Here is a 71,225-nt window from a genome sequence, read left to right as displayed (position 1 = left end):
GTGCTTCCATCAGCAGTAGCCCAGCCCAGTGGAGAGACAGGGTGTCTTAGGGGTGTCTCACGGGCCTCACTGGGACTGCAGTCGCCTTGAGCAGGCCATGTCCCCCCTCAGGGGAGGGTGGGAAGAGCTTCCCACTGAAGCGCACCTGGACAGGGAGAAACTCAGGGCCACGTTTATTTCCCTTTTTGCTCTGGAAACCAGGAGGCTCAACATCCAATCGGGAATTTGACTTTAGGAAGCAGAGGGCCCCGCGACTTGAATATTTGTGCCTTCATTCTTGTTGCTACCCTCGAACTCTCACTCTGGGTCAGAATAGGGCCAACATGATTTAATCCCCACCTGCTCGCGATTTTTAAAAATTAACTTGACTAGGATGTGGTTTACACTGGATAGAATGTACCCATTGGGAGTGTACAGGTGGGCGGGTTTCGACAAGTAGATGTATGCGTATATCCATCACCCAAGTCAGGACGTACAGCATTTCTGTCACCCCAGGAAGCTCCCTGTGCCCTTTACGGTCTGTCCCCTCCCTCCCGGCCCCAGGCAACCCTGGTCTGCTTTATGTCGCCAGAGATGGTTTTGCTCCGTGGCATCAGGCAGTCTGCGCTCTCGTGTCTGGCTTCCATCAGCACTCGGGCCTGAGAGCAGTCCACGAGGCTGTGTACCGGTAGTTCGCTCCTTTCGGTGGCTGCGGGGTACGGTGCGCCCGTGCGCTCATTCAGCACCTGTTGATGGGCACCTGGCTTCTTTGCATTTCCGTTGTTTTTATTGTAAGTAAAGCAGCTATGGACATTCATGCATTGCTCAAAATATTTCCATGGTTTCCCATGACACCTAGAATCCAATTTATAGTCCCTATGGTGTCCTCCAAAGCCCCCTCTATGACTGGAGTCTGCCCCCCTGTCGTTTCCTCTGCTGTCCTCCTTACTCACTGCTCTCCATCCACGTGGGCTTTGTGATGTCCCTCCAACAAGCCAGAAGGGCCAGAGACACCGTCACCCTCACCGTGATCCTGCTGGCTCCGCACCAGCTGAGCGCAGCTGGCTGCCTGCCTGGGACATGCATTAACCTTCTGGAATCATTAAATCAAACGGGTAATTGAACTCTAATCTCTAGTGAAGCATCTTATTTATTTTAATCCCCTAAGTCGGCCTGACTCTTCCTCCGGGCCTGCCATTCTGGGAGAGCTCAGAGAGCCCACCCTGATCCCTTCTGGTGGAAATCCCCCAGAGGACGGGGTGAGGGGCGAGGGGGTTTCTGATGACTTGCTCGACCATGTGACAAGGCATTTTTAACCCCATGGTGACTGCCCCCAGCATTAACAGTGGGCGGCAAAGGGAAGATACCAAGTCTTGCTTAGACCGCAGGCTGGATCACCTTCCTGGAGCCCCTAAGCCACCTGCGTTGGCAGTTTCACAGGTGTCGCATCTCATCCCGAAGGAGACCCTGCGAGGCAGGGACGCCTCCTTTTCTGCGGGGGAATCTGAGTGTGGGTGAGACGCAGCGTGCCGGCCAGGAGTTTCTGTGTGGCAGCCTGCCTTTGTTTTCCATTTGGAAATGTTTACTGTAGTCAATCCCAAATGTGCCTTCTGTGCTCCAACAATGGCAAGTGACGTTCTTTGGATCACGGTCAAGCGAAATAGCCAGCCTGGAAACACAGCCCTTGGAGACGTGAGGGCCAAGCGGGACCCGGACAGCCTGGCCGGCTATGGTCTCTCCCATCGTTACGCACGGGGCCAGTGCTGGACCAATGTGCTTCCCCAATCCCAGCTCCTGGATGAACACGGGGAGCCCCTGCACATTCGTCAGTGCAGACGCTCATCAGTCAGTCTCCAGTTCCCGGGCCAGGGAGCCCCCGCTCTCATCGGTGCAGGGCAGACAAGGCTCCCCAAGCAGAGGGGCATGTGCGGCGGCGTGAGCCGGGCTTGCACCCCTTCCCGAGCGAGACCTGCCCACTTGCCCTGAAACGAACATTGACTCTGCAGTGTTCAGATCCAGTCCTCGCGTGGACGAGAGCGAGAAGGGAGCTGGAGAGAAGGAAGCCAGGCTGGGAGGGAACCAGGTGCGGCAGGTGGTTGATCAAGACGCAGTTTCCAAAGAACAAAACCAGTGGTGCCGTGAAGGGTTCACGCCAGTCTCAGACTATAGTATTTGCCGATGCTCTTCTGCGACAAGAGGGTTTATCTGATCCATGCAAATAGCCTATGTGTTCAGAGCAGTACAGCAAGGCAGGCCAGCACTCTGGCTTGGCGGTCCGACCGCTGGGTTTGCAGCTCGTCCTCACTGAGGAGGAGCTGGGACAAGTGCATTCACGTGTCTGTGCCCCCGGGGCTACAGTCCTACTGCACTCAAGATGGTGTTTGAGGAGTCCATAAAATCAATGCACTCTCTGGGCTTAGTACATGAGTGCTTAGTGCCTGGCATATAGTAAACGCATGATAAGTAGTTGCTTTAACCAGGAGGAGCGCCATCAGGGAAACCCATTGCCAAGTCGCCAGGTCTTTGTGGACCGCAGAGCTGACTGGTGGGTTTTCAAGGGCAGGAGCCCTTTGGGGCGGGGCGTCCCCTGGATGTTGGAGCCTCCTGGAAGTGCATGGCGGGGAAGGGGAGCAGTGGAAGTCCTTCTGCCACCCGACGTAAAAGCACTGGGAAGTCGACCCCGCTGCCCGTGGTCGCACAGGAATGAAGGCTCTGGGAAGATGGCTGCTGGGACTGTGTGGAACTGCCTGGAACTTTGTCGTGCTCATCTCTCCGAGTCGGGGTCCACAGGGGACAGCTGTAGCTCTGCCAAAGTCACTGGCTGGAGGTCAAAGGCTGTAGGAAGAGTTTGGGGAGGAGGCTGGAACCTGGGCACTCGGTCCGGTTCCTCTTTCCTGGAGGTGCTGTGGGCGGCCTCGGGAGAGGGCTGACTCCACCCTTCAGGCACTCCACCTCCTTCTCTCCCTCCTTCCTGCCCCATGAATGAACTGGAGCTCCGGAGCTGCTAATGGGTGTGCACCACCATCCCATTCGAAGGGTTCCCCCTTTCATTTGGGGGTTAAAAAGCTCTAAATGTTTTCGGATCTAAACTTTGACGAGGTTTACAGGCTGGCTGGCTGTGACAAACCCCTCTCACCTGGGCCTGCTTCAGGCTGCCCTGGGTGCCCACAGATGGGGTCTTTGGAACCGGCTCCGGCTGCCCTGTTGGCTGCCAAACTGCCGCACCTCCGCCCCCACCCCCCACACATACCATGGGAACCTCAGTTGCCCAAGTTCCCTGCCCTGTCTTCCTCCTAGCACCCACAGCCCTCTGAGCCTGGCTCTCCTCTCTTCCCCTGCTCACTGCCGCCTCCTGCTGGCCTCTGGGCTCCGGTACTCCCACCAGGGCAAGCACCACCCTCGGGGCACCATGTCTGGACCGGAAATTGTCCCGTGCAGGAGGCCTTGGCAAACATAGGGCAGGGATCTCTCTGCCTCGGGGGCATGTTCCTGTGGTTTTCCCAGTTTGGGTTTGCTCTATTTTCAGCTGAACAATAAGAAGAAGAAGCGCTGGTATTTATCGTTCCCTCTGTGTGTGAGGCAGTGCACTCTGTGCCTTGCACTCCTATTGGGTCCATCCACGAGGGAGAAGCCCTCTCGTTCTCCGTTTTCCAGAGGAGAAAACTAAGGTGCACGTATCTTCATCTCCCTCTACGACATGCGCTCAGGGCCATGGGACCCGGGCTGATCCTTTGAGCCCCTTTCAGCACGGGTCACAGAGCACGGGTCACAGGGCCTGGCATAGAACAGTTCAATACGCAATTTCTGGTTTATCGATCTTCTGATCAACACAATGAAGCACATGTCCCCCAGAGCAAGTCCCAACAGCCCCCCCCGTGGGGTGAAGTAGGTCAAGGAGCCCCGAGCCCCAGCCACGTCTGGCCAGCCTAGGCCACCGAGCCTGCCGGACGGGTGCTGTCACGGGGCATGCCCGAGGGGCGTGGAGCTGGGCGGAGTGCGGACCGGCCCTGTGGGCCCTGAGACACAGGCTCGCTGGGGCATAGCCTCCCTCCAGCACAGGGCTCAGCCTGCTCTGTTGTAGTTTCCTTCTCTCTGTCCTGCGAATGCCTTAGTGGACCTTCACAGAGTAGCAGTCAGTGAGAGGGAGGGAGAGAAGGAGGGTGGGGGCAGGTAAGTGGCCTGAGTTAGGAGGGAGGCTTTGACACTTTGATTTTTAAAAAGTGTAATCATTGCTTGATGAGAATGTGGAGCAGGAATCATGGAGCCGATGAGCACAGGGAACCTTCAGGAAAGAAGAAGTACGAGAAATAAAGCCAGGCAGGGGAAGGCAGGCCTGCAAAGCCCAAGCTGGGGACCCCCATCATCTCTCCAAAAGACTGTCCCAAAGCCGCGGTGGTCCTCAGCTCTGGATCCACTAGCTGCTGAGAGATGCACCGAGCCTTTACCTCTCTGCTTCACACCCATCTTATCTTTGGGGCTGATTAACTCCCGCAAAAGCACTGCCAGCAGCTGAAAACTTAAAACAAAGGGTCTGTACAAAGGAATCTGATTCCCCCTCCCTTCCACTTACTTGAAACAATTTTACCCTCCATAGTCCCTAACGGTTCCTGCATAAATTACCCCGCAGAACCAGCCTGCCGTGAGTGAGCGCGCCTGGCTGCCTCTGCGCCCGCTTCCAATCTGCCAGTTAAGCTTGAAGCATCTCGAACACGTATTGTCTGGAATGAAACAACCAATTATGCTTTCAGGTTTTGTGGCATAATATCGCAGAAACCAGCAATTACAGAATCAGAGTGGCATCAGATGGGGGTAGAAGGGAGTGAGTCCTGATTATTCTTTAAATAGCAGTTACATGAACTCATAATAAATAGGTATTAAGTGTTAAATGTATGATAAGTAATTCTTGACAATGCAATTATCCAAACAGAAGAGGGAAAAGTGGCAAAATGGCACTGGCAGCCTCCTTTGTGCACAGCGCGGCATGGGGCCGGGGTGTGGAGGGCTTTTTCTTTGTTCCAGTGGCGGTGGAGGCGAGATGGTGGTGGGCACTGAAGGGCATTCGGCTGGCTCTGAAGAGACTGCAGGCTTTCGGGAGAGCAGAGCCTCTCCCCTGGGGGCAGAACGCAGCTGACCAGAGCGTTCCAGGATGCTGAGCCCTGCCGAACGCAGAGCCACCTACGCAAACACGTGTTTAGGGAGCCCCTGCTGTGACATAACTCGGAACCTTGCACGTGAGCACTGGCCCAGTGCTCGCTCGGCAGACAGCAGGTGTGTAGGACGTGCTCGTTGAACCACCTGGCTCGTGGAAGCAGGGCTGCTGTGTGCGGCCCCATCGGTCGTGCTCTGCCCAGTTCCGGGGGAGGAGTCCCTAAGGGCTGTGATGCGAACAGCTCCCCTCGGAGGCGGGGCGGCTGCGCCCTTGCTCAGGAGGCTCAGGAGAATTTGTATCTGCGAGCTTGGAACTCTGGCTTGGTTCTCAGCAAGGAAAATCAAATTCCAACTCAGTCAATGGCGCTCAGCGACATCCTTCAGTAATTAAAGTGGAAGGCCATCTAGGTCAGCCGCTTCCTACGTCCGCAGGGGAGGGGAGGGACTTGCCCGAGGCCTTGCTTCGTGATGTTCACGTCCTCGGAAATAATCTTCAGTCCACAACCCCTCTTCCTGTGCTAGTGCTACCTGTTCTTCAAGGTCTAAATCACTCTCCTTTCCCCGGGAAACCTTCATGGTTTCCACTGGTACCCTACCCATCAAATCTACAGTGTGGACAGCCGCCCGGCCTCGCGTCTTGACCCCCTACTGTCTCTTCACTCGAGAGGCAGGCTCACCCCGTAAGTCAGCACGCGTCACTCCCCTGCTCACACGTTACCTGTCAGCGATTGCTGTAGGCATGGCTCCACACTTGTTCACGCTTCCCTCTCTCTGTGTCATCGGGTAGAGCCTTAGGCAGGGACCTACCCTCGAGTGGACTGACTCGGGGCTTTTCCTGATGACTTGCTTTGGCCTCTGGGACCGTAACAAGGTGATGCAAGAGAGAAAGCTAGGAGCAGGTGACAAAGGAATACCTGGAGAGCTGTAGGGTGAGTCGTCGAATCTATGAGCCCTCCAGACAGAGACAATAGAAAAGCGAACAGATTAAGAAAGTGAGACGACTTCAGAGTGATGAATAGAAGGAAGAAATGAAAGGGGGGTTGTAGCAGAGAACACTTATGGGGGCCTGAGGGGCACTCAGAGGCCTTTTGGAGAGGGGGACGTTTGATCTGGGGGGATATGTCCCAGGCAGCGAGGATAGAAACTGCTCAAGTTTGACAAAGCTGGGCCTCAGAAAGGAGGCCAGCATGTCTTAGAAGGGAGACAATGGTACAAAATTAGGCCTGAGAGATTAGGAAGGTGCCAGAAAATTTAGGATTTTGGGGCCATGAAAAGGGATTTCGAATACTTGGTAAATCAGTGCCTGGTAATTACCTGCTGAACAGTTCCTAGCAACCAACCAGAGCCTTCAGACTTCCCATTCCATCGCCCGTCACGGGGCCCTGGTAGCCCGGCACGTACGTTCCCACTTCATGCGGTCCCTGGCGAACACTAGGTGCCAGTCAACATTTGTTAAGAGAGAGAACGGAGGAATAAATAAAGCAAAGAGGGATAAACGGAGGCACAAGCCCAGAGCGCTCTCTCTCTTCCTCTGAAACACCCAGTGTTGGCATGGAAGAAGTTGACAAAATAGTCATCCAGCTACTGAAAAACTTCTTCAGGCTCACTGAAATTGCAAAAGTTTCTTAATTCAGAACGATATCCTGACAGCGATAATTCTGAGAGAGAGAAGTCGTAGCAAAACACAGGGTCTGATAGACTTGGAGTTAAATGCGGCCCTGCGCCCCAGAGCACTCTCCTGGCTAATTGTGGGTGGAATTATTTGAGCAAAACATTTTGTGCCTACAAGCTAGTGCAGGTGCAGGTGGAGAGGCTTTAAGAACCTTTAGCCAAATACGGTCCTTAAAGCTCCCCCAGCAGCTGGCCCCAGTCCCCTTCCCTGGTGGCTTCTTCAGCCCCCGCTCGGGTGGCAGAAACACTGGGACAGCCGTGAAGGTCCTGGTGAGCGCAGCCGCGCAGGCAGATCCCCGCCTCCTTTCCTGCTCGGCAGGCGCGAGGACGCAGCTAGCTGTATCTCTGAGTTTCCACTTCAGGGACTTCACAGATCAAGGCCAGAGTTTTAAGAACCCTCCATCCACTATTCCGTTCATTCATCCCGTGTTTTAAACACCTGCGAGCACAGTGTTAGGCAGCAAATGGGCCCACTGACACCCTCACGGGGCCCACAACCCATTACGTCGGTGATCGTTAAGTAATAAGTATGATAAAGGCTGTGAATAATAAGTACAGAGCGCTGAGAATGGGAGGTGCTAACTTCAGCATTAAGATCAGAGGTTTCCGTGGGAAACAGGTTTTGAACTGAGTCTGGGACGATGAATGGAAATGAACTATGTGTACCGGGTTAGGCTCGTAAGACAAGGAGACCATTCCAAACAGAGGGACAGACACAGTCCTGGAGCAGGGAGGGTGTGACGTGTTGCAGAATTGAAAGCCCAGTGTGGCTGGAGCTTAGGAAGCGAAGGAGAAAATGTAAGAGATAAAGAGAGGAGGCATATCCACTAGGAAGTGGGGAGGCAGGTTGAGGAGTTAAAAGCTTTATGTGTAGAGAGATGGAATATTGGCTACACATTGCTGCAAAACAAATCACCCCCCATCCCAGTGGCTTTGCACGGTAGTCAAGTGTCAATCACCTGTTTGTGCGTCATCCGGGAAGGGCCGACCTAAGGGCTGTGCTCAGTTGATGAGGGCTGGGCTGCCAGGACCCACCTGTGGGCGCTTGAACTTGGCTGTGCTCCATCAGCCCTGTCTCCCCTTGCAGTGCTGGGCGTGTACCTCACTCTTGCCCGTGTGCAAGGTAAATTGGCTGTCAGGAGAAAGTATTAAACTTCATTTCTATGAGCATGCTTTCAAACTTTATATTTCTCATGGATTAGAATATATTAGTGTAGAAGTATAAGAGCATAATTTCCAAATAATAAAGTAAAATAATTATTGAAAGTGCATACTCAAAAGGGTTTTTTTAATAAATTAATGTGCCCAAGGGGAAAAAAATTGTTTGTAGACCAGACTTCTTGACAATACACTCCTTGACGAGTGGGACCTCAACATCGAAACCAGACTCGAAGTCACGCAGTTCTGCATGACAGCCCCCAGGCCGCACTCCCCCAGGAGATTTTCGTGACAATGCAGAGCAAAGCTGTCAGCTAGAAAGTAGAAGAAAGCAGTTGCCTGGCCCCGCCCCTGCCCTGGCACACACAAAGAGCTGAGGAGGAAGACTTTACGGAACTGTCATCTTCCTTCATTGCCTGCCCCCCAAAGGGGCTTCCTGAGACACACCCCTGACAGGGCCCCTTTCCCCCGCCTCCCTGTCTCCATCTCTCCGCCCACCGGTGTGGGCGGACCGAGGGTCTGTGTGCCCGAGGGTCAGCATCGCACGTGCTAGGGAGCAGTCCCAGGAGAGACCGAAGTAGGCTCTTCTCTTTATGGTCTATTCTAGAGTATTTGAGGGTAGACGGAAAGCCCGGGGCCTCTGTTTTTCTGGGAAAACCAAGCACGGCTTAGAGGAAGAGCCACGCACACAATCCTAATTCGAAGGCCTTCCCCACTTCCAGGTCGGGAGGCTGACCCTGTCACAGTTGCTGGGGTCGGAAGCGTTCACTGCAATGGCTTTGTCTCCAGGACAAAGGACGTTTACCACAGGTGATAGCGAGAGCCGACTTCCTCACAAACACAGGTTGTCCGTAACAGAAGCGACAATGTGCAGCTTCCTCAAATACACGCTGAGTCCTGGGCACTCTGCTGCGTGCTCAATCCTCACAACAACCTTGACATACGTGTTCCCGTTATTCCCACTTCACAGGTTAGAAGACTCAGAGCTCAAATGGCTTGTTCAGGGCCAGACAACTAGTCGGGGGTAGGGCCAGGACCAGCGCCCAGGTCTGTTTTAATCCACGGCGCATACTCTCAGCCGCATCGCAAACCTAGGTCTAAAAATAAACCAATTAATCCAAATGAAGGGGCTGGAGAACATGAAGAATATTTCCCTGTTCTAAAATTCTAAAATTACATGAAAAAAAAAAAATCCCGAAATATTATGTAACGTGTTCTGAAGTCAAAGAACAGTGTCTTTGTTCCGCAGCCCCGTTCCAGAAGCTCCGAGCCCCAGCTCCCCACCCACTGAGTCAGCCGGCACCCCAGGTGGCCTCGCACATCGCGTGTCCCTTCTGAGAACAGAGCTCTGACACACACCTCCAGGGCCCGTGCGGCCGCCGCTGTTTTCTCCTTGCCAGATGTGGGGACCAGCGTCTTAATCTGGGAAAACTTTTATGATTGCCCAAGACGGCTATGGTGGCTTTTCTTAGAGACACAGGCTCATTTTCAGAAAAGAAAAAATTGAAAAGCTTGCGTGATGGCTTAGTGGACACTCACAAGCAGGCAGGCAGCACACCTGTCGGGCGCTCATTTCTGCCGTAGACAGGGGAAGGCGCTCCCCCTCAAGTACAAGTTTTATTCCATTTCTACGTGGGAGACCATTTTTATGGGACTTAATCTAATTTTTAACAAGTGGCACATCAACTAAGTATTTCCAAAGGTTTCTTGGTCAAAAAGAACAAAGCAAAGCACTCTGAATAGAATATCTAATTTAAAGGAATACATGAGGCAAGGTTATTCACTGGTTAAGAGGAAAATGTAAACAATAAGAAATGATGATGACCCTGGGCTCCTGAGTGTTTCTCCCTGATTCGCAGACTCTGTCCAAAGCTGGGCCCCTTCTCTCTGGCCGTGCAGTTCTTGGCTGGCTCTTCCCCCTGCCCCTCCCTGCTTGGAGGACAGGCACACCTGTGTTGGACATCTGTTGGAAGAGAAACAAACTTTTATTGGGCTGAGACACGGAGCTTTCGGAACTGTCTGTTATAGCAGCTGGCCTACCCTAATACATGGGCGCTCAGAAGCATTTGTGAATGGACGTCCGAGTGAGTTGCTAATTGGAGGAGATGGTCTGCTCCACTCTGCCTGAAGCTGGTGGGAAGCCGGAGCACAGAGGGGCCCTGGCGACAGCTGAAGGAGAGGTGAAATGACACAAATACCCAGTTTCATTTCATTCCCAGGGTCACCCAAGGCCAACCCGGCTATCAGCCCTATACACAAGGCCTGCGTTATTTAGGTTTCTCCTGCAGAAATAGGAGCCTGCTTCTCTTTATTCCATCCCTGACAAAAATGGAGAGGGTTTGACCCCCTGCCTGCGTATGGTTACCCCTCAGACACCGGATGGTTATTAGTAAGTCAGCTCCTTCACCTCTCCCACCTTCTCATTGCATTTCCCAGGTCAGTGCGGAAACTGGCTTTGCAGTTTCTGGCCTTCAGAAAATTAAGCGGCTTTTCCAGAACGTCAGCATGGCGGGCGAGTCAGGGGTGGCGGCCGAGTCTGTAGGGAGTGTTTAGTTCTGCCGGAGCTGGGCGCTCTCTCCCAGCCTTGCCTCCTCCTCCACAGCCCACAGGCCTCCAAGTGGAAAAGTAGCACTTAGGGAAGGAAGAGTCAGACCCTAAAACGGCACCAGGCACTTTGCACTCCTGGTCTTACTTGATTCTGGCAACAACTCTATGAGTCAGCATCCTAATTCCCATTTAAAAGATAGGGAAGCTAAGGCAGAAGCCGAGAGTGAAGTCCCATGCAGAAGGTCACACAGCCCGTGTGTTGTGGGAACCACGGTCTGAATCCAATGCTGTTTATTTTCACTGTGACTTAGTATCCTGGCACCCTGAGCTGGTCACTTACTACCCTGGGTGGAACTGTGCCCCCACAGAGGAGGTTAAAGCCCTAACCCCCAGGGCCTATGCCTACGAGCTTCCTGGGAATCGGGTCTTCGCAGAGACGATCTAGTTAAGATTTTAGGATAGGCCCTAATCCAATACGACTGGTGTCATAAAAAGGGGACACACACGTACAGCAGGAAGGCCATGTGAAGACAAGGAGGATGACATCTACAGCCACGAAGAGACTGAGGCCACCAGCAGCCAGGAGAGAAGCATGGGGCGGGTTCTTCCTCACAGCCTCCGAAGAAAGAAACCCACTCCAAACCTCGATGTCGGACTTCCCACCTCCAGGACCAGTCTGTGGTACTTTGTGACGGCAGCCCTGATACACCCTCGGGGCCTCAGTCTTCTCGTCTGGGAAGTGGGAAGAGGAGTAATATCTCTTTTGGAAAGTCATGGGGTCTGCCGAGTGGAATAAAATGCGACCCCAGCAGGAGTCAATAAATAGCAGTGGAGAAACTCCCCCATGACATCCCAGAAAAGCCACCGGTGACTCTGTCCTCCTCTCTCGGGGAAAACTCTCTTATTCAGGTGCTGCCTGATTTTCTATGGAGCTTCTTTTATATCGCAGCATTTTATTGGTAAACCAATGAAATGAGTAGGGTCGTCATCTCACAGGCTTGCGTGATGAATAAAAGAAAACACTTCAAAGTTCTTAGCAAGGTGTCAAGGTCTGCTCGGCTGTGAAGGGACATGACTTCTCCCGTGCGGTTCTGCTTCTTGCTGATGAAATGTTTATGACGCTGTGGTCCAAGCGTCCAGCCTCCAGGCAGGGCCTCGGTCCAGCAGATACCATCCCGCAGCCAAATGTCCTTCCCGGTCTATGCCGGCTGCTTTACTTGGGTTTCTCCAGTCTGGCGCTACCGCACCTTTGAAAGAATAATCTTATGCAACGAAGGACAGATGAAGGACAGATGTCAGAGACATGGCCAGTATGATCTGGACTCCAATCCCAGATCTGGAGAATGTTGGCAGGGCACAGCCATGGACTTCTGTGAACCTCTGAAGGTCCATCAGCAAAATGAAGACAGAGAGGCACATTTCATGGGCTGTGCCGGTGCTTAAATGAGATCACAGACGTAAATCACTTGGTCGCATCTCGCCAGCGTAGACACACAGTTGCCACTAGTAATAGCCACCGATCTGTGAAACAAGCTTGACTCGGAGGATCACAACAGAATGCAAATTTCATTTCATCAGTGGTGTCCCTTTAAATGTATCCTTTCAAGGAACGTTCTTTCTCTGCCCCTAGAGAAAATGTAGGAGAAGCTCCAAGCTGTTTCCTGGTCATTCTTAAGTGATAAAATTCCTTCACTCAGTCTGATTGCCCAAACAGCCCTGCTGCGGTCATTCAGATGTCTAGTCCCATGCGCCAACCGTGATTTCTCCCCCTCCTCTGGCAGGCTAGCCACTGACAGAAGGGAGGACAGGACAGATTTCTTTTCCCTCACCTCTGCATGTGGTTATCGCCCCCCCCCCCCCGCCCCCGCCCCCGCCCCCACCCCGCCAAGGCCTCTGCCCCTCTAGAGCCAGAGCTGGAGGAGGAGGAAAGGAGTTAGAAAGTTTTCATCGGGTTAGCAAAGCCGTGTATTGGCCGGTGTGCCAACAGCTTCTCTCTCACGTGACAATTCTTCATCCCACCCCACCTCTCAGCCCTGTTTCTGGAACTAGGTCTTTCCCCAGCTTCCGAAGACCTTTTGTGACCTTCCATTTCCTACGGGGTGAAGCCAGAAAGCCCCAGCATGGCCTTCCCTTTTCAAGGAGGGGTTCCGTCCCCCACTTCCAGGCTTGGCGCCTGTGTGTCTCCCAGCCTCATCAGGGTCGTGTTCACTGCAGCCTGGTGGGCTGTCCCGCCCTTCCCCGAGCAGACTCCGCCCTTCCCCGCACTCGGGACCGCACATCTGCCAGTGTGGACCCTCCACTAGAACCGCTTCTCCCTCCCCCACAGCCGGCAAAGGGCGGCCCTTCGGGGAGAAGAGGCGAATGACGCACCGTACGAAAAGGGGCCCTTTTATCTAAGTGAGGCAGCCCACACGTTATTCACTAGACAGTGTTCAGGCACCTGGCTTGCCATTGGTGAAAGGGAATTGACGCAGTTTCACGCCTCGATGGTGGGAAATGGTACTTAATTGCAGAGTGTTTTGTTTCTCTTTGATTACTAGTGAAGCTGAATGTGGTTCTTACTTATTCACTGTTTGGTTTCATTTTTGTGATTTGCCTATTTTCCTAATCAGACCTGATTATTGATTTCTTATTGACTGATAAGACATGGTGGGCTAAGGACATTAATTTTGTTGTTGTTGTTGTTCTTACCCGAGGACATTTTTTCCCATTGCTTTTAGAGAGGAAGGGAGAGAAAGAAACATCCACGTGAGAAAGAAACACCAGTTCCTCGCCTCCCATATGCGCCCCACGGGGTGGGGGGGAGTTTCTGCACCGGGACTGGGGATCGAACCCTTAACCTAGGGAAGTGCCCCAACCAAGAATCACAGCCGTTCAGTTACGGATGGCGCTCCAACCAACTGAGCCACACTGGCCAGGGCAGGACACCGATCTTTGTCTGCGGTGTATGCTGTGGCCCCCCTGCTCCAGCCTCATTTCATGCACTTTCCCTTTCAGTTCGCTCGCGGCGCTGGTGTTTAATAAACTACAGTTTTTAACTTTTATGTCACTAGATCCATTCATCTTTTTCTTCATGGCTTCTGATCTCGAGGCAATGCTTCGCAAGTCCCCACCCAACTCGTGATTGTAGAAATAATTCTCTAAATTCTCGTCCTGGACTTTAGTGACTTGCTTTCAATTTTTTAATTCATCAGAGATGAAGGGACCTCGGGCACACTAACCTGTGCCGAGAAAACCAGCCTCGCCTACAGCAGGCCCCAGCACGTCAGCAGGAGCAGTCAGGAAAACACAGACCAAGGAATGGGACGGGGGGGGGGCGCGCTCCCCCACCACAGCCAGGTGGGAAGCTGTGGAATATGAACTCTGTCTTCCCTCTTCCTTCCTCCCTGCCCCCATCCCGGCCCTGGGAAGGTTAGGTGCAGAGAAGGGAGGAAAATGAGGTGTCCCAGAGGCAGACAGCAGGTCCACTCCCCTGCTCCCGGGGACAAGTCAAGAACAGACTATGTCCCCACCCTCATCTTAAGGTCCTTAAGTCACAGGTCTGGCATGCGTCGTGGGCAGGAGATGATTTTGAATCACGCATTATATTGGAACTTTTAAATGGACTGGACTGCGTTGTAATAACTGCAAATTACAGGGAAATTATGTCTTCTGCTGAGAATCTCTTCAAAGGATCTGACAGCTAGCGGGAAGGAGATTTAGAGCATGTTTGAAAGCTGAAGCTATGTTATTTGTGTCCCTCCTTTAATTGACATTCCTTAAGATACAGTGCAAAAAAAGCTAGAGTGTCTGGACTTCACATGCACACCCCAAACTGGAGGGACCTTTTCTTTTCCCCAGTTATCAGACAAAAATACCAGGCTTCACTCTGATTGGACCACTTGGGCTAATGGGAAAGGGGAGGGGCATAAACAGAATTCTTCCCTCTGGTCCATCAGTGAGGTTCCTCAGCCCTTCCTGTTTCATTTTCACTCAGTCTGAGGCCTGGAGCACAGTGTAATTTCTAACTGAAAGGCTGTGTAGGAAGTTGTTTATTTAATCAGCAGGGAGGCCAGCTATTTGGAAGCTGACCACCCAAAGAAACAGTTTCTTTTCCACCCAGTTCCAACAGGCCTGACTAAGGAAGCTGCTTTGCGGGGCCCCTAAGCCTTCCTCCCAGCTCATCCCCGCAGGCAGCAGCGTCCCACTCTAAGCAATAATAATGACTGGCATTTGTAACTACCGTACTTTGCAATTCGCACAGGGCTTTCACATCCATTATGCCACTTAATCGGCCAGAGGTGCTCGGGGAGGATGCTGGTTCCAATGCTGCTGTGTGGATTCCGTAGACCATGTTGTACTGAGGATGGAAAGAAGGGGTACGGAGCATGAGGCTCTGGGGCCAGGGTGGCTAAGGCTTTTGGGGGGTGTTTACCTGGAGGACTGTAAAGGGCGTTACAGTTTCTGTCTGCTGGCACCTGCTTTTGTCGCCCTCTTTCTTTCGCTAACTGACCCTCTGTTCCCTTCAGAGGATCCAGGAATTTGTACTGGGTGTGTACTGGTTGTGGTCTTAGGTCCTAGTGAGATTGTTAACCAAGGTGTGCGCCCCTGCTGGCCAGAAATGGCCCCCAGCCTCAAGAAGGCTGACCAGGTACTCACCATCCCTGGAATCTGACTTTGGATCAGAATTACACAAAGAAAGAGACATTCTTACAATCCTTGACCTTCATTCCATAAGAGCCAGCTTTGCCCATGAGCTTCCTGTCCTCAAATCAGATCCCATGAATACCTACAGGACACGGTGTGTGCACAAGGCGTCATGCTGAAGGGCCCCAGATGTCCTCTGGCGGTAAACCTTGGGGGCGCAGAGACGCACACTCTCACTAGCAACAAGAAGGGAAACAAACTGAGATAGTAATCGACTTGCTGTGGTGCAGCTGATGGGAACAGCTCAGCTCTGAGGCCGGAGCTCCCCTCCCCTGAGCACGGGCTTCCCAGGCTGTCTCAGAGCCCTGCCTCCCTTTTTACCTCTGTGAGGTCATTTGTAACGTTGCCCCTTTAATTCCTGAGTTCAGAAATTTGAGTCTTCCTTTTTTTCTTGGTCGTTCTAGCTAAAGAGGATTTTGTGAATTTTGTTTATCCTTTCAAAGAACAAACTTTGGGGTTCTTGATTTTTTCCTATTGTTTCTCTTTTCTCTATTTTGTGTATTTCCTGCAGAATCTTTATTACTTCCTTCCTTCCGCTTGGTTTGGGTTTAGTTTGCTCTTCTCCTTCTAGTTCCTTAAGGTGGGATGTTAGATTATTGATTTGAGAACATTCTTCATTTTTAATGTAGACATGAGCAGCTATAAATTTCCCTCTGAGAGCTGCTTTTGCTGCATCCTATAGGTTTTTGTACATTGTGTTTTCATTTTCATTCATCTGTGAGGGGAAGTTTAAACCACTGAAGTCACTTACATGCTCAGGTAAATGATGACGTATGAGTACTCTAAAGAATCCAACTTTTCCTACACTGGCATTTCTATAGCCACGTGTTGAGCACCAGGTTCTGTTTTTTTAAGGGCAAATAATCAAAGGGAATGGAAAATGTGCATTGTCCACCCCAGGTGGGCCAGAGGTGCGCCCCTCACTACTAGTTTGTTGTAACGCCTTCCAGACACTTCAGTAGCCTCCCTAACAATCAAAAGAATGCATAAAATAGTAAAATTCCCTTTCCTGTGCTCCTTCATTTCCGCTTTGCAAAGACTAGTGTTGCTTCTGTCCAGCTGTATTTCAGCTGGAAAGTTTGGTCAGCTATTTTTTTTCCAGCCAAAGGAAAAGGAATCTAACACATTTCTGGCTGGAAACTCTCTTGCTACTTTCCACCCATCCCTGTAGGAGGGTTTGAGAATGTTACTGCCAGAGGCCTCTGGTGCCCCTTCTTGCTAAAGAGGAGTTGAGTGTGTCATTAGTCGGTGGGTTGGACCTGCGGGGGTCTGCGGTGGCTGCTGGGAGTGGACCAGGGATCTCTCTCCGTGTGTTTCCTGGGCCTCCCTGTGCAGTGGCCTCTCAGAGTGGGCTAGTCTGGCCTTCCTCACAGCTCGTTGGTCTCAGGGTGGGTGGACTGATTCTACATGGGGACCTCAGCAGTGGGTGTCCCAGAAACTAATGTGGAAGATGCATCGCTTCTTATCTCCCAGTCTCAGACGTCACATAGTGGCGTTTCCACCGCTCAACAGTTACAGAAGCTCACCCAGTTCCAAGGGAAAGGCACATGGCCCCTACTTCTCAATGAGAAGAGTATTAAAGAATTTGAAGATACATTTTAAAACCACCACCGTCTGGATGGATGGGTGGGTAGGTGGGTGGGTGGATGGATGGAAACCAAAGGAGTTTAATTAGGGGAGGAAAATGCCAGATTTGTATTAAACAATGGGCCCCTGATTGCAAAAGGCAGAATGATTTTAGAAGGGGAATAAGTCTTTTCTGGCTCTAAACTTCAAAGCTGTCATAAAGGGAGCTTAGTTGTGTGATCTCTCCAAGTATGACCCAGGAGATCCTGGCTCCTGATTCCACCTACACTTTGGGTCTCTGGCTTTACAACTCTGCCACCTAGTGGCCATGGTGTGTCTTCTGCAGTGAAGTTACCCATGATTATTAACAGAGCCCAATAATTTGGGTGTCAACTTCAAGGACTTATGTGCAGAGCATCTAGTGGTAATTCTAAGTGTAAACGCTGAGTGTGATGCCTTAGAGCCAAAGTCATTGATGGAACTGTGTTACCTTTTAAAAAATGTACACATAAGTCAGCCCTGCTTTGTTCACCAGGCTAGCAAGCTGCGCGGAGGTGGACCTGACTTAGCCACCTCCTCCCATCTTTACAATGTTCCGTAGTGTCTTCTCTGTGCCATCTCTCTGCTGGGCTATGAGGCTAGAGAGGAACAAGGCAGGGGGACAGAAGATTCCAGCCTCACCACTTCTTAGCTCGGTGACCTTGGGCAGATCACCTACCTTCTCCAAGACTCATTTATCTGGTCTATAAAATGAGGAATAATAATATCAGGTATAATGGAAACGGTTTTCCCCATTTCACAGTCGAGGCTATGGCTCAAACAGGGAAGTCACTGCCGTGCCCCAAGAGGGCAGGTAGACCGTGCCAGAGCCCTGGGCAGGTCCTTGGCACCCCACTGTGCTGAGTTAATGATCCCGTCCAGGAACAAATGGCTCGAGCATTGTTTTTAGAGACACCATGCCCTTTCCCACCTGTCTGAATGCCTGCTTCAGTCTGGCGCTGATTCTGGCAGCTCCTCAGCCTCACCTCCACGCCAACCTGGAGCTTTCTCCTGGAATTGGCATCCATTCCGCAAGAGGAGCAAGGATTTGCTAACTGCTTTGGGATCTGGAAACACCACCTATTCTTTGTTAAGCATCCATGCATGCATGTTGGGTTCTGTGCCTTTTCAGTTTGCTGGCCAAGCAAACCAAGCAAGCCGCCCTGATCTGTGGTTTCTCCTTTGTCAGAGGCAACTAACTCACATCTCTCTTAGCTCACCTCCAGTTTCATGTTCCAGGTCCTGCCGCATCTTGCCCTTGCTTGGTTTGCTTATTTGCGGCCATTCATACTACATTTTAATCATTTTCACCAATAATGAAATGTGGGGATGCTGTTTTCCAGCCCAGGGGCCCGTTTTTGTAAACCTATTAGAGTGAAGTAGAAATAATGTGTGAATTAATATTATCCACTATGCACGTGCACTTTATAAATGTGCCCTTTCTGGTACGCAGTCCGCACCAGATGCCTCCCACCCCTAGTGGTCCCTGGGCTTGCTCATTCGTGCGTTCACTTATTCTTTCATTCATTCATCAAATATTCCTTAGGCTTACCATGCCCCTGGCTGTGTTCCAGACTCAAGGGACCCCAAGGCGGGTACAACTCAGGGGCAGCACAGAACGGTTCAAGTTTGGAATTGAACACATGTTGAGGTTTCGGCTTGGCTTTGCCACTTTCTTCCAGCCAGGAGACCTTAGCAAGTTGCTTTACCTCTCAGAGACTTGACTCCCTCACCTGCAGAACAGAAGTTGCCCTCCGCGCCTGGTGCCGAATGGACAGCAGGCACAACGCGGAACTTGAGCTGCACAATCTCAGCATTGCCTCTGCCTTCAAAGAGCGCAGACCTGGGGGACCACAGGCGCGCACCGTGCGGACAGCGTGTGTTCTCACAGGGCGCTGCGCAGGGCGCTTGGAGCACATGGAGCAGGGGTACTAACTCCACTCGGGGCGGGGAGCGGATTCAGAGGCAGGAGGCAGTGTTGGTCAGGCGAACTTGCCGGAGGGGAAGGCAGACGGCCGGGTGCCGTTCCACCGTACGTAGGCCCACACACCACGCCCTCAGCTTGCTTCCATATCTCGGCTGCTGTACCTAATGTCGCACGTGGCAGAGGACGTGACGAGTCCACAAAAGTGTTTAAAGTGGGAGAACGATTTATTCACGTTTTTCTTTTGGCTGTTATGTAGCTATTTTTTTTTTAAATAAAGAATCCAAAGAGAAGGAAGGTTATAGAGGAAGGGAATGAAACTCTCAGGTGGGCTGAGATTTTGAGGGGGAAGATATTCCATTCATCCAACACCAGCGTGCTGTGGGCCTGCCTGTGTCAGGCAGGGGCGCTCCCGTGGGCCGAGCACTGTGGGACCCAGACAGACACTGCATCTAAGGACCCAACACCCAGGTGCAGAGGGACAGAAGTGAGCAAGCGGCTGTCAGGGAAACTGAACAGCACTGGCTGTGACTAGACTGTCCCTGGGGAGGTGACATCTGGGCCAGGGTCTGCAGGGTGAGAAGGAGCCAGCCAAGGAGAACCTGGGGCAGAGTCCGGGCCAGGGGAGCGGCAAGCTGGGACCTCACGCACGGGAGGCCCGGCCCACAGCCGGGTGTCTTGCCAGGTGGGGAGGGGGCCAAAAACACAGGGCCAAGGAGAGGGTTCAGGATTCAAGACCTCTCAGGAGTGCGGTATTCTCCCTCCGTCATGCCCGCTGTGCAGATCGGAAAAGGGGACTCAGCAAACTTAAGTGGCTTGTACAAGGCCAGACAGTGATGGGAAAGTTAGAACCCAGGTCTCTTTGACGTCAGACATCAAGAGGCAACATTGAGCACAGTCTGTTTCCAACCAGCTCCAAGTGGCGCTAATGATTAATAGTGATTCTTCAGGGATGTGTGAGTGGTTCCACAAATGGCCACGAGATGGCACCAGCACCACACGGATCCACCGATCCTCATCCATCGGGTAGAGTTCCTCCCAGCCAGGCTTCTTTGAAAAGGGGACCTGGCCTTTGTCCTCCCTCAGTCCCTTACCCCAGTCTCTAGTCCGCAGCCCGGCAGAGCTGCTGGGGACCAGAATGCCCACCGCTGGTGAGAGCTCTGAGCCTCCGCTGACGTGCCATGAATTCATCTGTAAATGCTCCAGCTCTGTCCTGAGGCCACCTCCCTCGGCACCGCCTGTGACAGGCAGATTCTCAGGCCCTTGATTTGTTCTCCCCCCGAACTGCCATGGCCAGGACTTCCAGTTTTTTGTTGGATAGAAGTAATGAGAGGGGACATTCTTGTCTTGCTCCTGATTGGGAGGACAGGCTTTCAAATGTTCACCATCCAGTGCGATGCTCGCTGTGGGCTTGTCACCTGTGGCCTTTCCTATGTCGTTCCACGATGTGTGTGTGTACCAAACTGTCGCAGCGTGTGTGCGGGTGTACTTCCCAATCCTCACTAGAGCTTGGGGCAAGTTAAAAATTAATACATTAAAATTTTTTTAAATAGCTGTTGTTTTAAGCTCCTAGGTTTTGGCTTGTCGTGCAGTAATAGATGATAGTCACAAAAGCGTTTTGATGTAACAAAGTTATTTCTCACTCGAAATGTACTTCAAGGTGGGCTGAGCGTGGGGCAGGAGGTGCTCTGCTCCAGGCGGGCGCTCAGGTATATGGTGTCCTGCCATATGTGGGCTCTGCTACCTTCTGGGGCCTTGATCCTCTACACCTGGCCACTCTTTCCCACTCTTTCCCACTGGTCCCCTTGATTAGTTACTCCACTGCCCATTCCTCGGAGTCACGGCATTGCCATCAGGAATCCCTGTCTGCTCGCCTGTCACCCCAGCATTGTAGCAGCATCCCCTCAGCCCCAAGGGCTCCCCCTGGTGGCCACAGATGACTGGATGAGATGAGGCCACCTGACCCTTGATGAGCCAATCAAATTCTCTCCTATTGGAATTGGGACATAATCTCCGGAGGGACATTGACAAGCCAGCAGCTGACAGCCTTGGACATGGGATCTGTTTTTAGCAACGTGCAAGCTAGAAAGCTGCCAGCTGGGAACCCATCTTCAGAGAGAGGCTGGAGAAGAGAACTAATCGGCAGAGAAGCCCTACAGCCCAGGGACAGAGAGCAAGTCAGAAATGGCCCAGTGACCCTTCACTTCCCGTGCGACCCAACACAATTCCCTGGGCTTGTGTTCGGTAACACTCCCTTCGAACCTACTAAGAAGCCGACTTTCCTGGATAATTTGAGTAGGTTACTATTCTCTGCAAAGCAAATACGTCCTGGGTAAAATAGAAAAAGGAATAATGTATTGGGCTATTGCAAGGCTAATAATTATATCATAACATCACGATAGGAAAGCATGATCCTGAAGCAATGGGAGGGGCAGATATCTCACAGGAATGTGTGTAGACTGGGAGATTCTCCGTGAAGTGCCTGGCGTCTGCCGCACATTAGGCGTATTCCGCCCCAAATGTTCTTACATCCCTATTGTCCCTCCCACAGCCTCCAGCCACCCCTCTTCCGCACGACCCACGAGCGTGTGGCTTTACCGAGAAGGTCATGGAGAGAGGTGAAGGGGGTTTCCCTTGCCTGGCTCACGACGGCCGATGACAGATCCCTCTTACATGTGTCTCCACACAGACCCTCGCCAGCCATGGCCCCGCACTGCATTCTGTCCTTTGCCTTCCCCTGGAAAGGCCTCAGGCTCGTGGCCTCTTCTCTCCCTCCTGGATTCCCAGCTCCACCCCGGATCGTTCACCCAAACCCATCCGGGTCCTTGGCAGAACCCAGGCCCCCATTGGAACCTCAGTCGGACAGCACTGCTTGAGCCATTACGTGGCCATGGCCTTGAGGTGGAGCGGGAGCAGGCACGGGGGGGCTTGCTCCATGGCCGGGGTGTTTGCCAGCAGGGGAAGCTAGACACAGCTCTGCCAGGAGGCAGACGGGTCGGGACAGTGGCAGCCACAGAGGTCTAGGGTCTAATTCAGTGTCTTCATGACAGATGCTGTGTGACACTCCCCCCACCCCTCCCTCCATGCTGCCCTCTCGCTCACCTCCCTTGCCTGTCTGAAGGACTCTTGAAGATGTCACATGGGGCAAATGCCAAGTTGTCGGGTGCGTGAGGTGGAGCCTTGATGGAGCATTAGGACTGGTCCACAAACATGGACAACAGGGAGGGGCCGGGGCCTGTTCTCTGGGGAGGATACTCCGTCTCCGGCAGCGGGGCGCAGTCTGGCGGAAAGAGGGGAGTGGGGAAGCTGAGAGAAACCCTTGCAATGTTCCAGATGCGTCCTGACATGCCGTGCGTCTGGTTCTCCACAAAGCTCCGAGACAAATTAAATGTGCCGGGTGAACAGGAAGAGGGCACGGCTGTGAGTTTTGAAACCAGGAGGAGCTGCCAGCTCCCATCCCAATTAGACCCAAACGGCCCTTGAGCGGCTCCCGGTCAGACACGTTGGTTAACTTGGTGCCGTGCCCACGGTGGACGATTCTGCAACCCGGACTTCCAAACAATGATTTCCTTGGCCCAGGGTGCTTGGTACACACACACTTTAATTGGCTCAGGGTTATTGCAACCGTCCTCAAACAGAGAAATCTCTGACACCCAGCCGTGACCTCAAATTTCATCATCACCCAAGTTTCAAGCTTGAAATCTTGCAAACGTTGCCCAGCCGCGGACGCTGGAAGGCCGTGTGTTCGAACAAGAAATCTGTAATAAAAAAGAAATACAAGTGACTCCGAAACCTAGGAAAATGGGCTCAGGCATATGGATGGTTATGTAAATGCACGTTGAGGAGACGAAATATCGTTTCCATTCAGCATGCTAGTAAGTGCTAAAACAGTTGATGTTTCCTGTTTGGGGAAGGATGGTGCAGACAGAAACCCTCCCGACGGCTGTGTGGTTGAAAAGTAGCACAGCCATTGTGAGAATCTCTGGGCACAACCTGTCCAGCTCGTCCCCGCATGCCCTCCGACTAAGCCTGTCCACGGCCATGGTGACATGTTTGGATTCCATGGAGCCACTGGAATAGGTGAGCGGGATGTACCTAGAGCAACGTGGCATGATTCCCAGGACACACTGTGCATAAAATGAGAAAACCGGGAGAAGAATGACTTGGAAGTGTGAACTTGACCGTGAGTAACGGAAGACTCTCCGCTGTCCCAGGCGGAGTGTGTCATCCCCGCCTCGGGTCCTGCTGACTCAGTGAGCTCTGACAGATAGCCAGGCTTGCCCCGCCCCATCAGCCAAGGTCCTTAGCAGCAAATTAGCTTTTACTAAGCCCTGACCGGACGACAATGTAAGTCTTTGTGACAGAGGAGCTGTAAGTAAATTTCCTTTTTATGGCAGAGCTTTTCTCAGGCAAACCCGCTCTCACCGGCAGATGTGCCTGGCGTGACCCCCGGACCTGTCAGCTACTTGAGGGTCAGCTCACGCAGCGTTCTGTGCAAAGTGTACTGCCTGATGGCTATAGGACTTGTAATCTTAAAAGGTTTTCTCCTGGCACGTTGATACATCACAGAACATGCAACACAACCGGAAAACAAACACAGGAAAACTATTTAACAGCACTGGTAATCAATGGGCTGGAACTGGAAACATCAACTTACCGTTCTGCTCTATTACATTAAACCCACAGTGGTTTTTTTGCTAAATGAACTGATGCTGGTGCCGATGAGGTGAGATGGGGCTCTTCGTGCCTCACGGGGGCCTCGGTAGCATTGAAACAATATAATCAACCGCACACATTCAGAGCAAACAATGTTTCTATCCTTTCACTTAATAGGAAAACTTGAATCAGGGAACGGGGTTTTAACAACAACAACAACAAAAGTGCTACATATGTAAGGGTGCTTATTATGGCGTAATCAAACAATAGATAAATCTGAAACCAATAGCAATATCCAGCCGTAGTGGCTTAAATAAAGTCTGAGAGGAACATTTATGTGTAGTCAATAAAAATGGTGCTTGTGAGGAACATGTAACAACAAGGAAGCATACGTGTAACAAATGTTAATGAAAACGGGATGCAACACAGAACATTCCCTACAAGCCCATCCACATGGCATTCAACCAGAAGGGACCCCCTCCCCCCCCCAGTGAAAACAGTGCTGTCAGCGTTGGGCAAGACTTTTTTAAAAAATCAAAATAGCTTTCCCTATGCTTATGCTGTGTTTCCAATGAAAATTAAAAGAAACGGTTGAACTGGTACATAACAACGCCACGATGGTGTTAGTTTCTGTCCTCCTGGGGGGTGTACCTTCCGTGCCTGGCATCATGGGCCCCCTGCTCCGCCCCCCCCCCCGCCCCCGCCCTGAGCAGTTAAGCCTTTCAGCCTTATTACTCTTTTATCGACCTAAGTGTCCTGGGATAAAAACACCAGCCTTTCAACACAGCGCCATGGGAGACAGGGCTTATACCAGTTAATTTAGCAAAACTCAGTGGCATAGTGACTCATCCTTGCCCTGAGTCAAAGTGGTTTTTCTAAGTGAGGGAGTTGTAACCCTAATCCCTCCTTTGTGATCCTAGCCAGGCTGGGGGCAGGAGAGATGGGCTTTGAGAAATAAAGTTAATGATTCAGTAAGGATTATGTACTTACTGTGTAGTCCTAGCTGTACTGGATCATCTAGTGCAGGGAATAAACCCTGGGATTCTGGAATCCATGAAGCTGGGTTTGATTCCAGGTTGTTCTCTCACCCGCTGTGTGGCCTTTGCTAAGTTACACAACCACTCTGGGCCTCAGCCCTCTATGCATTCATTCAGTTTCTATGATACCTCAGGCCCAGTGGCGGGCACTCAGGATACTATGGGGGGGGGAGATAGGGAAGTCCCCTGTTCTTGCTGTCACTGTAATTTATAGACATAAACAAGGAAACAAGTACAAACCGGGCAATTGCTGCTGGCGATGAGTTCTACAGAGGAAATAAACGGGGCCGGGTGGAAGCTCACGTGGAGTTCCTGCCTCAGATAGGATGGATGGATGACGGATGGACGGGTGATGGACACATGGGTGATGGATGGATGAGTGATGCGTAGGTGGATGGGTGGGTGGATGATGGACAGTTGCAGGGATGGACAGATGAATGGGTGGATGAATGGGTGAGGGATGGATGAGTGACTGGAGGAGGGATGGATGGATGGATGCATAGATGGATGGATGGATGGACAGGTGGACAGATGGACAGACGAGTATATAGATAGACGGACAGACAGAAGATAGATACGTAGACAGACCCATAAGATGAGGGGAAAAAAGATAAACACATGTTCATGTAGTTAAGCAGGTGTGGTGGCAGATGCCAGGAGTTTTCTTTGTATTGCTGTCTCCACCCTCGGCCTGGCCCTGGGTGACTGTGGGGAGCACCCTGTGGCTGCTGAAGCCCATTTTCCAGAGGAGAGAGCCTTGGGGTAGCATGTTCCTCAGTACTGAGTTTTCCACTCAGGCACTTCGGGGTAAAGCAGGGACATGGGTCCCAATCCTGCCCCCACTCCCCCTGGCTCTCACAGTCCCTCCTTGCATATAAAATAGACCAAAGGCCCCCCGAGCCTGGGGGTTGCTCCAAGCTTAGAGGAGTTGAAACACTGGGCCTCGGCCACAGGGGCCACCCCTCCATGACCCTCTGTCTTTGCCAGTGATGCCTATTTCTTTTGAAAGACCCCCAAGGCCAATGGGTTCTCTTTGTTGATGCACTGAGCTACAATTTCATAGCTGTAGCTCCTACTATAGCTTTTTTTTCTTTTAAAGATTTTGCCTCAGCTGTCTTATTAAATATGGGAAACATCTGTGCTCGGGTTTTTAGCAAAAATCTGCACATCTGGAAAATATTGGTCAAGAGTCTAATTAAGTATGTCAATGACAAATTGTTCTCACAGGAAGTATTTAGGACGAGCAGATAATTGGGATTTAATGCCCTTGGCCTCTGTCCTTGCTTCCTGTTTACTTACCCTGGCAGGGGTGGGGGGTGGGCTTTCCCCACCCCGCCCCAGCCCCCCAACTCTGCTGCAGGAAAGCCAATCGCCCTCAGGTGGCAAAGGCAGGCTGGGCACTGTGTCTGAAGCTCCACCTCTTAAAGCCACACAACAGCCCCCCTTTACTGGGATCTCTGTCCACTTCACTTGGGGCTGGCATTTCCTGTCATGCCCACATGCTGCTTGGAGACGAGACTCAGGGGAGAATATTTTGTTTCTCTTTCTTGGGGTTTTTCCCTTCATCCCTCACAGAGGAAATGGAGGCCCGGCCCCTCCCCCAGCAGGATAGTCCCAGCTTCTAAGACAAAGACACTCCATGTGCTTTCAACCCTGTGTCTCCTCGTGGGAGGCAGTTCCCGCTAACAAAGGGCTTGGCCCCATGGACCTTCAGGGACACTGGCATCTCCTCGTCTCTCAGTCCCTGGGCCTCCATGGAGACCCTGACCCAAGAACCAGCAGGCGGGAGAAATGTCTCCTTTCGAGGCGCATTCTGGGCCAGGACACTGAGGGCCGGTTCCTGGGGCACGCTGCGGCCTCTCCACTCGGCGCGCGCGCTCACTCCGCCGGCAGGTCCCTTGGCTCTTCCTCGGGAACAGGCCCCCCAAACCCTCCACTTCCTCCTTCCCCCACGGCCAGGGCCCTGGCCCTCAGCCTCGTCCCCTCTTCCTGGGCAGCGGCCTCCCCCAGGGCTCCGACCCTGGCCCCAGCTGTCCATCCTCCACAGACTAGCCGGGGCGCGCTATGCCAGCGCCACTGCAGCGAGAGTCACTGCCCCTTCTTCCCTCTCTCTTTAGTGGTGGAACAGCGGCTCTGGGTAAATGCGCCCACCGACCCCCAACATGCAGGCCCTCCCACGGGGAAGGGCCCGAGTGCCACCTAGCGCAAGCTGACGTTCGACATCATCACCCGAAGGGTTTGCACAGAATCGGGAAAACGTGTGTATGTTAAAAACATCAATTTGTTGCCCCCCCAAACCAAGAAAAAAACAGCTATGGGGCTGAGCGTGTGACGTGGGTTCTGGCTCAGTTTGGTTCATTCCCACAAGCAGCTCTGGGTGTTGCGCCTCTGCTCTCTGGGCCCCTGCAACTGGCCTCACAGGCCGCCGAATCCTCGCAGGTGTCCCAGGCGAGCCTCCTCCAGCACCAGGGTCTGCAGCCGCCACTCAGCTCTGCAGGCAGGACTGTAGTGCTGGTGGCGTCCTCTAGTGGCCAGTGCCCGCGCCGGTCTGGGTTTGTCCGATGCACACGGAGTGAACTTCGGGTTGCACCCTGGCACCTGAGGAGTCTCCTGACGCGATGGTGCTGTGTCGCCGTTGTCGGTTGATTGCTCCGTGGTCCTCTGTGGGTGCTGCCAGCACTTTTCACTAGACTGTCATTCCGCGAATGTCGTGTGGCCGCGTGCTTCTCTGCAATGGTCGCGGCACACCCCCCCTCCAACCTCCCCTCCAGAGGCACAAGCCCTCACTGTTCTCTGAGAGCCCACCATGTGCCACGTGGAGGCGTCATCCCAGGGTCACAGAGTCACGACCCGGGTGGACAGCGGGGCAGTGAGGTGAATCGGCTATTGAGGTCACACAATGAGGAGAAGCAATATCATAATTCAGCCTTAGGCGCCTTTCTTTCTAGATCTTTCTTCCCGATCATTTCAGGGCTGTGCATTAGGGAAAGAGAAGGAAAACACGGAGCCCCATTGGGCACCAGCACAGGCCCTGGGCACTTACACATGCCTGTTTAATTCGTGCCTCATAACCACCCCCTTGTGTAGGTGCCACCCACCCTTCTATCTACCCACCCACCCATTTGCTTATCGACAGACACCTGTTTTACAGCCACAAGGTTCCAAGGGCTGTATTAAGGCGCTAGGTCCACGGAGAGACACAGCGCTGGTGAAGACGTGGTGTCTGGCCCCGGGGTCCTACCATTGCAGACAGGGAGACAGATGGACCACATGCTCCCGCACAGACATACAGACAGTGAGAAGGTGGCCTGAGGCAGAAGCGGAGGATGTGGAAGGGGACCCAGGGAAGCCATGCCCTGAGGCATCGGCGAGCTGAAACCAGGGCCAAGAAGCGGTGCTCCCTGAGGCTGATGGCTTGCCTAGTAGGATGCTGCGCACACTGAGTGACAGAGTCCTCAAAACCCCCTCTGGGAGGGGCCGTCATGATCCCTCATTTCACAGACGAGGGAGGAGCTTGCAGAATGGAGAGGAGACGTGACTTTCCCAGGGACATAGGGCTTGGTGGTGGTGAAGCCAAAATCCCAGTCCCAGTCTCGCTGGCTGCAGAGCCACAACTGTTAAGCCTGGGCTTGGACCTCCACCGAGGAGGGCAGAGGAGGGAAGTGGCCACAGGGGCCTTGAGTTTTGTAGCTTTTCGACCTTGTTCTGATTATCTTTGTGGAGTCGTTGAAGGATCTGGGGTCAGGAGGTGCTTCCGACTTGGTTTTCCGAAGATGGGTGGGAGACACAGGGCGGTAGGGGTCATCCAGACCGGAGGACAGGGGAAGGGACCACACTGGGCCCTGCGGAGCCGGAGAAGCCAACGGGACCCAAGGGGGCAGGTGGGACAGGCTGCAGGGTGTGAGTCCAGAGAGCAGAAGGGAGAGGAGGCTGGGAGTAAAGACTTGGGAGTTGTTAGAATGTGAGATGGTGGGGAGGGTTCCCCAGGAGAGTCGGGACAAGGGCCTGGGGGGGAATTAGAGCAGCTTGCCAGGGGAGCAGCCTGCTGGGGATGTGGGGTGCTACAGAGAGCAGAGCTCCCTGCCCAGAAGGAGGGAGCAGGGAGCAAACAGCCCAGAGGGGTCAGGACACACAGGGACCTCCGTGCCCACACTCCTTTTCTGACCCCAAGTTCAAGAGCGAGAGGAGGTCGGGAAGCAGGGAAGTTGTCCTCGGCTCCCAGTGACTCACCCCCCATGAAATTTCAAAATCTGTCTCCATCTGGAACGCAGAAAATGATTTGCAGTCCTCAGCCGGTTTGCCCAGTGACATTATTTGACAGAAATGGGCCGTGAAATGCCTGCTAATTGCTACAAGATTGAACAGGGAGAGGAGGGCCTGGGAACAGGAGGTGCCACGTCAGACTTTCACGTGGGGAGTCGGGGAGCGGGGCGCTAACAACACATAATGGGCCCGCTTCTCCGGGGCTCCCAATTGCCAGGATCATTTTATCCCGGTGAAAGAAGGATGAAGCTTTTAAAAATGGGCAATTATGACATATTTATTTCATTGTTGTCAAGAAAGCTAAACCCCAATTATCCCAGCTGTTCTGGAGGGGTTTTCACAAGGCTCTCACGCCGCGGCTGAGCTCACCGTCTCCCGGGCTCCAGGGAGAGGTTTCTTTGCCGACCTAATCCCGCTTGATCCCTCCCCGCCACGCCTGACAAGTCTTTGCAGCGCTCTCCCCACAGGCCCTGCTCCCACCCTGGAATCGGACCGAGGGACCCGAGCCAATCACAGGACACCTTCTCCAAAGACCCGGCGGTGCCTCTGCCCCGTGGTCAGTCCAGGCGCCGGAAGATTCTGGGCTCAGGCCGAGGTGCCTCCCCTCTCTGCTGCGTCTTCCCAAGCCCCCCTTGAATCGTATCACACCCCCCATCTAACACCTTCAGCAACGCCCCACTGCCAAGCAGAAGGCTATTCCTGTAGGATTCGACCCCCAAACTTCTCGTCCAGGCGCACCTTCCCCCACAGTCCCTTATTTACTTGCTCATTCGCTCCACTCACAGCTTCAGAGCAAGTTGCAGGCCCCCCGGGCATCTCTGCAGGAGTCAGGCGGATGCGCAAGGAGGCGGGAGGTCCTGAGACAGTCTGGGGGGGAGGGGCTTTGTCTAGTGAGGATGGAGGATTTTGGGCCCCAGGAAGCGGCTTGGACAGGAGGCTGGGTGTGGGCGGCAGGCAGGGTGACAGGTGGGCTGAGTGCTGAAGGAAGTGGAGCCGTGCTGAGGACGTATTTCGGTGGCAGGAGCCCCATTGGGATGCAGGTGGCAAGGATGGTGCTCAGCCTTCCGGCTCGGGCAGGAGGGAGGCAGGTGGCACCATTGCGAGCAGGGGTCCTGGAGAAGAAACGGATTTGACAGGTATTGGAAGGAGCTTCCTCGGGCCCTCACCGGCCACAAGGAGCCTGTGGACAGTCAGGAGGAGTGCCCCACGGGCGGCCGCGTGAGGAGTCTGGAGTCCAGGCTGGAAGGAAAGACACGTGGGAATGGTCCTCTCGGAGAGGGATGACAGAGCCCTGGTTTGAACAGGACCTCGTGGGGAGATAGGCCTGGATGTGGAAGCCTGGGATGGCCCGCCCGCCCGAGGGGGAGGGGGAAGCCCCAACTGCAGAGGAAAGTAAACTCACTGATATGCCCCAGCACTGAGGGTTCACCCCTGTGCCTTTGCTGTGGGGACCGAGAATGACCCTGCTGAGAGGGGCCTGCTCAGCCCCGTACAACTCGGTGCGATTTGAGGAAGAGGAGCTCTGACCCCCGTGCTGTGTCTTCCCCTCTCCTGGCTCACACAGACGGGCTGGCCCTGGTCCCCAGAGCCTGGGAGGCGGCCTCTGAATACCTGGAATTCCCCAAGTGGCGGGAGTGTCTCTCTCAGCCACAGAGGCCCCTCAGGCCACACCTGTGCTGTGCAAGTGACTCAGGGTGGACCCCGAAGAGTCCCTGTGAATCCCCTGTGAATCGGTGACCATCAGGGAGTGGCTGGCCGTGCCCCAGAGGCCAGCCCTGTGACTAGAGGGTTAGGCCTGGCCTGTGTTCTGGGGGGCTCTCCAGGGAGGGGTGGGGAGGGACTGAGTTCTTGCGGCCAACAATTCCATCCACATGCCTGCGTGACCCCAACGTGAACATGGACCCAGGGGCTTGGGTGAGCTTCCCGGCTGGCAGCCCTCCGGGTATTGTCACATGCTGATGTCCCGGGGTGATAGCGTGGCCTGACACCCTGGGAGAGGACACGGGGTGTCATGTTCGCGTTCAGGCCCTCCCCGAGCGTGCCTGTGTGTCCCTCCCTGAGACGGCTCTGATTTGTGTCGCTATAGTGACACTCTGGTCATCAATACAGTCCTTCTCTGGTGTTGGGGGTCACCTTAGTGAGTTACCAGACAGGGAGGGGTTGGGACCCCCCCACATGTGCATCCAGCTGGTCGGAAGTGCAGGGGACTGGGACCCCCACACCAGTGGCTGGGCTGGCTCCTGAGGGGCGGGTGCTTGTGGAGGAGGGCGCCCCTCACCTAGGGGTCCGACCCGGCCCCGGGAGGGTGGGGTCAGGAGTCGCTGCACCCCACTCTCCGATGTCCTGAGCTCCGCACTCAGATCCTCAGGTGACCTTTCTCACTGCATCCCGGGGACAGACGGAGGAGGGAAGTGCTGAGTGTTACTGTCACATGTTAAAGACCGGGGGACGGAGCCCCAAACCTGTGACCCTGCCCGAGTCACGCGCCCAGGCAGTGGGGCAGCCAGAATTAAACCCAAGCAACCCAAACCCTCTCTACTAAACGTCCCCCCAACACAGCTCCCCCCAACACATGTGACCTGGGGGTCGAGCAGAGCGGGGGGAAGGTGCTGTCCACTATCTAACATGTTAGGCACATGGACCGAATGCCCACCGGGGGCCAGACACCGCCGGTCGTCAGCGAATGGAGCGGTGTTCTCTGGCTCCGTGGGGCTGCAGTCTCCCTGATGTGTGTGTGTGTGTCATGTATGTGTCATGTGTGTGGGGTATGGTAAGGACTTGGGCTTCTACTCTGAGAGGGATGGGAAGCTATCGCACAGTTCCGATCTAATTGGTACTCTAAAAGGCTTTCTCTGGCTGCTGTTGAGAGCATTCTCACGGGAGAGAGGGTGACATCAAGGACACTTGAACTGAACGTCCTCAAAGACAGAAGCCAGGGCGGCGTGGAAAGGGGTGGGAGCAGTGGAAGGGGTGCGATTCTGGAACACGCTCCAGGCAGAACCAGATGAGCTGATGGGTAGGACTGGGACGTGCTGGAAGGAAAGGGGTGGAGGGCGACTTTGTGACCTGGGGGCTGAGCAGCTGGGAGCTGGGCAGAGAGAGCCTTGTGGGGACAGTCACGGGCAGGGGCTAGAGTGGGGATGTTGTGGTCAACTCAGCTGAATTGGAGGTGCTTCTCAGACATGCCCGAGGAGATGTCCGGTGGGTGGTGGAAGTCAAGTAGAAACAGGAGTGTGACCATCATCAGAACATCGATGGCATTTGAAGGTGAGAGGTCAATGAGGAAACAAAGTCAGTCAGAGAAGAGACACAGATCAAAGACAGGGCCTGGAGCAGCTCGACAGTGAGTGGTCGAGTGGTCAGGGAGGAAAGAAAGGACAGGCGGCCACTGTGGTGGAGGACAGCCAGGTGGGCAGGTGTCCCGGCCACCAGGCAGGGAAACTGCACCCAGCAGGAGGCACTCGGGGTCTGTCTGGGCTGCCAAGAGGCCAGGAGGCTGAGTGCTGAGGACCGACTGCTGGCCTCAGCCAGGGGGAGGGCATGGGCGGCCTTGGCCAGGGCGGAGCCGATGGCGTAGGGAGGGCAGTGCCCGGTGGGGGCCGCTTCCAGTGAGAGTGGAGGATGCATGAGGCAGGGGAGCAGAAGCCACATCTCCAGGAAGCTCTGCGGTGAAGGGGAGCCAGGCCCTGGGGCCGCGCCCGACAGGGAGCGTGGGGCAAGGGAAGTGCTCTTCTGTCTGTTTGCTTTTTTAAAAAGCAAGATGGGGGAAACAATGAGGGCGAGAGGTGTGAATCAGTGGGTGGATGTGAAGCCTGGACAGAGGGGGATTGGCTCTCCAGGAGAGTCCCAACGTGTGCCCCGTCCTCGAACTCAGGATGAAGCGGCCTCAGGGACTTGGGCTGTAAATTGCTGAGAGAAAAGTATCGCTCTAAGGTTAGTCTATGGCCCACATGGTGAAATGCCTCCCTCTAGAAGTTTTGCTCCATTTCAAGTCCATAAAGATGTCCTGAGCTTCCGAGTCACGCCACCCAGAGGCCCGCGTGCTGAGGGCCTGGCGCTGGGGGTCTTCAGAGCAGTGCCAGTGGGCCCTGGACTCTAGTTCCAGAATCAAATGTGTCCTTTCATCCTTTAGTTCTTGTGCTCATTTCAGAAGCTGTTCCGCAGCCCGAGCTGAGATGCCACAGGGGTCCCGAATTCACCAGCACAATTCAGCTCCCAAATTCCAGGGCCCCTTCAAAACTTCAAGAGTTCTTGAAAAGAGCCTCTATCAGACACATGTCTCCTCTCAAACCTCCAAGTGCTACCACTAGGCTCAGGGTGGCCTTGAGCAGACCCCTCCCCTCTCTGCGTGCTTTCCTCCGTTAGAAGGAAGACAAAGGAGTCAACTTTGCAGGGAGATCAGGTGGGATTTAGCGTGTGATGATGTTTGGTGCAAAGTGTGTAAACAGTCGGTGCTCAGACAATGTTGCTTGAGTCGGAAACCAGGTGAGTTTGAACCCTTGGTTGTCATGGAGCCCTGCTGGATGATGGGCAAGGTCCTGGGTGCAGGGGTGGGGGATCCAGTAGAACAGAGAGGGCTGGGGGAGGCCAGCCTCTGGAGGCTCAGAAAGGGCGGGCTGACTGCCTGAGCAGCTCCCTGGGTGGGCGTGGGGGCACAGGAAAGGCAAGAGGAGGGGCCTGCCGATAGGGGGAGAGTCGCCACAGGGGGGCCCAGGAGTCTAACTAAGCAAGGCCACAGGGCCCCCCTGTTTCTTTTCTCTCCCCAGCAAAAGAATCCGTAAAGATACCTCAGCACTGGTCGGTGTGAGGTTAGCAGCGTACTCCCAGTATGAGTCAGACGGCTGGTCTCCCACCCCCGCAGTGAGGCTCTCAGCCCTCTCCGTGAGCTCCCCGTGGGTCTCTTCAGCTGGCACGTTGTAGCCAGAGGGTGTGCACCCCTGTGTCGTGATGTTTCCCCTATCGGAGGAGATTCAGGTCATTCCAGGTTCCTTTGGTGACAAGCAATGCCACCATTAAAGTCCCCGTGTCTGCCTCATGGTGCGCACCTGGGAGGGCTCCCTAAGGAAGACCCTGCCACGCGGGAGTGCTGGTCACGGAGCGGCCGGTTCTGAGCTTCCCCAGGAGCCACCCAGTGGGTTTCTAGAGGAGCTGTCGGAGAGCACACTTCCCCTCGGAGATTCCAGGAGGACCGCTTCTCCCCACGCACCAGCACTTGGGAGGGTCAGGCCCCCGCTCACTGAGAGCCATCTGTACCGGCTATGGAGGCTGGCGTCCAGTCACGAAGCTCTGATGTGTCTCCTCACGTGTGAATTGCTTGTTAATATACTTCGCACACTTTGCTATTGGGCTATTTATCTTTCCTCCCAAGCCCATTTAAAAAGAAACGAAAGCACTTAGGCCCTGATGAAATTCGACATGAATCATAGCTCAGAAATCTCGGGCTGCATGAGAAAAGGACTTGAAATGTTGTTTTTGAAGGGTGGGGTGGTGAGGCTCGCGGGGCAGCGTGGGTGACGGGCAGGTCCCTCCTGAGGACTGGGCGCAGGGCGCAGAGGGTATGCGGGGCTCGAGCCAGACCTGCAAATCCCTTCGCTGGTAACCAACCCAACGCAAGCGCTGAGGCCACAGGGAACGGGGACGTGCGGGCGGGGGGAGGCCCTTGTCCGTTAGACCAATGGGAAATAATTCATTAATAATTTTGACATTGATTACGGTTTGAAATAATAACACGTTGGGTGTATTAGGTGAAGTGCAATATGTCACCAAAATTAGCTTCACCGCGTCTCCCACAGAGTGTGGCCACAGGAGGGGAACAAAACCGCACGACAAATAAGACAGCACAGCACGCAGCCCGCGAGAAGAGGTGTCCGGTTGCGCACAGTAGGGCTCCTCCAGTGGAACAGCCCATTCAGGCCACACCAGAGGCAACTTCTGATCTCCGGATCCCTCAACGTCCTTAAAGATTATTGAAGACGCTAAGGAGATGTTGATTATGTGCTGTATCCATCCATATTCAGAAATTAAAACCAGGACATCTTTCAAATATTTATTCACTCACTTAACCATAACAATGAAAGCCGAGTATGTGCACAAATAACATACTTTTTATTAAAAATAACTATTTTTTCCCAAACAACAAAAATGTAGTTAAATGAGCGGGCCTTTTACCAGCACGAGTTTGTGTTGGTCCCTGAGCCCCACAGGATTTCCAAAACGCTGGCTCATTTCAGCACACGGTGTCACAGGATCGCTCACCGGGAGAGTGTCAGTACTGGGACGGCGTCCAGCGCACACTGACAGACAGACAGACACAAGTTCCCAAATTCTTAATTTTTGTTCTAAAGCTTGAATTGTATCATTGGCCCAAAGTACTACCGGTTGTTTTCCTCGAAGGGACGAGCTCACTTGCTTCATTTTTTTTTTTTTTTTTGAGATAATGTTTGCGAAATGCCTAAGTCTGGATAAGCACAGTTTGCCCGCCAGTCATTCTTTCAAATAAAAATGATGTTCCACGAAAAAAGTGCAGTTTGAGACAAACATGGCACTTTGCATGCAGCAGAGATGCTCCGAGCCTGCTTCCCACCATCACACAGAACATTAAAAAGATGTGGACGCAGGGCTGAGATTTAGCAGAACCGGCATTTTATTTGGGCTTCATGAAGGACTCGCATAAGGGAAACGGGCATTTTACCTTCACTTTCCATGTCAGCAACGACCCATTCAAACTCCAGTCTGCCCGAGGGCAGCCACCGACTGGATGTACGCAGGGGTTTTCCCACTGTGCTTGTCGGGGCTCTCCAGGAAAACCCCAAAACAACAGGGCGTGTGTCTGTAGAGAGAGACTTTTAATAAGGAATTATAGAGGCTGGCAAGTCCCGGTCTGCAGGGAGGGGTGGAGGGCTAGAGACCCAGGGGAGCCGGTGTCCCAGTTCAAGTCTGAGGGCCATCTGCTGGAGAATTCTCTCTTGCTCAGGGCAGCTGGACCTTTTTGTTGTAATCAGGCCTTCAACTGATTAGACGAGGCTCACCCACACTAGGGCTAGCAACTTGCTTTACTCAAAGTCTACTAATTTCTTTTTTTGTTATTTGTTTTAAATCCTCACCTGGGAATATATGTTCTTTGATTTTCAAGAGAGAGGGAGGGAGATAGAGAGAGAAACATTGATGTGAGAGAGAAACATTGATCAGTTGCTTCCCGTACGCACCCTGACAGGGGATCGAACATGTGGCCTAAGTATGTGTCTTGACTGGGGACTGAAACTACAACCTTTCGGTGTACAGGACGATGCTCCAGCCAGCTGAGACACCTAGCCAGGGCAAAGTGCACCAGTTTCAATGTTAATCTCATCCAAGACACCCTCGAGGAAACATCCAGAACAATATATGACCAAGTATCTGGGTAGCCCATGGCCCGGCCGAGCTGACACATGAAATGTACCGGTGCACTCACCACTGCCCTGCACGGTGGGTGCAGACGCCAACCCGGTGAAAAGGGGCAACCACATTGCGTGCTGCCGTGAAGACCGTCTCGACCCCATGGGCTCTCCGAACGCATCTCAGTGACTCGGGTTCAAGTTCGTTTAGAGATGCGCTGCCCCGTGGAAAAGTCCCTCATCGGCTCACACTGAGAGCCTCGCCCAGCTCTCGGGCTCTCTCCCGGCCTGGAGTGGGTGCCGCGCCCACCTGGACAGTTGGTGGAAGGCTGTAGAGCGAAGGAAGTCAAATCAAGAACAAGGAGAAAAGGAAGGGGGTGGGGAGGAGAGGAAACAGATGAAGGAGGGGAAGGAGGGGAGAGAAGGAGGAGGAGCAGGACGGGGAGGGGGAGGGGGAGGGAGATGAAGAGGAAACTCAGAAGACAAGATGCAGCGCCACGGGGGGAAGTACAAAAATACTCACATATTCAACGTCCCAGGAGACGTCAAAAGTTGTCGCATTTAGGAAATAGCGTGTGGTGGCGTTACAAAGACGGAAAAGGAAGGGAAAGCCCTTGTAATTAAAAAATGTGAGAGAAGAAAAATTTTAACTCACTAGAAGGGTTGTAGCATAACTTTGGAGAAAACCCCAGAAGATAGAATGGAAAGAGAAATAGGTCAAAAATTGCAGGGAACTTATAGGAAAATTAGAGAATTAGTCCAGGAGGTCTAAAATCCAAATCATAGTAATTTCACAAAAGAGGAATGAAAATGGAGGGGGAGGATGTTATTAAAGAGATTATTCAAACTTCTCACAATTAAAGGAAATAAGTGTCCGCATTCTACACCGAAAGGGCCCAGCAGTGTCCAGAAACCATCGCTGCAACGCAGCCACACCAAAGGCACGTCGCTGTGAGGGTTCAGCAAACCAGAGACCATGATGGCTCCCAGAGAGCGGGAAAGAGAAGGGCAAGGAGGCTCATCAGAACAATCAGAACTGAACAGGGCACCAGCCTACTCACCAGCGGGACTGGAAACTGTACACGAACGGACACATAGGAGCCTTTCGGATTTGAAGGAAAAACTGTTCTTTAAGTGTAACTCACACTGCTTAGGCTGTATCACTAGATAAAAAGTGTAATGGAATGGACAATTCAGGATTTCCCAACTTAATGCAAAGATCATTGCCCAGGTCGTTGAGCCCGCTGAAGATCCTCGCCCTGCCCTGTCACCTCCTACCTCCCAGAGGCAGGCTGTCACCGTGTCACCGTGTCACCGTGGGTAGTACCTGATGCCTCCGACTTCTTCATCCTCTGCATGTAACACATGCTTGCTTAGCAAAGGATGCAGAAGTCATGAGCAACATTATTTTGCATGGGGAAAGTGTAGGTGGAATTATACATGTGTGTTATATATACAGTCACATATGTGTAATGTGTATAACCCCCACAGCGTTCTGTGTGCAAGACCTACCCCCTGTCGTGAGGGCTGCGCTGGCCCATCGCCTCTGTTGAATGGTGTCCATGGGAACAGCATCATTGGGTGGTTGGAGGCTGTGGGTTTATTGTCATTTGCCTCGTCTTGCTTATAGACACAGAAGTTCTCTCCAATGTTTTGAAAAAGATAAATGAAACTCGGACGTTTCTTCTGGGGCACCGGGGTACGGTGGCCATCAGAAACCAGAGTGAGCACCACGGGCAGAATGTACCCCAAAACCAATATCCTGAGCTGGCTTTGTGACTCTCACACCCCTTGCCCACCGCAGTATCATACAAGGGTTCAGAGAGTGGCGTTGGGGACAGAAGAGGATTTATGGGGGGCTAGTTTGAAGAGAGCTGTTGCAATGGTGTCTCACCACCCCCTCGGGGGGAATGGGGGTGTCTGTGTCTCACCTCAAGCCTTGTGAGACATCCCAGCGGAGCCTCCTGGGATCCTGGAAGTTTAGGGAACTAACTCTGGCTCACGAAGTCCAGGAGCTGCCCCCCTCCCCCAACGGTAATGTCAGTCAAGGAGATTGACTGCTGCCCGGACCCGCCTCCCCGAATAGGGGCAAAGGATGCCAGAGTGTTTTTCATGAAACAGTGGTGGCCCCTCGGGGCAGAGACATGGTCTGAATGTTGTCCAAGGAAACTTTGGAAAGAATTGGCCGCCGGAGAAACCAAAGGCATCCCTGAGTCACGCACACCCCATCCCTCCCACTGCAGGGTGAGCCCAGCACCAGCCAGTCCCGGGGGACGGGGGAGAAGGCTCATGTTTGGGCATAGACCAAAATGTTCCTCCTAGTTTGGACTGAACATTTTCATTTCTGAATTATGACTTTATGCTATGCTTTCAAGTAACTGTAGGGTGCTCTGGTCCCCTAACAGGGAGCAAAAACAGTTTGGGGCCTGCTCAAGTTTTTAATCCCAGGCCAGTTTTTTAAAGTCAGTGGTAGACAAAATATATAAAAGTGCTTTGTGATTGTATCCCGTGAGTCACGCTTATTTACTGTGCGCTTACCCAGTGAGTTATGTGCATGCTTGTGTAAGTGCTGTCACGTGTGCGTGCAAAACATCTCTAGGGTTTGTGCTTGGCAGTGGGATTTCTGGGAAAAGGAAATGCACTTTTCAACCTTACTACATGACGCCAAACTATGTCCTAAGGAAAAATAAGTTTCCAACTCGAGATTCTCTTTGTAGTCCGACTCTCTGTCAAGTGTAAGGATAAAGATAAAGCAGCATCTCAAAAAGCAATTTTTCCATCTACTCCTTAGCAAATGAGCACAATAAAGGAACGAGCTAAAAAGGCTAAGATCCAAGATCCAAGAAACAGCTGATCCAACAACGGAGAGAAGTGAAGGGGGCGTTCTGGATGACGACAATGACCGGAGCCTCCGGAGCCGAGCCCACGGCACACCGAGATGCCCCGGGGGGCTGCAGGGAAGGACGCACAGTCCGGCAGACTCGTCCGACCGTGTGGGAATAGGAGCATGTGGAAAATGCGGAAAGGTCCAATCTGAGATTCAGAGAACATTCAGCAAAATGCTTAAAACGTGAGGCAAGTAATAACTCCAGGAAAACCAGAAGTGGGAATGTAATTGTAGTCAAATTTGGCTCAAAGCATGCAATCATGTAAACACTGAAGATGCATTTAACGAAAAACTGTGATAGAACAATTTCAGGATGATGGGGGAAGGGGGAAATTTGAGAGCTAGTATCCTGATGAAAGAGGAAGTGCGCAAAAATGGCTAAAAATGGTAAATCAAGGGATAGCCGAATAAGCATGTTTTAGTAAATATGCTTTTATATTTAGAAGAAACAGCTTTAAAAGATTAAAGTAATTGCTTCTGGGGAGCATATCATGTGGAGAAAGAAACCACCGACCGTTAGTCTTTTAGCAATAATTCTTTTTTTTAATACGATGTGCATATATTTCTGTGGAAAATAATTAAAACTTAGCTTAAAAAAAAAAAAAAAGAATCCAGGAACTCACAAGGGGTTGTAGCAAGATCACAGGACAAAAATGAACACACAAAATGCAGTCGCTTTTCTACACACTTAAAATGAAGAAGTGGAACTTTACATTAAAAACACAATGCCATTTACATGACTACCCTCAAAAATCAAATGCTCGTGGATAAATCAAGCAGAATACACACAGGATCTGACCCCTGATGAATGAAGTCCAAGGAGAAGTGAGTAAGTGGGCAGACCCCCGTGTTCCCAGATTGGAGGGCCCCCGTTGTCGGGGTGGCGGCCCTCCCCACCCCACCTGCAGGTTCAGTGTGATCCCAGGCAGAACCCAGCAAGAGAGCGCCCAGCAGACACCACATGGGCCAGCACCTTGACCTTGGACCTGTCAGCCTCCGGAACTAGGAGCCATACGTTTCTGTCCTCGGCAGGTCACCCCGTTTATGGTATGCTGCTACCGTAGCCCGAGCTGACTGGCACCGACGGGAGTCGTCCCAGTGGCAGTCAAGGTGGATCTCGCGCCTTTGAGACAACAAAACCAGACAATCTCTCTCTTTTCACCCCCAGGGGAAAGGTGATTTCAACTTGTTTCCATACCCGGAACAGAAAGGGAGGAAGGGTGAGTTCCTACCATCGACTTCCCGGGAGGCTTTGGTCGGGGCCGCAGATGCAGGTGCGAAGATGGACCTCGCAGTGTAGCGGAGGGGCGGGGGTTAGATGTTGGAGACAGCCACCCTCGGCGTACGGTGGCGAGGGTTCTGTGGGTGCGCCGTGAGCTCCGGCTGAAGGGACGGAGGAACCCTCCCTAGTGAGAGAGGAGACGGGACTGAGCCCCGGCTGCTGCGTAGAGGGGGGTAATAAGTCCTGGGCTCGAGAGGTCAGTGAGGAAAAGAGCTGAGGGTGATGTGACACCTGCCCAGGCCAAGCCCGGGCTGCACTGCGCAGGACAGCTGGTGTCATCGGGGCGCAGTCGGGGAGCGCGGGGAAGAGGCCAGTGAGCCACCAGGCGCAGGTCTTCTGTTGCCTACTTTCAGAACGAACACCCTCACCTTAGCTGCATTCTGCAAGACCAGGAGGCCGTGGTCACTGGGGGTCACGTTAGAAGGCTTCTGGCCACGCTTGGGACAATCGAGAAGACCCTGAAGGTCAGTCTGCCCTCTTCTCCAGTTCGCAGGGTGAAAAAAGTGCACATATACACACATGTGTGTGCACACATACACATATGTATTCACACACATGTGAGGTATGCACGTGTGCGGCAGACACATGTGTGCATGGGTGTGCGTGTGCCGGTTTGTGTGTGTGTGATGTGTGCATGTGAGTACATGTGTGTGCATGGGTGTACACAAGCAAGTACACGTGTGGCGTGTGTGAGTGTGTGTGTGTGTGTGATGATTTTCTACAGAGTGTATTTTGGGGGAACACCAGGTACAGCCTGGCAGGGTTGACAGTGTAACGGGAGGCGGTCAGAACCATATTTTAGGCCATTGTACCCTGAATATTGACCTGGGCAGATTGTTTTTCTGGGTCAGCTCCCCAGAGGGTAGCCTGGCTGGCCGGGGAAGGAGGGCCAGGGGGGAGCAAGCTGAGCTGCAGAGGAATGGCAGAGGGAGAGAAAGGGGGGCGAAGCTCCCGGAGCTGGAAATTCCTTCCAGACTTAATAATCCCGGGCATCATTAGTAAGCAAAGCAAGACTTCAGAACATATGTTTCATGTTGACAGAGGGCCCTTAATTAAAACGGCCCCGGTGAAGAACAGCGTGATTAAGAGAAAAGTGGTGCTTAGAGAACAATTTGACCGCCGACTGACGGGCTGGCAGAGGGTGGGTGTGCTCTCCAGCCCCACACGGCTCCCGGACCCACCCTCCACCGAGCGTCAGCCGGCGTGGGCCCCATGTGCTCCTCAGAATCAACGGCGTTTCCATTTTAGAGACGAGAGGACTAAGCGGAGAGGTGAGGCAGTTTGGGGAGGCACCCAGCCAGCAGCGGGGTCACAGGCACGCAGGGCCGTGGGGCTTTTTCAGCCTGGTTTACGCTGGTGCCCAATCCTGGTCATCCCACTGAATCAGAACGTCCTGTTGGTCATAAAAACCACGCACCCCCCTCTGCAGGCCTCCTCGGAAGGCCTGCGGTTGCAGGGACCTTTGTGGTGCCCGGGGCACAGCGGCCTGATGCCTACATCTTACCCAGGGCCCCATGGAGATGCCCTTGGTGGTGTCTGCCTGCACTTCCAGGAAATGCCAGCCGAGGTGTCATGACAGAGGACAAGGCAGGCCTGTTCCGTGAGACAGCTGAAATCATTTTTGGGCTTGATGAAATGAGCCATTTCCTGGGAAAATTAAGCCCTTTTCTGCGGAAGTGAGGTTGTTCAGGAAACAAATTCACTCTGGTGTGCACTGGGTGGGAGTTTTAGGGGAGGGGCAGAGGGTCTGAGCCTCCAGAGGATGTTGCTAGGGCTTCACTTTGGGGGTCCCCCAGAGACACGCACATACTCAGGAGACCCCACCCCAACTAGACGCCCGACCCTTTTTCTGTGAGAACAGCTAGCACTGATCAGGTGGCACTTTACTCCCGAATACTACGGATGACCCTGTTATCGGCCCCACTTAAATGTTACCCTTCATTTGTAACCTTTGGGAAATGGCGACTTGTTTTCCTGCGTGAGCAGCTTGCGTGGGTGAAGGAGAAACCACAGCTGGAGTCTGAGAGACCCGTCCGGCCATCGTTGGCGTCCGTGCGGAGAGGAGGCAGGGCTGTCTCTTTCTTCTCTAGACACGTCCTCTCTGCCACGGCGGCTTTGGCTGTCAAACAACATGTGTGACTTTCCACTCCTGCTCCCCGTCGCACCTGATGGTTTCCTGCATGGTCATTGGACCCATCTGGGCCAATGAACGCCTTGCCTGGGATTTCAGCCTGGGGTCAGGAAACATGTCACTTAGTATCTGGGGCCTGAAACTGGCATTGAAAACCTCAAACCGTGTGACCATGTGTGGTTACCTTAGGACAGACAGTCTGCCTACAGAGAATAAAGCTGCCTGTAGAGAAAAGCCAAGCAATGAGCAGAAACAGTGTTCTGGAACATTCCGTGCCCTGGTTCTGATTGCTCTGAGCCCAAATGAGGAACGTCCCTTCTCCAGGCTTGGTTCTTCAGCCCTTCCTTAAGTCACATGCCAGGAAAATCCTCTTTTTACCTAACTATTGGGTTTCTACACTTGCAACCCCAAATTCTAAATCATAGCTATGTAAGAGGGTTTTCCTCCGGGGGCGGGTCCAGTCTCCCAAAAGACCGGGTGTCCCTATGAGGAGAGAGTTTCTGTGGCTTCAGCACCACCTCAGCTCCTGTGTGACCACGAGGGGACCAGCCCAGGGGTGAGGACAGAGAGCAAGAGCCTTCCAACTGAGCTGACATCCTAACGGCCATGTGCTGGCCAGGGAGGCAATGGCTGGGTCCGTGCCAGTCCCAGCTGTGTCAGAACACCCAAACCCACCAAGCAGGCATCCCTCAGGCAGAAGCCTGAGAGCCTCCGTGAGAAAGTGGAGCCGTTTTATCTCCTGATTTCCTTACAAAGCTGAAGGAACCAGTCAATTCAATTAATGAAGGAGACCCAGCCCAGCGGGAGACCGAGCAGGGAACGCAGGCCTGGTGTAGACGGCCTGCAGCCGAATCCTGCAGCCTCCGCGTGGTGGCTGTGGAGCCTGCAATAAAGACCCCTGCTTGGTGGGCGCATCCCGCGAACAGATCAGCCCTGGACGTGGGGCACGGCCCAGATGTGTCTGTGGCGTGAGCCTTGCAGCTATTTCTAGAAACAAGCATGCCGCCATCCAGCGCAGAGAGAGGCCGTGAAGTGCCACATACCTCGGGCCCCCTGGATAGTCACAGGCACAGCAGCCTGGTGACGGCCCTGAGAAGTCCTGCAGCGGAAACCTGCTGTCGCTGTGTTTATGCTGGTGTTTCCACAATGTATTGGACCGCAGAAACTCTTTTCTACCCCCCTTTCTCCACAGATCACACTTTAACGATATCCTAAGGGTCTAATATTTCATCGGAGCTAACTCTGCGCCAGGGTGAAAACAAATCATCCACCGGCAAACCAGCTATGCAGCGCCCACGCCCCTCCGCCCGCCGATGCCGCACTAGCCTGGGTTCTCTCCTGGCAGACTCCTGCGGCCTACTCAGCATTCATATTTGCATAACAGAACAATGAGCAAGTTTTGCACCTGCCTTGATTTACCAAAAGGGAAAGAGTGAGTGGCCTTGGTTTGGGGGAAATTCTACCCTAAGTCACCATGCTAGGAATGTAAACGAACGATCAAACCAAAAAAGTGGTTTTTAAAAAAAAAAAAAAAAATCAGCTCTAGTTACTCAGGAGCAGAATATTTAGAAACGTTACGTTGTAGTAAAATTACCCGAAAGTAGATCTGCACGTCGTAGCACACATAGGCCAAATTCCCAGCATGGGGCAGGCGGGTCCACGAGGCATGGTCGTGGGATGGAGAAGATTGTGAGTTCCAGCTCGGACTTTACTGGCCGTGACCTTGGGCCAATCATGTCACCTCTCTTGGCCTCCGTCATTTCCTCTGGTCTTTGGGAGCAATCATGCCTCCCTCCCCCTGCCGGCCAGTGTGGTAATCAGCGTAGACCGTGGCCGCCGAGGGTGTTTGGTCAGCAGAAAACCCGGTCCCCTGCTGCCCAGACGGCACTCAGTTTGATCTGCGCCACATTGGAAGTAGTACGGCACAATCGAAGTTGGGTGGGCAGTGTGCACCTGTAGTAGGGATGGGTGGGTTTTTTCCGTGAAGGGCTACATCGCAAATATTTTAGGCTCTGCAGGCCATACGGTCTCTGTCGCAGCTACTCAACTCTGCTGCTCTAGAGCAGAAGCAGCCACAGACAGTAATGTAAATGAATGGATGTGGCCACGTGCCAATAAAACTTTATTTATAAAAACAGGCTGCCGGCCAGATTTGGCCCAGGAGCGACCATTTGCCAACTCCTGGAGTGTCAGATCCTCAAGTGCCCTGAAAAAATATATATGTGAAAGCCAAAGTATGCAAGGAATATGAGACTTTTGTGGCACTTAAAACATGAATGTCCCTTTCATAGTAGAATGTTTGTCTCACAGCGAGCGCAACAGGCATCCTTTACAAACTGACCACGTTCCAATAAGCTTCCGGGGGCCGTCATGGGATTTCTGCATGCGGCAGAGTTGCGGGTCCTGGGAACGGCTTTCCATGCCCACTTCCTTTGCTTCAGATTCCAGCCCCACAGGGGGCCTGGGGACCTTTCCCACATCATAGCCGGGTTGTGTTGTGGGAGGGGGGCCTACGTGCCGTCCCAGAACCGCTTACAGTGATTATGCAGCCCGGACGCTCCCTGTGGTCTGCTCTGACTTGAGGCTCTCACAGAAAAAGCACACTATCTCGGCGCCCTTCAACGGGGGCCGGTTGGTGCCCCCAGGGGACATTTGTCAACGTCACAAGTGGGGTGCTGCCAGCATCTGGTGGGCAGAGGGCGGGGATGCTGATGCCCATCCTGCAGCGGTCAGGGCCGTCCCCACTGCGACAAAGAATCGCCTCGTCCAGAATGCCAGTGGTGCTGGGGGGAAGCCCTGCTCGGGAGTAACGGACTTCACTGATGTGGTGATGGCGTGTGATACAATTACAGGGTATATAACATTAATCGTAGTGTATGATCAGTGCTATTATTTACTAATGTGCAGCTCAAATAACCATTTGTTGCCTTGTTTCCTTTCGTGTTCCTCTTTGTCGTAAAAAGGAGCTGTGTGTTCTCTGGATTCTCTTTCTAAGCCTCAGGGGCGGATGTGAGGCCAGCCCACTCACAGCCAGCACTGCCCTGGAGGACGTGGCAGGGTTACTGTGGATTCATTTTCTTATATTATGAACTTAGGCATGAATTACGGGACATAGGTGCCTTCATGTCCCCTGGGCCCGGGTTAGGTTAGGGGGAAAGTAAATGCCCGAGTTGCTGAAAACGATTTATTCGTAGGCATGTGCGCTAACGTTTTTCTTCTTTTCTCTCCCTCTGCTTTTACAAAAATGCCAAGTTTAGTATTAGTAGTGAGGGATGGAGAGAGGGAAGGGGGTGTGTCCTGGAATCTTTATGTGACTGAAGGCCACTGGCGATATCAATAGTAATTAACAAGATGATAATAAAACGAGCAGCTAATGCTCCAAGCACGTTCTACCTTCCAAGCACTGTGGGGGGCAGAGGAAGCTTTGAATGTTGCCTCATCCAGCCCCAGAGCATCCAAGGAGGTCAACACCGCGTTATTTGGAAAGGTTAATGACTTGCCCAAAGTCACACAGTTCTTTAGCGGTGACGGGGGAGGTAATTTAGACACTCTGGCTCCAATCGTTAACTCTTAACCCCCATCTTTGTAGTTATCTGTCTCCACGTGCCTGCAGCCCCACCCCACGAGCCTATAAGTTCTTGTTTATAGTCCCTGAAGGGCCCAGACCAAGCCTCGCTCCCAGCCAGACTCGCTAAGCCCCTGACTTAATAGAAGAGAATCAAAACCAGATTTTGCCTGGGCGGAGGGTGAGCTTCTCGGCGGTGGCCGCACGAGGGCGCGCTGGAGCCAGCCTTTCGGAGGCGAGAGGAGGAGATGCCCAGACAGACCTGGAGGGGGAAGGAAATCTCGGGATGGGAGGGGTGGGGTGCCTGGGAGGACTTCAGAGAGGAGGAGGAGCAGCCGCCTTACTCAACACATTACTGCATGTTTTCTGTATTGCAAAGGCAAACTGATCCACCAGGGAGATGGCTCAATTAAGTAACCATGTAACCCAGTCTCTCTCCGTGAAACAGTGGTGACTTCAGTAACTGTCCGTTTACATAACATGGAAATCAGTGCTTCGCGGGTGCAGGCACAAGGCTGATCTCCGCCAGCCTTCCCTGCTGTCGCTGTGTGCTGGGGCTGGCACCACGCGCTGGTCTGACCTGGGAGGATCTGCATGCTCCCCCGCCCATTCCTTCCAGGAAGCTCTTTCCCGGCTCACAAGGCCCCCCGGCTCACAAGGCCCCTGCTCACAGGCCTCAAGTGCTCTGTGTGGATCACGGCTCCCTACCTGGAGCTCTCAGGGGCTCCAGAGTGACTGCTAGTCTTACATCTGAAGCTGGACACACACACAGAGAGAGAGAGAGAGAGACAGAGACCTGCTGATGAGGATGCCAGACCTGTGGGCGTGGCCTGCACCTCTGGTGGTTCCCTTTCTGTCCCTTCCTCCAGCACCGCTCTCCCGGCCTCATCCCAAGTCTGCGGGCCGTCACCCGTCTGCGGCTGCAAGGCTGAACTGGTCGTTCTCCACTCTTGACCTCCCTTCTCCCCCAACCCAGGCCTCGCTGGGCCAGCTCCCTAAACGTTCCATCAGCTGAATGGCCATTTGTGCAGACGCTAGCTCATGAGCGTTATCCGTGCCTCGAAAGAGTTCCAGCGGCACGCTCTAAAAAAGGTCTAAGGAACGTGTCTTTTGAATGAATGTAAATCTATCCCAGACCTTGCAACCCCCTCACTTCTACCTTTCTAAAAATTTTTTCTCCAAGCCGTTCAGCATTATCCCGCACACTATATGTTCTACCGGTGCTCCTTGACATTACATGGGGCGGTGCCCTAATAAACCCACTGCCAGGTCGAAAATGCATGTAGCACCCCAGCCCACTGACCATCCCAGCTCAGCCCCGCCAGCCTTGACCGTGCCCAGGACACACCCGTGAGCCCCCGTAGGTACTGTCGTGTGTTGGAACTCACAAGCCGTTGCCTTCCTGTCCCTCTTCTCAGCGGGAGCAGATGACACCGATGAGCTTTTTACAGACAGCGGAGGACATGAACACGAAACACAATAACCCGAAGCACGCCGGCGGCACGGCACGCCACGGAGCAGAGATTTTTGGCTGGTGTGCCACGAGAATGTTTACAGCCTGCGGCACCTGGAGGTCCAGTCAGGGCGCTGACCCCTCCCCCCAGACTGTCAGATGAAAAGAAATGACAACACCCAGCACAGCCATCGCCGTCCAGTGTGAGGGAATCAAAATTATACCTTTTTTTTTGGGTCAGATTAGCAGAAAATATATTTCTGGGTGCGCCGCAGGGTTTCAGTAGTTGGTTCATGTGCGCCGTGAGATGAAAAAGGTTGAAGCTGCTGCTGTGGAGTGTCCGCTGTCCACCCTCTCGGTCTCGTGGCTGACCAGGACCTGCTGAGCCTCACGAGGGGTGGACTGTACTGTATGTCACTACACGTATCCCTCGCTGGGTAAAAGCAAAATGCAAAAGGTAGCTTGCATGGAATGCAGACGGCTTTCACGCCACGGCGAAGTCGACAGTCGGACGTTGAACCACCGCCAGTCAGGAGTCACCTGTACTCGTTCGTTTACTGTCTACTGGTCCGTGGGTGTATCCCCAGCGCCTGGAATCGACCCCTGAATTGTGCTCAGCCCATCCCTTCTCCATCCCCCTGGTCTCAGCATAAGCGTGGGTCCCACAGGACGCCCAGCAGACACTGGAATCTCCCGGCTTCATCCCGGCTTCATCGCACACAGGTCCCCGGGCCCCAGGCCGTCCTGGGAAATCCTGACCCTACGGCTCTGGAATGAGGTGGAGGCTCTACTTTAACAAGTGTCCCTGCTGGACTTCTCAATCTGGTCAACAGCCTCAGTCCCCGGGGCCACCCCACCAACCTCCCTTACAATGCAGCCTGCCTCTGGCCCCTCACCTCCCAGCCCCCGTCCTCCAGGGAGGCCTCCACTCAAGATGCCACCATGATCTTCTCCAAGCAGAACACTGTCCCCACCACTCTCCTTCTGAAACCGGTCAGCGGCCCCTCCTTGGCTGGCCGAGCGAAGCTGGGAGAACACTGGCCGGGTTAAAATATGGGGCTCTGGGGCCGGGGGCAGCAAGTTTGCCTCTGAGTCAGTGAGCTGTGGGTTTCCCAGCCTCGGTGCTGTTAGTGCTGTGGATAGCTTAGTTCTCCATTGTGTCTTGTGGACTGGCCATCGGCATCCCTGGCTGCTACCTTGACCATGTGCCCCACCTGCTGTGAGAACCAAAACTGTCCCCAGACATTGCCGAACATTCCCGGGGTCAGCCCTTTCTCCCCACTGAGAGCCACTGAGGTACCGTAAAGGATTAAATAAAAATCTGCAGAAAGCTGCTTGCCCCATTCCGCGAACATCCCTCCGATGCCCAAACGCATTGTGGGGAATCACAGAGAGGACACTTGGATGCCAGGGCGGGAAGGTTCTGAACTTCAGACGCTGAGCCGTGGGAAAATATCAGGCAAGGTAGTATTGATGATTGTACGTGGGCCCTGCCAAGACAAGGTCAAGAGGCCACCGGGCAGGTGCGCCCTGCCCACACACTGAACGTGGACCAGTGAGAGCAACAGCGGCGGGAGGTGCTGGTCAGGGAGTGGACGTTGACCGTCGCAGTTAACGCTGGGCTGCGTCGGCGGCCGGCGGCCCCATCCGCACCAGTGGAAACTGAGGGACTTCGGACGTGAGGGCTGTATTGCCCTGTAGGACGGAAGCCAGTTTGTCTTTAATTTAGCACATTTTTCCCAGCATGCCCGTCCCCAGGGGCTGTGTGCGTATTGAGACCACCTTGCTGGCGTCCTCTTTAATGAGTTAAAGAAAACGTTGGCTCGGGCTCACTGTAATGTTTGAGTCAGAGTCATGGTTTCAACTATTTGTAAAGTACTTTTGGACAGTTGCTCCCTGCTTCAACCCCTCCCTCCCCCCAACGGACTGGCCGGGGCTCTTAGAATGGCATCCACAGTCCTCACTGTCACCCAGGAGGCCCTGTGCCCACCGCCCTGACCATACCCACCGCCCTAACCTCTTCCCTGGCCACTCACCCCGCCCACTCTGGCTTTGCATTCCTGAGCGAGCCGCTTGGTCCTGGCCGGGCCTCTGCACAAGCCAAGTCTGCTGGGAACGCTCGTCTCCCCTCATCCCGGACGCCCACCCTCTTACCGCTCAGGCCTCGGCCCTCAAGTCACCTCCGCAGAGGGATGTTCTCCGACAACAGAATTCTCTCTGCACGGTCAGCCCCCTCCCCAGGCCTGTGGTCTCTGCCACCTGACCCTTCTGCTGCTAAGAGTTGAGTCATTTCTGATACAATCTTGTTCATTTATTTGCCTATTTAAACTGTCAACTGTGGGAGCCCCAACAGACTACCAGAAAAACCTGTTGAGCGAGCAAAAGTATGTTTACTGGAAGTCCTGCCATCAGGGAGAGTCCGGCCTTGACAGAGGCTCAGGAGTGTCTGACAATGGGAATTTGAGGGGACGTGTTTGTGGGGGGTTAGGTCCTCGGTGGATGGCCCTAAGGCAGGCCTTGCTGGGCACAGAACTGGTGGACACTGTGCAGAGTTTGTGACAGAGGAGCCCTCAGCCGGCGGCCACGGCAGACAGGGCTCCTGGGCAACTCTGGGGCGAGCTGGACCTGCCCTTTTCGTTTTTGTGGCTGAGACGTAATCGACGGAGAACATCGTACTCACTGTAGTTGTATTCATGCAACGCAGTGACTTGGTGCGTGTGGATTTTGCGACATGATGACCTCTGTGATGGGGTTTAGTCAGCGTCCGTCACCACACACAGTTACAAAAGACTTTTCTTCTTACGATGAGAGCTTTTAAGGTTTACTCTCTTAGCAACTTCAAAATATACAATACAGCATTCGTAGCTACAGTCGCCACGCTCTACACGACATCCCGGGACTGGCTCATCTTACAGTCAGAAGTTTGTACCTTTTCACCTTCTTCATCCGTTTCAACGTGACCCCTCCCGCTTCCCTCAGCAACCACCAGTCTGGCCTCTGCAGCTGTGAGTTTGGTTTTGTGGCTTAGATTGCTTGTGGTTTTGGTTTCCACACGTGAGAGAGATGTTGCAGTGTTCGTCTTTCTCTGTCTGACTTCCTTCCCTTAGCGTGACACCCTTCAGGTCCATCCGTGCTGTCGCAAAGGGCAGGATGTCCTCCTTGTTGTGGCCGAGCAATATGCCAGCGTGCGGCCATCACACATTTGCTCTATCCACTTCCCCACCGGTGGGCGCCGCGGTGCTGCCGGTCCTGGCCCCTGTAACCATGCTGCGGTGAGCGTGGGGGTGCAGGTAGCTTTTTCAGATAGTGATTTCGTGGTATTCAGGCAAATAAACACTCAGAAGTGGAATGGCTGGGTCTGTCCGTTGTCATAAATGAGCTGATTCGGTCACTGTCTTACCTTCCAGAAGCAAGCGCATCCCGGAGCTTGCCGCCGAGTGAGTCTTCCCACCCTGGGGAAGGGATTTAGGCTGGTTTCACTCCCTCCCCACACACGGGCTGGGAGCTCCTTGAGAGCAGGAGCCCATCTCGTCAGGCTCACATGCTTTGCACGCCAAGAGCCTAGCACGGGGCCTATGGGTCGTAGGTGTTTAATAATAAATATTGGTGGGTTGACTAGCAAATCACTACTTTGTCCTTAAACGCAGGTTGTGACCCTGGGCAGGATAGTACAGTTCTGCAAAATAAAGGTAGGCGAAGACAAATGAATGCACCGAGTAGCTACCATTTTCCAGGCACCTTCCTCAGTGCCTGACCCAGGGTGACACTCGCCAGCGTTCCACCCCCGCAGGGCTGCCCCCAGGGCCGAAGGGCAGGCGACTAGCAAGCTAACGAATGAATGAGCGGGATCGTGAAGGCTCGGGAAAGGCCACATCTCTGTGCAACTTCTTGTTAGGGAACCGGCTGTGGGGCTTGCTTGGAGACGGAGTCTAGAGAAAAGCTGCAGACTCCGGTGAAAGCACAACAAAAGAGTTTTCTTAAATTCCACGCCACTCTTGTTCCTATTTACAAAAGCAGAAGTGCTTGTCGCAACAGTGAACTGGTTTGTTTTCAGCGCGCAGAGAAACAGTTCATAAACGCTCCACCAGCGCCTCCAGGCCTCTGCCCGGCGGGGGCCCCTCCACCAAGCTTTCCGGGGTTCTACTAATAGGTACACACGTAACAAGATACATCATCGTGTACAAAGTGTGCATATACACACACAGTCAGCCCTCGCACCTGTGAGTTCGCACACACACAGCCCACCGGCCTCGGATCAGAAATTCTTCTTTAACAAGTTCTGTTCTTGCCGACGTGCGCTATGCCGTTGGGGCCCACGACGGCTGCGTCTGCTCTGAACATGTCCGGGTTTCCTTTCCTTGTCACTGACCCCTAAACCCCGCAGGGTAACAACTGTTTACATAGTGTTTCCCCGGCGTTCAGTAGCGTTAAGTGCTCTAGAAATGATTCAAAGTGCACGCGAGGGTTGCAGAGGTCGTAGGCAAATACGGTGTCATTTTATAGAAGGGACTCGAGCATCTGTGCCTCCTGGTGTCTGTGGGGTGGGGGTGGGGGGTCCTGTAATCAATCCCCCACAGACACTGGAGGCAGCTGTATAGAGTGGGTGCCTGAAACCACAGGTGGTCCCCACGCCTGCGTCTACGGTTACTTCCTCTTCGTGCGCAGGTGTGCTGAGGTTCCCAGCTCCTCTTCAGCACACCTGAATCGCCAGCATCGCCACTCTGGCAGACTGGGGACACAGTTAAGTAAAATACTTGAACGTGAACACTGCATTTCCCAACAGCCAATCGGATGACCGAGGTGGCCGCTAGGTGACTGGCGGGCAGGCGGTGTCCGAAGCAAGGACAGACGGGTGACTCACGGCCCCACGGCACAGAGCGGGCGGTGCAAGGAGAGGGGGTGGTGCTACTCAGACAGACATGCAACTTCAAGCTCGTGAATTGTTGATTTCTGGAGTTTTCTATTTAATATTTTTGGTCTGCGGTTGACTACAGGTAACTGAAACCACAGGAAAAACGGCAGATAAGGGGGGACGCCTGTGATCTTGTCCCGTTCTGTGGGGGCCCGTGACGTGTGGCTGTGGACGTACAGACACAGACGTAGACGGGGACAGCACGGGGACAGCCCGCCTTGGTTGTATAAACAGACGCACACTTCACGCGTGATGCTGAGACTCGGTTTCTGCCCCTTGTGATGCGTCACGGACACCCCCCAGTCAGTCACCAGCTAGAGCTCCCCCGTGCCCTCTGTCACAGCTGTGTGGTGGTCCGAGGGCGGGGAGCTGCGTCTCGGGGTCAGCCAGGCGCTGCTGACACCAGTGCGGGGTGTACGGGCACAGGAGTGTGCCCCAGCTCAGCAGCATCAGAACCCACTTGTCCTTGAGCGAGCCCAACGGTCCCTGCCAGGTGATAGCGCCCTGACAGCTGGTGTCAGCCACACGCTCTCTGCACCGACCAGGAAACCTGCCGTCAGAATCCCTTCCCGTGCACAGCCCAGTTTCTCTGGGCTTGGATTCTAGCTTCAAGGGAACGAAAGCCCAGCACAAGCAAGGGTACCTATGGTTCTCCAGTTACATGCAAGGTTATGATATGTGTCCGACGCTTCCCTTGGAAATGTGGATGTTTCGAGTGCTTTTAGGGCTGTGCCCTGGGGTTGAGCGTGGCATCCTGGCTGTACTTGGAAACAGATGTAAGTAAAGGGCGTTTTGTTCCGGGCTTCTGAAACGTGGACAGTGCGTGGACATCATCAGAAAAAAAGGGATTTTTTTGTTTGTTCTTTTAAAGAAAATTCTGACCAAATGCTCTTCTTTCCCAATAATTTGTAATACCCATTTCTTGAATTTATTTAACCTAAAAATAAAATAGTTACCTATTTCTCTCACCACTCCCTGCCTCTGGCAACCATGAATCTGTTCTCTGTATCAAGGAGGGTTTTTTGTTTGCTTGTTTCTTCTCTTTTTCTCTTTTTTAGATCCCACACATAGCGGAATCGTACTGTATTTGTGTCTGTCTGACGTGTTTCACGTAGCACAATGTCCCCAAGCTCCATGGTGTTGTCGCCAATGGCAGGGCCTCCTCCGCTCTGTGGCTGAGTAATATTCCGCTGTAGGTGTGCGCACGCTTTTGTCACCCTCATCTATCAGTGGGCACCGAGGTGTCGCCACGTGTTGACCGCCACTGCCGAGACAAACAGGAGGGCGCGGACGGCTTTTAGAAATAGCGACGTAGTTTTCTTCAGATCAGCACCCGGAAGTGAAGCTGCTGGGTCCCAGGGTGGTTCTGCGTTTACTTTTTTGAGGACTGGACCCTTTTCTGAGTTCTCTCGGGGCACTCCCCACCCGAGGTCTCGGCTCCGTTGCAGGGTGGGCAAGGGAGCCCTAAAGTCTTTCCGGAGCCCTGCCGGACGCCCATCAGCGGCCGACAGCGCGGGGTGCGAGGGTCCGGAGCCCTGAGCTGGCCCGTCCTTTGTAGCTGCCCCTGTGAACAAACGCCTCCGGTCTCCACAGCCCACATTTTAGGGGAGGGAGGTGTGTGATCACCGAGCACAGCGCGTGGATCAGAGGGGGAGAGAACAGCAGCACCCAGGGCCCCGTGACTCCGAGGAGGCTGGAGAGCCTGGGGAGGAAACCACTTCAGCTGCATTGGGAGCTGTAGGCGAGAGCTTGCAGGATGGAGGAGGTGCAAGGGGGAAGGTCTGGCATCCCCCCAGTGGAAGCTGAATGTGAGAAAATGGGGAGGAGTGAAAAAATAGATCAGGATAGGGCGGGAAGTTCCGGAGAGCGGAGAGCCAGGGCGTGATGGAGGGTGGCGGGAAGCAGGAAGACTCCGTTTCTACGGAGGCAGGCTTCATCTCCGCCAGCTCCTCATGGGACAGAGCGTCCAGCCTCCCAGCCACGTGACCGCCGTGGCTGACCCACGGCGCCGCATCCACAGACAAGTCCTTAAGGCAACCCTGAAGCCCCTTCCATAGGGCTACGCCCGTCCCTGGGGGAGGGTGCCGGGCCAGCCTCGCCTCTCAAAGATTTGCTACAATCCTTAAACACTTCTGACAGCGAGGAGAAGCTGTTTTCACTTACACATCATAAGAGGGAATCGGGTTTTTCGGCGCTGAGGCCTAGGGTGGGACATGGCTGTGATTTACACACCATAAAGTTTTGTGAGTTTTATTCACCTCAGTGGTCTGATATTACACAGGCTAACAGGGGAGGCTCGGCGACTGGCAGCTTTTCTGGGCAGCCCAGCACTGGGAGGAAGAGAGAAAGGAGGCGAAAGCAGAGGGCGAGGCGGTCTTCAGACTCTGGGTCACCCGCCCTCTGCGTGGCCCTGCGCCTTGTTGAAGAGCAGAGTCCGGCATATGCCATGCGAAAGGGCGGAGTGGGCAGGAGAGTCACTGAGGGGGATGCACACGCAGCCAGCTGTCCCCGGAGGGAGGCTCCGTGAGAAAAGGGACTTGACACCTGTCCTCAGACCAGGTGCTGGCACGGCGCAGGCTCGGAGCTGGGCCTCCTCTTCTCCTCGGAGACCCAGTGCGCCTGCCTTCACCACCTGTCAAAGGTCACGGCCTGCCCCCCATTTCCAGGTGTTCTCGGTCTTCATCGCCGCCCTTGGCTGATGCTCCACCCACACGGACACGGCTGTTTCTCTGGGACCCGTGACCACACCACTGAACACAGGCCCAGCTGAGCGAGGCAACCTCCCCAGAAGCCTGGGGGGAGGTGGCCTGTCCTCCAGCTGTGTGCACCTTTTTCCCCCTCCACTCGCTGTTTTTCTCCTCCCCCTGCCCCCATCCGCAGGGCCACCCCATGAGCTCCTCCTCTGACATGTGGAGCCTTTCGGTTCGCCTGGTACCTGACCCCTTGGGTGCCCAAACCCCACTAAGTGTCCCAGTCTTACCATCAGGCCCGACATTTAAGGTGATGACCCAGATTCAAGGGTGGGTGGGGTTATACATCGTAAGAAATGTTTCCTTGTTAAGCAATCCACACCCAGTTCCAAGGAAAGGACCAAATGCCACGCTGGAGAAACACAGCAGCCACGCCCTGCCTTCCCGAGAGTCACCTAGCACAAACACGTCAGCTATAGACTGCGTGACAAATGGCTCCACACTTGGTGACTCAGAATAACAATCATTTATTACCTCTCGTAATTTCTGCAGCCTGGAAATTCGTGAGCAGCCCGGCCAGGCACCTGTGGCTTGGGGGGTCTCTCATGAGACTGCAGTCAGCTGTCCATCAGGGTGATGTCATCGGGGGGCTTGGCCAGGGCCGGAAGGTCCATTTCCAGTGCGCAGTCCCCGGGGCGGTTGGTAGCGGCCTCGCTTGCTCTCCATGCAGACGTCTCTAAACAGCGTGGCTGCTGGCTTCCTCCGGGACGAGTGACCCAAGTCCGAAGGACCACCTACAAGGCCCTGCGTGGCCTAGCCTCACGAGTCACACACCGTCATCCCCTCCATGTTCTATTGGCCACACAGACCAGCCCTAATTCAACATCAGAGACGACAGAAGGGCGTGAGTGGCAGAGGACAGGGGTCTCTGAAGGCTGGGGGACCACCTTGGAAGCCGGTTACCACCACCAGCTGGCGATCTACCCCGTTCTTTCGCTGCTTGTGGGCCCCCGACCATCCCTGGCCGCTCCCTCCAGGGCTGTAGCTCCCTCCGTTAGTTCCTAGAGCTCGTGGCAATTCCTCTCTTTCACCTCCATGGAGAAAGGTCCGTCTCCGCCTTCCTCCCACACTTGAAGATGAATTATGCGCTCGGCGACCATAAAATGGGGGTTTCACACCCACCTCCGTATAACCGTTGGGTAATAAACCCACGTAAAAGGCCGAGAGCAGCACCTGGCTCAGATTAGGCATGCCGTAAATGCTAATGGCTCTTTTTATTATCGTTATTATTATTAACTCCATCACTATCAGTACAATCATGCCATTATAAACCGCCTCGTGCAAAGTCTGGCCCGGCCGCTCACTCCTGTAATGAGTAAGGAGATGGCAGGTCAGTGAAAACCTGCTTCTCCTTTGTCCCCCGCCTTAGTGCCTTGCAACACAGACTGCCGCGTTCGAAGGAAGACTCCGTGGTTGGAGTCCCCAAGCCTGGAAAAATAACCTTCGCGTTTTCTAAAGTCTTTTGAAGCGGAAGCACAGAAGGATGGGCTTTTCTGCCAGATCCCACGGCCACATCTCCTGAAATCTCTCTCCAGACACCCCTCTTCCCCAGGCCTGGCAGCTGCTTCTCGAAGCTGTGGCTCCCTGCTCCCCAAAACCCTCTCCTGTCTCCTGCGTGATCCTCCAACCTGCCTGAGAGGCTGAGAGGTGTGTAAAACACCTAGCGCCAGGTGGCACTTCTGTGGCACCCAGGCACTTCCCAGGAATCACTTTATAATCACCTCCCTAGAAATTCAGTTTTTATTGTCTCTTATAGAAATATTGGTCCGTGATGGGTTAGAAATGAAAAAACCGAAAACGGAGCAAACTGATCCTTCACGACAAATCCTTTGAGAAGCCCCAGAAACACCTGAGCTTGGAGTCAAACCCCATTTCTCTGCCACCCCAGCGTCTGACGACAGCCATCCGCCTAAACGTCTGAATGACCGTGCTTCAGAGAGAATGAATGGGAACAGCAGCCGATTCTCAGTGATGCTCAGGGAGACAGGTGACATCCTCGAATGTTTTCAGGACACTGATCCTCCCCGTGATGCGCCGCGCTGTGGAGGTCCGGCGCGACCTCAAGGCCGCTGCAGCCCATCGTCACGCCAGGGACTGGAGGCTGGACCCTGGGCTGCAGTCCGTCACCTTCTCTACAGCCTTGAATATGAGATTGAAGCACCACGACGACCTTTTCATTTCATTTTCCCAGATAAGGTCCCGGCCCCGGTCCCAGTTCCGCTCTATTTGCTACGAAACTCTAGTTCCCTGTCTTCAGGCGTCTGCGTGAGTGGACGTCCGCTGCGTCTTGTCCGGAGAAAGGAGAATGTCCTCTTCCTCACCCTGGTGTCGGCCTTGCTGCTCCCTCTGCCCCCCCCCCATGCCCCTCCTCCTCAGCGTGGTCTTCCTGCCTGGACCCCTGGATCTGAAAGGTCTCCTGGACACAACAGCCCCCTGCGCACGCGTGTGCACACACACCCGCACACACACCACCCCCACCCCCACACGTGTCCCGCTTTCCTTTCTCTCTCTCACATTTGCCCCCCCTGGCATGCAGACACATTTAAAAAACTACTGGCGTGCTATTGGCCACAACCTCGGGGACTCCATCTGATGTGCTCAGTGTTTTGTCCCAGTAATGAGCACGGAGGAGCCTCCCTTTTCCTATTTGTGGGACAGACGGATGGGTGGGTCCCAGCGCTCAGGGCATTGTGTGGAAATGCTCCTCGGTCTCCTATCTTCCCTCCAGTGAAGATGCCCCAGGGCGGGAATCTTTGTCCTTTTAAACCAGTTTTGCTGGCAGCGGGCTCAGGTTTCCCACAAACACCTGCTGGGATGGCATAAAGCCTCAGAGGACTCCTCCAAGTTCCCAGCTCCCCCATGTCTTCAACCACCCCCCCCACCCCCGTCCCAAACCCCAGGCCACCTTCCCCAGAGGGAGCAGCCTCAGGACCCAGGCCCGGGGTTTTGCCACAAGCCTCAGTGTATTGTAAAAGCAAAACTAAAGAACACAGACGCTGTGGGAACTCCAACATGCTACAAAATAAACTACAAAATTAACGCGCACCCTGCAGGCCGAGGGTGTGGGCCGGAGTGAGAACAGAGGCTGCAGGGGGGCTGAGGGGCGTGGGGAGCGGGGTCTGGAGCACAGAGTGGTTGTAACTCCGCTCCGATGCTCCGATGTGTTAAAAATGCCACTCCCATGAGCCCAGGTGGCCGGCCTGGGAAGCGGTGTGCTGTGGGCACAGGTGTGGCTCCTCGCCAGGGCTCTGAATCGGTTAGGGATGTGCGGCGGCGGCTGATGGGCGGCTCCAGCTCATCACCAGGACAGCGGGACAGGCACCAGGTGGGCCGGTGACCTGTCCGCTCACTTCATCCGCACACACAGACTGTCCTGGTCCCATCCCCACAAGGCTCAGGGAAGCCAGCCTGGCCTTCCCTCTGAACGAGACGCCCCACTCAGCTCAGAGGAGCTGAGGTCCTGACCCCGTGAGCCTCTTCCCAGGTGTCAGCCAGGAGTCCTGCAGCAGCAGCCTGTGGTCACCATGTCCCCATCCCTCCTGCACAGCAGAGGGAACAGAGCTCAGGAAGCTGGAGGGTGTCACTGAGGCCACGTCCCAGGGAATGATGATTTCCGCCCCCCGCCCCCACCCCACAGGACCCACCTTGGGTCGTGACAAATTCGACCCAAAGCCTGGCACCAAAGACATGCACAAATAAACATTCGCCATTACTATTACAAAGAAATGTTTCCATGCCTCTGCTCCGAGAACTCAGGGAGACACGGCGTGAAATGTGGGGTGGCAGAGCGCCCCGTGTCTTGGGCAAGTCACCCCCTCTGTCTGTCCCTCAGCTTCTGAACTGTGCCAGGTTGTACTGTTCCACTTTGGTGTCCCGGCACAGACGCCTGTGACAAAGCTTCCTCTCCCTTCCGCGTTCCTGCCTGGCGCCCAGCACACCGGGCCTCTGCCCACGTGAGGAGCCGTCCTGCTCTGCTGCCTTGCCAGGGTCCTCACCACGCGCAGTTTCTGAGCCATCGCATCCAACTGCCTTGGCCACCCTGTGAGCAAGGAAGGGCTCTTAAGGTCCCCGCTCTCGAGGAGCCCCGCAGACCCAGAGACTCCAAATGACTTGACCAAGAACAAGCATCCCAGATGTGGCACAGCTGGGGTTTGAGCCAAAATCAAGACTCAACCAGGCCGCCAGTGGGGGCTCCGTGAGTCTGTGGGAAACCAGGGAGGAAGGGCATGGGAGCAGCTGGACATAGGGGGCAAGTTTGGACAGAATACTGCCCTGGGCAAGGTGGGCAGTATTCCTGTAGTCCAGGAAAAGACCGTGAAGGAATGGGGGCTCATCCTGTCCAGAACAGAATTGAGTGTGTGTGTGTGTGTGTGTGTGTGTGTTCACGCTTAGCAAGTTCACCCCCTTTATGCACTGCGCTCAGAGAAGCCTCGTGAGGGTCTTGGGTACACACCAGAGAAGGCCGTCACACATTCTGCCTGAGGGTCTCCCGGCCCCTCACCTTCTACCTTTGCAGTCCCTGGGACCCTCAGCACTGTTTGTCGATTAAACAGCTGCCTACTGCCAGGCCCCAGGAATCTGATCCCCCAGAACATGGGGCTTTGGGGGCATGCAGACCGACAGACAGACAGACAGACATATGCCTATAGTTTTTTAAAAGATTCCTTTAGGGAGATACAGGCGTCCATGGCCTTACAAGTAAAGAGGGTGCAGGAGTCTCGAATTCCCATCGCCGCACCTCTCTGTGCTGCCCCGCGGGCTCAGCCAGGGACACACTGGAGGGCCTGGGGGCGCCTGCTTCCCTGCTCACTGCTCCCCCTCTCCCACCTTCCTTAGTGGGTGGGGGACCTGTGACCTTACTCCATAGGTGCCCTTCCCCTCCTTCTGAGGGGCCCGCTCGTCACTAATACAGAGGACGGAACATTCTGGTTCACAGAGGGCTTTAAGTTCCTTACTCGGCCCGATCCTTGACCAGCGGTAGGAGGTAGAAATTGTGTGCCCAGTTCCCAAATGGGGAAACCAAGGCTCTGAGATGGGACGTGTGGCCCAGAGCTGCACCCGCAGGAGCCCCAGCTGGGCCCTGTGCCTGTCTGACTCACAAGCCAACTCCTCCCCAGGCGTGAGGCGCTGGGAAAATCCGTGTGACTGAGGCCGTTCCATCAGACCCACTCCATGCCTTTGCCAGCAGCTTCCTGGCACTGGAAGCTGGAAATACACAGCCACCTCCGGGTGAGTCAGTCGGCTAGATAAGGGCACGGTCCCCTGAGGGGCCCCCCAGGGCTGATGCCCGCCCTGGACCCCCCCAGTAGAACAGAAGGGTGGACCTGCTCTGCAAACCCCTTCCACACCCCTCTCCTGGGGCTCTTGTCCTTTCGGGCTGTGGACCCCAGATCATAAACCTATGTTTTCAAAGACGTAAAATAAAATACATCCAATTGCAAAGGAAACCAATCAAAATACAGTTGTAAAAATATGTTTTCAATTTGCAGTAAACCGGTAAATGTGATTTCTTTGTTGGGACATTAAAGGACACGGCCTAATGTCCAACGTAACTGCCAGTGGCGAGGAGCCCAGTGATGCGCTAGAGGGGCAGCAAATGCGGCGTCACAGGGAGACACCCGCGGCTCGGGGGCCACCGCCGTCAGAGCTGCGGGCGTACGGCCAGCGCTCACGAGGAAGGGCAGGGCTACATTTCAGTTAGAGGTTAGCGAAAATAAAGATGTCACTTGCTCCCCGTCCAAGTTCACTAACCCCTGGGTGGGGGAGGGGACTTTTAGGTTCCAGCTATAAAATCCCTGAACACTAATCATTCACTTGCACCTTGACCTCCCCCTGACACGCAGGATAGGATCCAGGGGTGGCTAGGAGCTCCTAGTCCCCATTCTGCCCCTTAGCCCCTGTGTGGCCCCAGGTGAATTACTTAACCTCTCTGTTCCTCCATGCCTTGTCCATACATTGGGCGGTAATGATAATTCCTACCTCGTGGCACTAATGGTCTGCCTGGTGCCTGACGCACAAGACGTCCTCTACTAAATATTTGTTATTTGCATTGATTTTTTTTTCCTTTGAACTCTCAAGAAAGCCCTACAGGGAGTTGTCATCTTCATTTTTCCATCTGAAGATACTGGGACTCAAAAAGGGGTCTTCACATACCCAGCATAGCACAGGCCGTTTCTATCATGAGACAGGCAGAGGAAAATTCCAGAAAGGTAGTCTGCAAGAAACACTGGTCCGGCCAGTGAGGAGACACTGAGGAGAAAGGCAGAACTATCCCACCGCATGCCCAGTAGCTGGCGTTGACTCCACGTTTAAAAACACCGTGTTTTTGTCTGTAGCGGAAAAACTGCCCTATAGGTGGCCGCTCGAAGCCAAGCTGGCTCTCTGCATTCTGCATGGGAGCTGTAGCAAACTGGAGGGGACCCGTCCTGCCCTCCAACATCTATCCCCCTTTGGGCAACCAGCCGTCTCTCCCGCTCAGGTCCCGAGGTCCTTCCTGGTGGGGCAGCCCTTCCACCCATCCCCACCATGACCCAGACCAGCCAGTTCAAGGACTGGCAGAAGACCCATGCGGAGGAATCAAATCAAACTCATGACTTGGGTTAGAACAGTCAGGGGTCTTTCTTTCCCCAGGAGTTACTAAGATCATAGTGTGGAATCCTGGAGCCGTGGCTAGCCACTTTGTCACCACATGAGTCTGCCTGACCGAGAGGACAGAGCAAAGGGCATCAGGGACGAGCATTGAAGAAGTAACATCCTGATGTCAGGACCTAAGCACCTAGATCCAGCCATGCCTGAAGCTGTTTTGTAAATACATTTCTTTTCTGTTTAAAACTGATCAAAGTTGGGTTTCTGCTGCATGTAAACAAAATAGTCTTAACTAACAAATCCCCCTCTTCATTTCCTTGCCTCTAACCTCCCTTGCTCAGCTCAGCAGGGCCAGAGTACCACTCTGTGCCCCCCACATTTATTAGTCTACGTCCATTGCAGTTTCTTCTGGAAGGGAAATGTCTCAAATCCCTCACGGCTCACCCTCCACCCCCATCACCCAGTGGATGGAGCCATTTGCAAACTCAGGGTCCCAGAGAAGCCCCTCAGGCTGTGTCGCTGTTCTGGAGCTCAGTTCTGGCTCTTTGCTCTGCTGGCTGGCTGCAGGATGCCTGGTCTGAAGTCCAGGGCCGCACCCGTGTGCACAGTCCCTGGTCCCAGGACTTCCCTCCTGTGGGCTCAGCATCTGAGCACATGTTGTGGGCGCTCCCCGAGCCGGGCGCTCCCCGAGCCAGCCGCTCCCCTCCTGGCTGTTTACCTCAAGGCAGACCATCCACATACCAGCCTCTTTCAGCTGAGTCATGGCCTGACTCACACCAAATTTTTCGCACCCTTTCTGTACCTGGCAAAGAAAGGTCTTGGAAAGTCAGACTTGGGGGAGACTAACGCTGGAGATAAATTCCTCAGGAGGATCATTTAGACTGAAGCCATTACAAATCCCGGCTATATGACGACAGAGGGCTAGGGCTTCCTGATGCCCTGACGGCTAAAATAGTCACTACAATCCAGTCCAGTTCCCAAGGCCACGATTTTCAAGTCCTAGTGGGAAAACTCGCAATGGAGGATGCAGTGGGTCTGTGCAGTGGAGGGGCCCACGACGGGAGTGGGGCGAGGAAAGAAAGGGGGTTTCCTCCCTCCCCAGCTTCACGGAGGCCCACCGGTGCAGCCCGCAGCATCTCCCCGCCTCTAGCAGAGAACGGACTGGCTGTCCCAGAAAGTGTGGGTAAACCATAGGATGACCCAGCAGTTCCACTCCTGAGTATAAACCCCAGAGGATTAAAATCAGGAGGTCAGACAAAAATTTGTACAAGAATGTGCGTAACGGCACTATATGCAATAGCCAGTAGGCGGAAACAGCCCGAACGTCCGTCAGCTCACACAGGGAGAGACAAAATGTACATCCACACAATGGAGAATTACTCAGCCACAGGATGAGTGAAGCTCGGCCTCGTGTAACTTCTTGAATGAGGTTTGTAACAAGGTCCTGTATCTCCCTCAGACCGGATAGTACCCACCTCCCCGGGGGTTGTGGGAACTGAAAGACCCTCTACACTTGGAGCCTGGGAGATGCCAGTGCAAAGCAGGTCCGCAGCAAAGCCACACCGGGGTCACTGACAAACGGTCACTCCCTTCCCATCCTCAGGAGAGCGGCAGGTGGTGAGTGGGGGACACTCACGATGGAGGGAGGCACCTTTGCCCCTGGGTTCCTGAAACCCTGCTAGGGATGGCGTGTTCCATCCCCCAGGTATTAAAGAAAACAGGCCCCGAGGTGTCCCCAGGGCCACGTGGTCTGTGCCTTGCTTTGCCAGCGGAAGCGGAGGTGAGGAGGGATGGGCAGGACACGGCAGCCTTCGGCTGGCCACGGGGCACCAGCTAAGGTCCTCAGGCTTTAAAATGCTGGACTTAACAGTTGCGGCAGTTACAGAGAGGGACCGTGACCTCCGAACCCCGGCGCTACAGAGGAGAGGCTGGGGGACCTTGTCCCAAGATCCATCTGACCTTTGAGCCATTCTCCCCGAGAGAGGCCACACCATCAGTTGCAGGGACACTGAGCAAGGGCGTATGGGCTTCGTCACCCGGGTTCAAACCAAGTCCCCTTTGCTGAGCACGCACCTGGGATGCACAATGAAATACATAATTTTTTCCCCTAACTCTGGTAATCATGTTGGGACTCATAGGCATCATGCTAGTATTTAAAAAAGCAGCACAAGTTTGTTTGTTTGTTTTTAAGTCGTCAGCGCCAGTGTTTTAAAGGTAGTGGAGTAGATTATACTTGGTTTTGACATTTCTTCTCTGGCTTCAGTTTATTGTGGGAGCCTCACGGGCTGGGTGTGGCCAGGCCCCTCCAGGTGCCCAGAGCCGGGGCAGCTGCACCCACGCCCAGCTGGCCATCCTGGGAATGGACCGGGTCTCCTGGCGGGCATCAGGGACGCTGGGCCTGGGCACCTCACAGGCCTGGCACCCTGGCCCGGGGCGAGCCGGGGCGAGCCGAGCCGAGCCAAACAAAAGGCACCGTGAAAGGCAGCGGGAGAAGGGGGCTGCGGGAGCCCCCGAGGATGGGAAACGCGGCTGCCAAGCAGCCCCCGGGCCCGCCGCCCTTGTCCCCGGGGTGAACTCTCCCTCTCTGCGCCCAGCTCATGGCGGGGCGCGCGGCCGCGGCCCCTCTTCTTCGTCCCTTTAAAGAGAAGGGCGCGATTGTGTGGATTTCACAGTCTGAGCACAGCTGAAAGGAGAGAATTAAGTCTCCCTCACGGCTCTTTTCAAGCAGGGCCGAGGCTGCGACTCGCCCTCATGCAGAATATATGAAGCCTTTGTGCGCGGGGGCCGGGCGGGCGCGGCGGCCCCGCTCCCCGGCTGACTCTCTTTACAGTGGGAACGTACAGTAATTAACAGGCGCCCCGCTCCCGCCCGCGCCTGGGAACCCGAGCCCGCCGCCGCCGAGGCCCGCGTTTGTCCACCTGAGAACGCCGCGCATTTGTCACCGCGGTCGGTCGGTCGTGCAGCCAGAGAGCCATCCATTTCAGCGGGGAGCTGCCCCGCCGTCAGGGGCCCGCATGTGTTGCTAATAAAAGCCCAGCCCGCTCCTCCGCGCCCCCTCCCACCCTCCAGGAGCTCCAGGCGGGGGACACTGGCTGAGTGGGGGAGGAAGCCCAGGGGCCAGCGAGGTGACCCTGCTGGGCGTCTCCATCTCTCATTGCGGGGTGCCTGTGATTCCGAGGGGGCAGGAGGGACGTAGACAAAATACTCCGGCCTCCCTTCCTCCCTGGGACCTGCCTTTGGGAGATGGAAATTGAATTTACTTTATTTTATTTGGGGGGGGGTTAAAGGAGATGAAATATGAAATCGCCCTAGTGGCCGGGGCCTGCCGACATTCTGGCTGTGCCTAGTTCCGAAGCCTCTTTTTTGTCACTCTCCTCGGATGATTCACGCAGGAGAGCATGTTGTATCGTTTATCCAGTCATGCAGCCCAATAACAACACTCCCCCTTCAAACATGTTCCTTAAAGGGCCAGAAGAATTTGTTCCCGTAGACGCGAACCCGTGTTCTTCCTGAAGGCGGGCGAGAGAAACGGGGCTCTGAAAACAAACAAAAATGTGGCAGGGCGGGGCCTCGCCTGCCAGCTCTGCCCCTTGACCCCTTCCTTCCCTCTCTCCTTGTGGGGTTAAACCGTGTGGCTTAACACCACGTTCTGAACGCAAAACTCATTCTTGAAAACCACCCTGCAGCCTAGAGGGCTGCCAGATTCTCATCTTGAGCTCTGGAGGAAGCAAAGCCGGTGTTGGACCGGTCGCTACGGCAGGGACCCAGTGCACTGCCCACGGCCAGGGTTTCCAGAATGGGGTTTCCTCGGCTCCTCCGGAGGTGGCTCAGCTGTGCCCACAGGCACGCAGCAGGCCTCTTGAAGCAGGGACCTCCGTCTCTGGGCGGGTCTCTCTGTCCTTTCAGTGAGGTGGGAGCAGCTGACGAGGACCCAGGGCTGAGTGGCAGGTCCCTGCTGGGCAGCACTCCTTCTTAAGGTAACCGAGCTCCCGCCTAATTCAGCCCAAGGGCTCTATCTGTGGCCTAAGACACAGGCAGTCTGTCCCCTCACTGTGCCTCAGTTTCCTCCTCTCCAAAATGGGGATAAAGATATAGCTACGTTTCAAGTGGTAATGACTCTCAGATGACAGGGTGCATGTTAGCTATTGGTTCGTTATTTTTAACACTAACTACTATTTACTGAGCACGCAGTCTGCGTTAGTGCTTGTGTCTCACAGCATTACTACCCCCACCTCACAAATAGGGAAACTGAGGCTCAGAGAGAGAGAAACAAAGAGTGAAGGAATTTGCTCCATGCCACGCAGTGGTGTTAAAGGTCGTGATGCAGTTTCAAGTCTGCCTGGGAGCAGGGGACAAGGGAGCGACTGGCCAAGAGTGAGACAAGAGAGTAAGGTTCAGACCCTCACCTGGGAGAGCTGGTGTTTTTAACTGTTTAAAGGGGTCTTCAAGCCTATATATAACCCCCCCTGTGGTTGCCAGAGCACAGCAGAGAGGGGAGGAGGCTCAGCTCTGGCACCCTAAGTGCTGGGTTCAAATCCCACTGCCTCTAGTTACTAACTGGGTCTCCTTCAGCAAGTTCCTTAAGCTCCATAAATCTCAGTCTCCCCATCTCTTAAATGGGCACAACCATAGTCCTTGGCTCAAAGGGGTCGTTGTGAAACCAGACAATATGCATCTGAGTAGCAAGTGCTATTAGGAAACAGTCTTTCCGCTTTGATTTGAAAGGTGCTGGATTTCGGCCCACTACCGAAAACCTTCCCCACGGGCTGGGTTTGAATTCCAGCTGCTAGAGATTTATCGTCTAGCTGTCCCATTTTACCTATCAGTTTCACTGCCTACCTCGTTTAATCCTCCCGGGGTGCGTGGGGGGTGGGTTCTCAACCTCTGGTTCCAGGCAGAATAGGAAGCGTTTCTCCTCCAGCCGCATCCCCTCTCCAGAAGTCTCCCCCGAGCCCTCATCCTGGACTGGGTCTTACCATAGCACTGACATGGCACCCTGAACTTGACCTTCTAACACTTACCACCACCTATCTATGTATTTGGCCACGTAAAATGAGCACCCACGTTTTTGTACGTGTTATACATGAGATTATTATACCATTATATACCCATGTATGTAATTATACCTATGGATAATGTGCATCCTTATTTTTCCCTCAAAAATTTGGGCAAAAAAGCACACATTATACACAGCAACATATGGTAAGTATTTGCTCCATTCCTTCCTTTCACGGCTACTCAGGGAACCACGGAGACAGGCAGCCTACCAGTCTGGTCCAGGGCCACGTGGGCTCGGTGCCTAGCGGTGAGCGCCTCCAGGGCCCAGCATGGCGCCGTGGACTCCATGCCCCACTAGGAGGGCCCAGCACTGTTTTGGAGAAAGGGCGGATCCCACGGCTGAGGCAGGAAATGTATAAAATGAGCCTGGATCGTCTTGTATCAGAAAGCGAGGAGGCTTTCAAAGATCACTGAAGTGGCATTTAAACGGACTGGAGCCAACTGAAAAACAAAAATTGAAAAGAAAAATCTTATGCTGGCCAAAGAGAAGCCACTTGTGCACCAAGAAAACAGCTGGGATGGACTGAAACTCGTAGAATGTCCCGCCTCTCCTCACGCACCTCGGGGCAGCCGCACGGTTGGTGGAGAGGGGTTTCTCTTTGTGGATGTAATTATGGCTCAGAGTGAGTCGGGAGCGATAGAGTTAGGACGTCACTGTTTCACAGCCCAGAATGAAGGGACGGATGTAGGAATTGGCCATCAACTTAAATATCACCGAAGGAGAGCGAACCAGGTAAAATGTGGCCTGTGACGGGTGGAAGGGCAAAGCGCTGTCTGTAAAATCGTCTCTAAAATCAGTACTTAATCGGATTAAGCCTGCAGAGCTTCCTGGTAGTCTGTAAGAATCCCAGGGGGCAGAGGAACCTGTGAAATGATACTGTGGACGGGCAGGCGGTGGGGACACGTACAGACCAAAGGCCTCATTCCCCACAGAAAATACTGGGAAAAAGAAAGGAGAAGGGCGGGGGTACGGACACCTGCACGTTGAAAGGGACGTGGAGAGACACGTGGAAAGATTGCAACGTACAGACCTTCTTTTCGTGTTCATTTCAATCCATTGTAATTTTTTAAATTATGAGACAAAGGGATTGAAACACTACCAGACACTTAATGCTCTTAAGGAATTATGGGTAATTTTTAGATGGGATAGTGATGGTGTGCTTGTTTTTTTTCTTTTAATATTTTTTGTCTCTTAGAGATACATGGTAAAATACTTGCGGATTGAATCATACAATGTCTGCGATTTGCTTCGAAACAGCCCTGGGCGAGGGGCGAGGTGGGTGGCAGTGGTGTAGACCTGACAAAGTTGACCACCGGTGAAGCACAGGGTGGGGGGTGCAGTTCTCAAAACCACTCTCTCTTTTGTACGTGTTCGAAAATTTCTGGAATAAAAAGGAGAAAAGACCATTGCAGACGTTAGCTTCTGTCGGTGAGAAGAGACTTTGGGGCATCCGGGAAGTGTTATCCAGGGGTGCCCACACTCTCCGGGGAACCTATGGCTGATTCCTTCATCGCCTGTTCGGTCTGCTGGAGCGTGAGCCCCACTGAGGCAGGGCCTTTGCTTCATGCCCGTCGCTGTGCCTGGCACTGGGTGAACGAACCGTGACCCTCAGTAAATGAATGCCCCTCGTGTGGGAGGCCAGGACTGTTCCCCCTTCACAGGGGAGAGCACTGAGGCAGGCAGAGCTGGTGGTCTCGTCCGGGTCACGTGGCCCGTTAGTGGCAGGGTGGGGACTCAGTCCTCGAGGCAGGGAGCTGAAATGAGGCGCACTGGACTGGCTGTGTAAGTACATAGCCACTGTCCTTCTGTCCCTCGACTCTGAGACAGAAACAGAGTGGGAGAGGTGGGAGTAGTAGTCACAGCTCACGTTTTTAGGGCTGGACACGCTCGCGAGCACAGTGAACTCATTCAACGCCCCCGACACCCGGAGGGGTGGGTTCTGTTACCCCAGGCGCCCGAGGCCCGGGGAGTACACACGGTCTGAGCCCTGGAGCCGAGGAGCTTCATCGTGACGTGGGACCCTTAACCCCTCTATGAAAGCCCATTGCAAAATAAAACCGCAGGGTGGAGTTTGACCAGGGCCAATGCTTCCGCGGAAGGCGGCAGCAGCCAGCAGGGGACGGGCGAGTAGGCTAACACCAGACACCGAGGGCCAGCCACACTGGGCTCCACCATCCACCTCCTTCTTTCAGTGCAGAACATCCCTCTGCGGCCACCGACTCCCTAGAGGGCCCCGGGCCGGCCCCCTTCCCTCGCCAGCCCTCAGTTTCTCCACATGTCAAGCAGTTGGAGGCTCAGTTTTAACCCCTCCTGAGGTCTCTGACCAATTATCCAGGGTCATGGATTAATTTAAATACGGAAAGCTCGATTTCCTCTGCTTGGAACTGTCATAAGGGACGATCAAAAGGCATCAAGGGACAGACGCAGTTGGTGGGAGAGAGAGGGAGGGATGGACAGCGGGCCCTCTGCCGCACACCCCTCGGGTTTGGAAATCTTTGGACCCCTGCTGCCCGAGGCAGCGCTGAGATGAATCACAACATTTTGGGCCTCAAAGGAAGGAAGAAGAAAGGAGCCCGAGGCCAGGGAGAGTGAAGGCACAGTGTTTTCTCAGCTACATGCATGTTTTCATTGCGGCGCGATGGGTGGAGGGGCAGGAATGGCTGTGATTTAGTTATCTTGTGGGTGGGTGACTTGAAATGCAAGTTGGAAACACTTTCGAGAGACTGACTTTAAAGTACAGAGTGGAAGTCTCTGGTCGGGCAGACACCGCGGGCCTGGAGAGGCTCGTGGAGCCCGGGCCTTCAGATTCCCGGGGCGGGCGTTTCGTTTCCGCGCTTTCAGCGGGCACCTCCACCCCGGCAGCCTTCAGGCTGTCATCAGACACCCTGGCAGAGCCAGGAGGAAGGAGCAGGCGGTGTTGCCAGGGGAGGGAGGGGGCGTGTGAAGGGGAAAGGGGGGACTGTCGCATTCTTTTAATCCACGCAACGCTTCTTCGGGGCCTCCATGTGTCTGTCGCCATTGTGAGCCTCGAGGGCGGAGGGGCTGTGCTAGAGAAATTATTGAAACTGTGCCTCTGCCCAACTGCTCCTGCGCACAGTGGGTCAGCTCCGGAAGCCGTGCTGCGTCACGGCACCCTGCCCCGCACCGAGAGGTTTCATTTCACCCCCCACATGATCCAAAACGGCACCGGGGAAAGAGCCAGAGCCGGGTGGGTCCTTTGTCTCACCCCAGGCCTCTCCCGCCGTAAGAGCCTGCCAGGCCCTGCCGCTCGCTACCTGCTTGAAAACCGCTAGCCCTTCCTCAGCGCCCAGACAGGGACCGGAAACCTGACCTTGGGGTACAGGTTCTCTGCCACCCCCTGAGGGCTCCCGCCAGGTCAGGGGCGTGAGTGGCACTTTAGCGGTGTCACCTCGTTTGACCCTCACACACTGTGCCGGCAGAGTGCCGCTGGTGCCCACAAGCTGCAGATGACGCAAGCCAGTGCCAGGGAGGCCAGGGGTCTCCCCCAAGGTCGGTGGAGCAAGGACTGGAACCTGGGAGCACTGACCTCGGGGCCACAGATGTCCCGCGCCCCTCACCTGCCCACGGGCTCCTCCTGGGCACCCTGTCACTGCACGGGTCTGTCCCTCCCTTTCTCTTGGTCACAACGCTCTCCCTCTCCCCCGCCCCCTATCTGCAGAGGTGTGGCGACCCTTCACCACGTGGCAAGAAGTCCACCTTCTCCAGCTCTGGCCTCGTGGTTTCTCCTTCCTCCCAGCCCCTCCCCCGGCCCCGAAGCTCCCTAGGTGACCGTCCCAAGCACCTCTGTGGTACAGTCACCTGGGCTGTACCCTGGCTCTTTCCCCAACCAAACTGGAAGCTTCTTGAAGACAAGACCCCACCGCGCGAGCAGAGCCTGGTGGAGGACAGAGACATAACCCCCAAACAAATGCGTGCTTTAGAAAACCGAAAAGCAGAAACTCAGATATTTGCACACCAAGGTCCGTAACAGCGTTACTCACGACAGACAGGCAGAGGCGGCCCGAATGTCCGTCTACAGTGAGCAGACAGACAAGATGCGGTCTGTCCGAGCAGCGGAAGGTTGCTCACTGTGCAAAGGCAGGACGTTCTGACACAGGCTACAACATAGGCGGACCTCGAGGACACTGCACTCGGTGGCATAAGCCAGTCACACAAGGACCCCTTACGTGAGGTCCACAGCACAGTCGCGTTGATAGAGCAGAAGGCAGAACGGTGGGCACCAGGGGCTGGGGGAGGGGCAGTGTTTACTGGGGACAGAGTTCCGTTTGGGACGATGACAGCATTCCGGGGATGACGGTGTGACGGCTGCACAACACCGTGAATGTGCTTACTGCCGCTGAACTGTCCCCTTAAAATGGTTAAAATGGCCAATTTTATGTTATGTGTATTCAACCACACTAAAAAGCAAAAAGAAAGAGAGAGCCCCTAAGGATAAGAACTGAGCTCTGTAAGGAAGGCTAAAGTGAATAACTCTCCTTTCTCCACCATCCCCCTTCATTTTAATAGAGGGGGGCCGAAAAGAAATCTTAGGGG

This window comes from Desmodus rotundus, chromosome 6 (genome assembly GCF_022682495.2).
Source record: "Desmodus rotundus isolate HL8 chromosome 6, HLdesRot8A.1, whole genome shotgun sequence".
Taxonomy (NCBI): domain Eukaryota; kingdom Metazoa; phylum Chordata; class Mammalia; order Chiroptera; family Phyllostomidae; genus Desmodus; species Desmodus rotundus.
Note: the sequence above shows the minus strand (reverse complement) of the source record.